The 72,089-nt window shown below is 41.4% G+C and overlaps 1 protein-coding gene across 1 annotated transcript; it reads right to left on the reverse strand.

Moving 5' to 3' along the window:
- Window positions 1–328: 328 nt before the first annotated feature.
- On the reverse strand, window positions 329–46,628 carry RAB11FIP1 (RAB11 family interacting protein 1). Its single transcript, XM_063448685.1, has 6 exons — window positions 46,161–46,628; window positions 15,572–16,011; window positions 14,140–14,881; window positions 9,146–10,720; window positions 4,369–4,468; window positions 329–3,407 (listed from the first exon to the last, which is right to left on the reverse strand). Exons 1-6 carry the CDS (start codon window positions 46,508–46,510, stop codon window positions 3,189–3,191), a joined length of 3,426 nt encoding a protein of 1,141 aa, XP_063304755.1. The 5' UTR covers window positions 46,511–46,628; the 3' UTR covers window positions 329–3,188.
- Window positions 46,629–72,089: the final 25,461 nt, after the last annotated feature.

Genomic DNA, 72,089 nt, shown 5'->3' on the forward strand with positions numbered 1-72,089 from the left:
CCCCTTTTTTTTTTTTAAATAACTAATTTCTTCACTAACCGTTTAATTGATATGCTTTACTGATTTGTTTTTTTTTGGGGGGGGGGGGGGGAAAAGAGAGAGAGAGAGAGAGGGAGAGCTAAGCCCTACGTGAATGCTATTCTAGCAACCTACACTTTGTGTCACTATACCAAACTCCATTTTGAATGTAAGCTTATCTGAGCAGAGCCCTCAAACCCACTGTTCCTACTAATCTGGTATGCATCCCATATGCAATTTGTCTCCTGCATTAGCTACAAAAACATAGCCTAGATTATGTGATTAATGGAATCAGACAGTTAAACTAGGATATTTTAATTTAATATATTTATATTTGCTCTGTGTATAGGTCTGAGTGATTGACATGCAAGGGTTACACTTATTTCAAGTAAGTAAAAAAAAAAAAAAAAAAAGTTTAAAGAACCTCATGTATATTGCATAGAAAATAGACCATTTAGCACACACTAAGAAACAGACACGAGACAATTATGGTAAATAGTTTCATTTTCAGATCCAAAAAAAATACATATTCAATATCTTTATAAATAGATCATCACTACAAAAATTCCAGTGTATACATTCTATATCTGCAGTCTTGTTAAAGTGCTGGAGGCCAGCAGGTCATCTGTCCTTAGAAGGCACACTGCCACTCATGTTTAGGAATGTATTGGGAGGGGGGTGTGAAGTAAATATTACATTAAAACCTTCTTATCTTTGGAAAACAAACTTCAACACTTAAATAGGCACTGTGATTGGTGGGAAGATCAAATCAGAGAAAGTGCTTTAATGTCAAGGTCTTTCTAAAGGTTTCCATGACATTTGTCAAAACATTTCTCAGATGTTTATTCAAGTGATTATTATATTAAATATATCCAAATGATTTAGTCCTCTAATGTAATTGCTGTAGAGAAATATACATCATCTAATGATACATTTATCTCTTTGACTTCCTCATGTCTCAGCACTCGTCCACCCCTATAAAAACCACAGTTTGTTCTCTGGATAATGTGGTCATCCGAGGTCGAAACCTCTGGTCCAAACCTCTGGTCCATAAAAGCGCCAAACCACCAACAATTCTACGTTTTATTTTTTTATAAACCATTTACTTACAATTGTGTTGAGCAAGGAAGCACTGTAGCCACAGTGCTCTTACCATTATTGACTGGGTTACCAGATAGGCCACAAGAGTCACTGACTGCATAGCAAGCATTCTAAATTTACTAAAGATTACATTAGGCAAAATAGGGGACAATATTTAGTGATATGAATAAACCATTGTTCTGTGTTGGAGAATGCATATGAACCTTATATTTCAGTCAAATCTCAGCATCACTTCCTACACAGTCTCTCTCAAGATTTGTCTTGGAGTTGTCCAATTAAAAAAAGAAAAAAAATTAAAAAAAAAAATACAGTTTCAAAGCACTACATGTGAGATAAAACAGTTTTAAGATATGTTTTAAGATATAATGTAAAATGAATTGGTTAAACAGTAAGTCAGTGGATTATAATATTCAAAACGCCTTGCAAGATATTTCTTGGAAGCAGGTTATATTTGTCAAACATATGCATATGCCACCAGAATTTCCCATGTCAATAGGCACTGCATCCTTGATAATTGCACATTAGGGAAATTATAATAGACCACATCCTGCACCGGACATACAGACTAATGCAAGGCGGAATCTGGCAAACACATACATAAAGACAAATCAACAAAGAACCAAATATAACTTCAAAGATTCAAAAACACTTTCCTTAATGTCAAAAAACAAATTAGCACAGAAATAAATGCTCTCTACAATGTTGATAAGATTGTCCTTCAAACCATATCACTTTCTGTTACACAAATTCTGCAACCCTGGCAGTTCAGTGGTACTCTGTGGTCAAGTTGTGTAAGCCTCTCAAGTCAGCCTTGATTAGTCAAAGCAGTTTGTTTCCCAAGTGCATAGGTATCTTTCTACTCCACTGCTTAAGGCTTTATAAGCCCAGTACATGTATAATCACAATGAGGTCTCATTTTCACCAGAAAGCTGGTGGCACATTTGTAGAAAAGTTAAAGGCCTGGTATGGCAAAAAATATATTAACTATCAATTATGTGTAATAGAATTCTGTAATCTGACCTGGTATGTATCCAAAGATAATTTATTATTATTATTAGGTATGTGAAATCTATGGTAAGATTGTCTTTGCAACACAAGTACTGTCTTCATTGACAGAAAGGAATTTGTTCATTTAAAAATACAGAAGAAAAAAAAAAAAGCTAGAAATATACAATTCTTAATTTAAAGAATGTGGCAAGTGAAAAAGTAGGAAGATATCCTGATCTATTTACAGTGTTTGCAGACCAACGTATATACAAGTAGCAAATGTAGACTATTAGTTTTAAATACTTATGCGATTGATCTAAAGGAAAGTAGTACTTCGTGTGAGGTCTCTGAGAAGGTGGAAGCTTAACGTACCGAGTTAAATATGTCAGCAAGGCATTCCAGGATTAATGGTAGTTTACTCAGGAGGCTCTACAGCCACCAATGTGCATGTAAGATAGTTTGGCATCCCAAACTAAAGAATTTAGCAGATAATTGTATCTTTTGTGAAAGGCCCTGAACTTGAATACATCCTGTAAAGACTTATTGCACACTGACCATCACCAAGTAATTACCACCCTAATTAAAGTGAAACAAATATTGCTGTGACAGCATCTTCAGTCAGCAGCTTGGATTTAATTAATTCTAAAAGAGTTGATGGACCATTATTGGATGTCCATACAAAGCACACAGTCTAAAGGCACTAGAAGAGGAAGTCCATAGTGGTGGGAAATTCCACCACATGCAGGTTTAAGTAAATAGTTTACTTACCAACAGTACCCACAAAAAGGCACAAGGCTCTTACTGACTAACAAAATAATGCCTGCGTGGCTATTTTGTAAGGTTAGTAAAGTTAACCTGAATAGCAATGGAAAAGTTGAATATTCCTTTAGATAAATTAACACGTAAATCGTTCTATTAAAGCAATAAGGAGATAAGATTCACTCATTCTAGTTAACATAATCTGGGTAGATTATACTTCAGCTCTTCCCCAAAAACCAAGTGGTAAGCTGTGCGACCCCATTATGTTATCACACTGAAAATGAGCAGTGCAGTCAGTTCTTGCCAGTTGGTGAGCCTGGATTTTAAACTTTGCCAGCCTTCTTGTTTAGAGGTACTCCATTCCGCAAGATGTTGGGCGTCTCCTCCATGACCCGAACCAGCAGATTGTCAATGTAATCCTCCAACTCCCGCACTTGTGCTTCTTTCTTTGTAAGGGTTTCTTTTTGTTTTAAAACTAGCTGTATAAGCTCATCATGTGTGAGCTGTGCATAGGCAGAGGCTGGGTCAGAGGTGTCGTATTTCTGCAGAGAGGACAAACATTCATTTAAGAATTAGGAGAAACATCTTATTTTGACAAGTCAACTTTATTTGTTGAGTGATCAACTAGAAACCAAATGTAAAATTGAATCTTAAGGCTTAGTATCAAATCAATTAAAATGACTGACTGTTTTACATTACATGAAAAAAGTAGTGTTTACACTATGCTTTCAGTAAGAATATTGCCTGCATCAGTTTTGGCTAGAAAGCCTGTTAGAAAAGAGAACAACTTGAGTTTTGTGTGTTCTATGAAAACATTAGTAGCCACTTTTACAACTAGCATAGCTTCCAGTTCCAAGAGGAAAAATACACAATATCTGTTCTCATGGGAGTGTCTGTAGCTTCATTGATTTGGCCATGGGTTTTTTTTTTTTTTGGTAAAAGGGAATTTTATGGACAGCTTTGATTTCCCCAAATGTGGGTTATAGTGGCTCTGTCTCTTCTCAATATCTTACAAAGTTATAGTACTGACTGTACTGGAATTTCATTGGAGTTCCAACAAATACAAATAAGATAAGGTTGGGACTTCCGGACAAACCTGAGGAGCTTCACTGTCAAGGTTTGTCAATTTCCAGTAGCAGTCAGTCAAATAGCTGTATTGTCTAGCTCTAGCTCATTGTAAGACATGATCTATGGAAGATCCCACGATCTTGCAGGATCCTCCATAGGCCGCACAGTTTTCCAGTAGCTGAATAATGTCCCCAAGAAGATGGCAGCAGCAGCGAGGGACAGCTTCAGGTAACTAAAGTAACTACCTCCTATTGCACAATGTGGCCACTTCATCCCCGAGGAGAGAGGTCACCTGTGGGGTTTTTGCAAAACACACAAAGATCCCTGAAAGTGGCAGACTTGCTGTAATAAGTTAATGCAACACAATGTTGCTTCATGAAAGTGTGTACTGCCATAATAATGGCAATAGAGTTTTATTTATAAAGATTACATTACCTTGACAGTGTTCAATGCATTCTCGTAACCTTTGATGGGCTGTGAGAAGGTGGAAGAGGGCTTGTTTTGAGAAGCGTTCATTGGCTTCACTGGATTAGTTCTGCAAAGTAAAAAACATTTTGGGTTTTGATAAATCCTCCACTTCGAAGACAACCTTTAGATGCCATGGATACCAATACATTATCCCTGGTATTTCTAACTGTGATGTATTTTTTGAGGACTCCCATCTATAATGTACCCATTAGACAACCATTTTGTTAAAGGCCAGCAAATTCAGTAACATTCTACTACAGGAAAAGAACAATATGGTATATTGTCTATACAGTGATTTTATTATGTGGCACTCCAGCTGTTGGGGGTTATTGTTGATGCCAGTCAACATGAACTGTTGCATTCAAGGGAGATTAAAAGTGCCGCTGGTTTTTGTTTTTGTAATTAAAAAAATATTAATTTTTGTCCCTCCAGTTCCCCTTTATCTTTAGTGTAGAACAATAAAGCCAAACTAGGGACTAACCAGTGGTGGAACTACGGCGGTCGCAGCTGCTACCGGGCCCACCACCCCAGGGGTGTGTTGCGGTAGAACACGTGCGGTGGCCCATGCTCTTAGGGGTGTGTGTGTGTGTGTGTGTGTGTGTCTGCATGTGTATTTGTCTGTCTATATGTGTATCTGGTCAACGTATGGGGTGTGGGGGGAATGGCAGTTTTCACACAAGGGCCCTGTGATTTCTAGTTACTCCTTGGGGACTAACATTATGTAAATCAAGTTTACATAAACTTTGGCATTGGAGGTAACTTTTCAGAGGCCAACCTAATTTACCCACCAATCATTCTAAATAATTCTACAGAAATCATGGACAGAGGAGAACAAAGTGACATTGACCAGATATTGGGATGTGGTGCAAGGAAGAAAACATAATATATATTAATAAAGGCAAGAGATGACCCACCAGAATAATCTTTAATCTGTAAATTAGAAAATTATCCAAACTTCAAAAGTTACAAAGCAGATAAGCGGGGAAAAAAAAAATTAATGAAGAATTAAAATCAGTGAAACCGTAAATTACTCAAAATAATTATCATCGTCTAATAATGAATTATTGAATGAGGATTTTAAATTCAATTAAACCATACTAAATTAGAACTCTCTAAAGGACATCGACGGATCCGTCCAGTGTGAGAGCAAACTGGTAAAACTTGTTTAGAGCTGCATTTGAGGTCATTACACTCTGGTGACTGCATTAAATTACTTACCTACGAAGCAGCTATTATTTAGTGCTAGTATATGAAGGTGGCACTGGAGTCTGAAAGACTTTACATACATAGACATAGTTCAGAACAAAACATCGACCTATCAATGGTAAAAGGTAACAATTGTGTTGGTATGCAACAACATAAAAAACCTGAACAAACAGCAAGAATTCATACAGGTATTACACGCCTTAGAATTGCTGAACCGTTTAGCACAAAATGTTCCTCTTAACTAGGACTGGACCAGACAGGACGTTTTATAAATGCTTCCTGTACCCAGGATACGGAGGTGCCAACTCAAACTGTGCAATTAACCATTTGTCTGCTGCTACTAGCACATACTTATACCGGTCAGCAATACAACTACATACAAATCAAACGTCATTTCTTTCTACACATCATAACTTCTGTGTTAAAGGGACACTATTGTCACCAGAACAACTACAGCTTATTGAATTTGTTCTGGTGAGTAGAATCATTCCCTTCAGGCTTTTTGCTTTAAACAAGGTCTTTTCAGAGAAAATGCAGTGTTTACATTACAGCCCAGTGATAACTTCACTGGCCACTCCTTAGATAGCTGTTAGAGATCCTAAAATGCATCCAAACATTCAGTATCTCCTCCCTCTGCATGCAGACACTGAACTTTCCTCATATAGATTCATTTCATCTCTATGAGGAGATGCTGATTGGCCAGGGCTGTGTTTGAATTGTGCTGGCTCTGCCCCTGATTTGCCTCTTTGTCAGTCTCAGCCAATCCTATAAGGAAGCATTGGGATTGGATCAGGCTACCACTTCTGCTGATGTCAGCAGGCAGTGGGCAGGTCAAAAGGAAACCGGGACAAAGCAAGTAGCTCCAGACTTGAATACAAGTAAGATTTTACTATATTTACGGAGGCATGAGGGGACCAGGGTGGCTTTAAACCTATAGGGTCAGGAATACATGTTTGTGTTCCTGACCCTATAGTGGTCCTTTAAATTGATACAGTGGAAGTCAACAGTGGCACTGCAGGTATTTGTTGACTAAATTTCACATGATGCTCTGTCAGTTTCCTACAGCTGTCCACTCTGCCGTAAATCAAAAGAAGAAATATATCTATTGTCATTATACAAAAACACTTGGCTCAGGCAATTTTAAACTCTTTGTCTGTTTTATGATCAATCAAATAAAGCTGCACAGTTGTTTCCCACCTCCCAGATTTTACACACATTCAGCCTTTGCTATATGCCAAGTACGTTGATCTCCACATTTTCCAGGTATAACTGAAGGAATATGAGAAATACTGTAATGTATAGGCGTGGCAGAATACAGAGTGAATATTGCCATTATTAAGTAGGAGGAAAACAAATGTAAAAAGGTTATAAGCCAAGCGGAGCCGCTAGAAATCGGGCTACTGTGTTCATAATATACTATGTGACAGCAAGAGTTGAATATGATGTGAATAAACAGAAGAACTTTAAAATGGTAGTTCTGATTGAGAGCAGTATTATTGTTCCTTTTAACCATCTAGCAATTGTGATGCATTGGTTTGCTGAAAGGAATTCAAAATAAAAACTCTCAAAACTGTTTAAAAATTTTTTAAAAATAATAATTCATCATTTCTCATCCAATAAATGATTTGATGGTGATTAGTGGGGCATTATTGTAAAGCAGTTGCAGACTGATGCAGATTAGCTGCTGCCATCACACTCTTTACATCTTTTTCCGGAAACTGACATGGAGGGTGAAATCATGACCAGCACAAAAGGTGTGAAACTATTTTACTTCCTGTAATAAAAATGGGTGGCATTCTCACGCAGTTCTCAGAATGTACTTAAATATACAGAGCAGAGGCTTTACATACCAACACAGCAATGCTGCAGACACTTAACATTCATAAGACACTGCTGGCATATTGGAGTAAAACAAGACATGCCACATTATATACTACTGGCAATGTAGTGACAGATTGATAAATGCCTTATGAACTGTATAAGCTTTAAGATTAAGTGGCCTGGGTAATTTTAGTAATCTTTTAAAGATGCGGCCTGGGTGCAGTGGTCCGGTCCTTTTAACCTTGCAGTTTTTTTGTTTTCTTTGTTTAGAAACTGCGATGGAGGAGCTTCCATGACACTGACCAAGTAATACTCTGCTGTGTGACGCAGAAGCCCATTGCAAATCATTGCTTCAATGTATTCCTATAGGGCAGCTAGGATCCACATGCACATCATAACCCCTATTCTCCTCTATGAGGAGCATTGGATTGGGACATAGTGGAGGAGGCCATGCCTCCCTCATGATGTAACAGGAGTAGAATTAGTGCATCTCTATGGGGAAGTTCAGCGTCTCCATGCAGAGCTTGGAAGAACCTCTAGTAGTCGCCAATGGAGGTGTTCCTATCTAGCAATGTAAACACAGTGTTTACAGCAAATAGCCTGCAGGCACTAACAATATTTACCAGAACAACTACATTAAGCTGTAGTTAGTCTGGTGACTATAGTGTTCCTTTAAGGGTCAGAATGGCTGTGTGTAAAAAAAAAATAAAAAAAATAAAAATAAATAAATAAATAAAAAGAAAAAAAAAAGGCTTCATTTGTAGTCTTGCAGAAGTTTATGTATACGCTACATGAAGAGTCTTCCACATTATTAGTGGAGGACAAACTCAGGCTAAAAATCAAGTTTATAATTGTCAAGTTTATAAATTCTATGTGAAACATTAAAATGTATATCAATTTCCATAAGTCGCTCCTCTTTTCCATCACCAAAACAATGTTTTTGACGAAAAAAACAAAGCAGCTTTCACTGCAAGCCCATCAATTACTTCAGAGGAAAGGAAAATAAAAGCAAATAGGCCAAATCACCTGAAGGAACCAACAACACACCTCGTGACTAATGTGCTTTGAGCTAAAATATATTTAAAAAAAAAAATAAATAAACATTAGCACAGCTTGCATATATCAGACCATCTGAACTTAAGGTGGCCTATAATAAAAAGACCATCCCAAAAACGTTAAAATTAAATAGTATAAAACCCATTCTACATTCTTCTTCTAAACAAAGTCCACCAGTTTATCATTACCTAATTAAAAATAGATTGCAATACAATAAAATTGTTTTAGAGACATGCAATAGCAGCTCACAAACTGCTGAGATTTTTTTTTTAATATATATATATATAATAGACATCTGGGTTAAGTATGATTCTGGGACAAAGTCCTGAAAGTGGAGCACTCAGGAGGATAATTTCATTAGTTACTTTACCACTCCTAATGGACATACATTATCAGTATTTGATTTGCTTACAACTGCCTGATATTTTATGTTTAGAAGGATCAGTGACCCTTGAGCAGTTATTTTTAATTGAATATTTTAAAATTTAAGGGCTATGGAGATTACATTTTCTCCTATGATATTTGTCCAGAAGGACATGACATACAAAACCCAGACCGTTTTATTATATGGATTAGTTGGGATGTAATCTTTAAATGCATTTATTATGGAATATAAAAAGCAAAAATAGAACCAATGAACAAAGAATGCAGATGTTCTCACCTTTGCCTCGAAGACACTGCTCCACTGCTCTGAACGGTAGGGATTGGATGTGTCTCAGAGGGTGAAACCCATGCCCGGAGCAGCTTCTTCTTGCCAGAGTTATCCTCTTTTTGTGAACCATCAGTGTTTGCCGGGGACTGTGCTTGGTGTGTGTTAGAGTTAGTGGTTGGAAGAGATACGGAGGTGACGGGGGAAGAGCTCAGAAGAGAGTTAGTATGAGGAAAACAATCAGAAGGGTGGGTGGAATCACTGCTCTCATTCCCTTTACGGTCTATATCATCTTTACTAGAAGATCTCTCCATTGCACCATCTGGAACATCATGGAAGGACTTTTCTGTCAAAACTTTGGTAACCTCATTTTGCTTGTCCTTTTTCTCAACATCAATATCCTTTCTTTCAGATTTTGAAGAACTAGTATTTGTAGGTTTTGTAATATATGGAGTTGCTTCAACAAGAGGCAGAACTGATGTTTTAGACCTTGAAGCGTTGTCCACTATGGCAACATTTTTACTGTCAAGCTGTTCATCATCTGAAGTACCTTCTGGATTCTCAGGAATGACTGGAAGTTCATCTAACCTATAACTTAAGTCTTCATTAAATGGCATTGCCATCTTCATGTTAGCCACTGTCTGGGCTGACTGTACTGTGCTAGTAATCATTGAAGAACCAACACGAGATGCCTGCTCTGTGTTTACATGTTCATCATTCTGGAATTTATCCATTAACTGGGAAGACTGCACACCCTCAGACACAGATTCCGCAGGTATTTTATTTGCTTTAGAGGCACTCCTAGGTGCAGGTTTTGGGGGTATGGGTTTCAACTCCTCTACGATTTCCTCTTTTTTTGGAAGGGTTTGGGTTCTCGGTGATGGCTTTGGAGGTTCTTTCATATACTGGGATACAGAATCAAGTAATTTTCCATCAAATGTCTCCAACTCTGCCTTACGTCCATCTGAATGTATAGTAAAAAAATCACTCTCTTCATCTACAAGCTTGTTGACTACTGGAGCTGGTTTGTGGTCCATAAAGGAATCTTCATCCTGGTCGAGAGGGGTATCCTGAAGACTAGGCAAGATCCCCTTGACTAAATCTACATCTACTGCATCAGTAGGAGATGTGCTTGTAGATTTACCTTTGATCTGGTCAAGGAGGGATTTTACATATGTCTTTTTTACCTTGTTTTTTTCACTGAATGGAGCAACAACCTGAACCTCTTTGGGCTCAGATGGTTTGTTTTGGGATACACCTGATCTCCAAAACAAAGGCAAAGAAGGTTTTTCATATGAATCGGAGGGTTCAGATGATCCCTCACTATTGCCCTCGGTCTCTGGAATAGCTGAGCTTTCTGAAGGGGACAGAAGACCTTTATTTAGAGAGGGACCAGAAATGGAGTTGGATATGTCAGGAGACTCTGATAAGGCAGACTTATTTTGAGAAAACTTTTCTTTGTCTAACTTTGATGCAGTGAATGGAGCATTAAGACCACCATAAAAAGAAGCTTCAAGAAAAGAGGGGTTAGACGGAGATGAAGAAGAGAGCTTGGCTTTGGTTTCAGCCTCTGAAGACACGTCCAGTCTGTAAAGAGGACAGAATAAAATCTGCAGGTCAGTTGCCTCGCAGATAGGGATACATTTCCTTATACATTCTAAAACACAGCATTAAAACCTGCACTTTAAAAGGTTTCGTCTGAGATCAGTGGAAAATTCCAGTCATAACATGACCACATCTGTAGTTGCCTGTTTCATTGTACAGGGTATCGAAAATTAACAGTACTTTATGTAGAAATTTAGACCATTGGAAATTATTTTAACCATGTTTTATTGAACAAACTAACTAACATTCTTAGTTTAGGCCCTTTTCACTATTATGTTTATCTTTTAGCCAAGCTACCAAACTTCACCATTGCAAAAAAAAATTTTTTAAATAGTTTAAATTAACTGTATGGATATTTTCATCGGTCTCTAAAAAGTGGTGTAAAAAGACTGAGAAAGTAATATTTTTTTATTTTTTAAAGCAATACTAGGTGTGGCAAATAAGGAATCACCAATTTGTAACCAATGCTTCTAAATTGTCTTTAGGGAAAAAAGTATCGTGATTCATAGTTTGGTTAATATGAAAGTACCTTAAACTTGCAAATCAGTCCTTACAGTGTATTTAGCGTTGCAGCGCTATACAAGTGATCAACTAAATTCTATTTGTGTACACTTTAGCTTCTTAATAGTCCTTCTAGTTTATAAATGGATACTTAATCTGAATTTACAGCAAACTTCATCCATGCTAAACCTCTGAATCACACTTACATTTTATTTAAATCATGCAACTGCAAACAGATGTTATCACTAGGCTTCTTTGTGGATTTACTTACTTTTCTCCACACCCAATATGGCTAATTAATCACCTCCAGCGGGATATGTTTTTTACATTAAAGGTGAATCTATAGCGGTCAACTGCTGCACACTCTTGCGACGTTTGCTTATATTTTCATAATGACTTTACAAGACAGTCAGGCACCGCCTGTTTTGCACATATACGTAATCACATATTATTCAAAGGTCAGTAAAACGTCACTTACCCAACATTTATGAAGGGCAAAAGTCACTGTAGACTGATCAGTCCAAATATACATTGTATAATGCTGCATAACAAATGCGTTCTAGTATAGCAACAAGTGCCTTAAAAGGTTATGGAATTTAGAGTATCTTGAGTTAAATATATTCCTTGGAAAAAAGGGATTTACCAATGCTTAAAATCTATCAGGAGAAGGGGGGAGGAATGTTCAGAGAAGAAACTCAAAATAAAAAAAATAAATAAAAACAAGGTGCAGACATACTTCCTCATTCAAGGACGAAACATTAGTTAGGTGTGTTATTTGGCCTGGGGCCCAGTGACTTCATACCCATGTCAATGATTAATTTAAAAAAAAAAAAAAAAAGGATATGTGCAACTACACCCATGACTGGATACCTATCACTGGCCCTCCAGCTAGGACTGAACTGCAGATTTAGTCTTGTTTCTATTAAAGCCTATTCCCTAGGTTTTAAAAAAAGCAATATACACTAAAACTAACAATCTATAACACTCATTCACAGTGTCGTTGGTTGCTTTTTCCCCCTACACATTTCAGTTTTCTGTGAAAAATTCAAATCATCATGTAGAACCACTGGTATATTTTTCCTTCTTAACAGTTACATGGAAATATCTGAACCGCTGTTTTGAGGTCCCTATTGTTACAATTCAGACCAATTGCTGTTTGGGATTAAAGTACCATTAGTTTCACAATCATGGTGCATAGTGCAATATAAATTATTTAAACCAGAAGTGGTTATGGTGACTGACATATCTATATCCCTACGCCATATACATGCACCTTGCGACAGAAAGTGTAAACTGTGGTCTTTCCTGCTTCACGTTCTGCACAGAAGCAGTGAAGACCATGTAAAATAACCGTTTTCACTATCTAACCAAAGTTGCGCATATATATGTATATATATATATATATATATATATATATATATATATATATATATATACACACACACACATATATATATACATATACACTCAAGATGTAGACTTGCAGGTAACACAAAATGATTACAGTAGCAGGCTGGTTGCAAGCGTTACTATAGGGAAGCCTTGCAACTGTGCCTCCCTCAGCAACCTCAGCGGCACAGTCACGCCCATCTGAAGTAAGCTCCTTTTCCTGTGTCACCCATTCGCCTGGACACAGAAAATGGAACGGACTTAAGCTCCTCCTTGTGTCAGAGACAGTCAAGCGTAGGGAAAAATACACAAGATAAAGTAGTGCTTACTTGGTGTTATGTTTTAAACAAAAATAGATCATAAATAAAGAAAAGAACAGATTCTGTCAGAAGAAAAAAAAATAGGAGAAAGGCAAGTTCGGCGTGACAGTGCTGCATTATAATTTTACAGAATGATTTCCTCATGGTAACTAGAGATCATACTTTATGATATGAAGGTTTGAATGGCTACCAATTTTGTCAGTGCTGGATCTGGAATAAATAGATCAGAATAACTTTATAGAGACATTTAAAGCACTGTGAACACTACAGCTGACTGCAGTGGTTAGATCAAGGCAATGTGGCTATGGATGCAATTCCTCCGGCTTTCCTGGAATTTTGTATTTGTGAAATAACTTGGGAGAACTCAATGCTTTACTTGTTCATTAGTTTTCAAAAATATCTGTATGGGTAAGTGGGATTCGGTTGTGTTAAAACACTTAACCCATTTGTAACAGCCAAATTGGTACAAGCTCTCTAAAGGATTAACTGCAATTCAAATCCTGTTGTTGTTATACTGTGATCTGTCTCAGATAAACATATTTAGAAGAGAAAAAATAAAAATACAGTGGAGGATATTCATCCAGTGTTTTCATTATTTTCACACAACACACCTCTTTATCAGAACGTGTTTCAAGACAGCAATGATGCATACATTGCAAATGTCAGAAATACATTTTCTTTACAATCCTTTATTTCCCCCTCACTTATTTCCTTTATCCAACAGTACACTCCTTTTACCGCTTCAGAAGCAATTGTCAGTAGCTTTGGTAAAGCTGAACATTCAAGACAAATGTTACGTTGCATAAAAGTGGGACAAAATTATTATTATTTAATATTTCTGAAGCATGTTATTATGTCCAGCAGAACAACCAGTTAGACATCTTTAGCTTACCCTAAAAATCCTATCACATGGCTACTACATAAGTTTAGAAGACTACCAATTATCTTGCAGTGTAACAGACATAAAAGTATAGCAGGTGCAGTAAATTGACTGTAAAGTGAAGAGACAAGTAGTCATTAAGCTAAAACAAAACCGGAGCATGAGAAAGAATGAACGTGCATGTGAGTAATATATGTGAGTTGGTATCTCGCAATTACTTGGATGTTCTATGGAAGGTTTTAATGTAACAAAATATATAAAAAGTAACCTTAAATATCTTTCAGCTAACATTGCACAGACAAATTACCAACCTGGGTTTAACTGCTGATGTTTTAGAAGTTCTCTCTAAAGGCTGAGGTGGCTGCTCAGACTGTTCTTCTATCAGGTCATCCTGGAATGGATTCAGTGAGGCCTTTTTGCTTTGATCGTGTGGTACTTCCATGTTTACATTACTGTTAACCTTTTGTCTATCATTCTTTACGGGCATTTCAGGCACATTTTCTACTTCTGTTTTAGGTGCGTCTTTTCTCCCAGTCATCATTGACAACAAGGTTGACATCTTGTTCTCCTGCTTTTTGTTTTCCTTAGGTTCTTTTGGCACATCTGCTACCAGAGGAGGACTTTTGGATCTGGGTTCTTCAGCTCTGGAGTTTTGTTGGGCTGGTAATGTCAAAGACTTGACGGAATCACTAGAGGAAGAGGAGGATAGCACATTTTCTGGAATGTTATTTGATGTGGTTACAGTTTCTTTGGAGGGTTTAGAAGACAGGTTTTCAGCAGAGGCATAAAGTGGAGTTTTTCTAGAGATTTGTGGGGAGTTGCTGTGAGAGCCGTCTTTAGGACTTTCGCTTCTTGGTTCAGTCTGTTCCATATATACATGATTCCCATTGATGCATAGGTTGGAGCGAGTGATGGGATCATTCTTGGACCTCATGCCACTGAAGAGAGAGAGCCCTTCTTTCTTGTTGTTTGAGGTTATTTGGTTCAGTTGCTTGGTATCAGCACTTGCTGTTCTTTTGTGGGTCATTATCACAGGAAGATGTGGGAATTTCCCTAAAATAAAAGGGAGGGAAAAAAGCAAAAACAGGTTGAGGCTCTCATATCCCAACTTAAAAGAAAGATACTTTATCTCTATTTTGAACAGAACCAAAACGTTAAATGGTATGGTAACCTCACCACATGTGCTCTATTAAAGAGGTTAAGCAGTCCTATGAATGCACCAACTTTTACTATTTTTTTTATATAAACAGAACTTTTTAAAAGAAGATGAGCGTACTATAGGAGGACTATAAATACTTTTAAGTCTATTTCTAATTGTAGCTCTCTAAGAGCCCAGCCAGGGACCAATACCACAACATTACGGCTGATAGATCCATGCCATGTTATGATCCAACAGGCACATTAATGAAAATTCAAGCATGAGGAATAAGAGGCCTAATAGAGGCCAGAAAAAAATCTGTTTTACACGTGTGAGAAGGTATCGTTTCTGATCTGAATACCCTTTTTCACCAAGTAGTAATGTCCCTATTCTCTGGTTTGAGAAATCACTAGAGACCAATTTTTTAAAAAACAATCAGATAAAAGTTTTTGCTTTTGCAGCCTACCCTTTGTTATACTACTGATTTACCACTTCCATATCATGCTTTTATGCAAATTCAGTATTTTTTTAGTATTGCAGTAAGGTAGTATTGCAGTATTCATCCAAAATATGCATGTATGATTGGTATGTGAGCAAATATTTACTTTCAGATACTGGAGATCCTGATGCTTGCTGGTTAAAATCTGACGAAAAGTCACTAGGCTTTAAGACTGTTTTTTGAGAAGAAGGCTGGAACGTTGGTAAGACAGACATGGACTGAGAAATGGAGTTCTTCTTCAGTCCAGGTTTGTTAAACATGGTTTTCAGTTTAAATTTCTTTTTTTCGGCCTCAGGCATCTCTTCATCGCTGTCATCAGGGTATTGGCTTGAGCTAGGAACTATAGCAGAAGCAGTATCTGGGAAACCATCCCGATGTTTTCCCTTAAGCTTGTCCTTTATCTTTCCAAAAGGTGAGCGAGATTTCTCTTTCATAGACAGGTCAAACATGCTGGCAGTCATGTTGTTTCTCTTGAACTGGATTTCAACTTCTATCTGCCCACGTTCCTTCTCTTTTTTCCCCGGTTTTGACTTCAGTGGGTACCATCTAAGAGAGATCAAATCGAGGCTCATTAAACATAACAAATTGGTTCCAGTATAAAGAAACATAAGCAGATATTTTTTCCTACCAAAGTAGTTTTGAACCCTTACAAAAATGATAAAATGTTCTGCTGCTATGACAACAAAGCCTTAATTGATTCATTATTAATGCTTAGGTATTAAGTTTATAGAATTATATGAATAACCTTCAAGGATCTCCAATAAAAAAAAAAAAATAATAATTAAGGCATTTTTTGTAATTATAAAATGTGTTTTGCTTTAAAAAGTTTGCGATGCTGGTAAACTTTAAAGGACCACTATATTGCCAGGAAAACACTCGTTTTCCTGGCACTATAGTGCCCTGAGGGTGTCCCCACCCTCAGGGTTCCCCTCCCGCCAGGCTGGATGGAGAGGAAGGGGTTAAACTTACCTCTTCCTCCAGCGCCGGGCGCTCTCCGTCTCCTCTCCTTCGGCTGAATGCATGGCAAGAGCCACGCACGCATTCAGCCAGTCCATAGGAAAGCATTATCAATGCTTTCCTATGGACGCTGGCGTCTTCTCACTGTGATACGCGCGGGAGCCCTCTAGAGGCTGTCAATGAGAGAGCCACTAGAGGCTGGATTAACCCATTTATAAACATAGTTTCTCTGAAACTGCTATGTTTATAGAAAAAAGTGTTAAACCTAGATGGACCTGGCACCCAGACCACTTCATTAAGCTGAAGCGGTCTGGGTGCCTATAGTGGTCCTTTAAGGATGAGATGCACACATTACACGTACAAACTACAAGCCAGTGTGTAGGTGACAGAGACTATACATACTACACCACGCATTAAGTATAGGTGGTTATCAGTGCTTTAAGTGACCCTTTCAAATAACTCGCTAGTGAACTTCATGTTCACAGTTTGTAATAGTGCTGAAGAGGATAGTGACACTCTGGCAGACAAACATTTCTTCAACAATGGATAGTTCAAACAATGCAGTACTAGCAAATTATCACCTATATAAACACCTCTACAAAGAATTTAAAATCCACATTACGCATAAGCTGAAAGAAAACAAAAAGACACCTGCAGGGTTTTAAAAACAACTGAGGACTACACACGCACTCATTTAACCCGTTGCAGATTGTGTGATGAGCAATTGCTAGTGCTAATCTATGGACGTAAAGGTCTTGGGCAGCTCTGATATTTTAGCTGTAGTCTTGCTAGGAATCCTAGCCTACTTTACAGAACTGTGGCAATTCAATTAAATATCGTTTTAAAAGCTAAACATAAGCAGACAAAAATAAAAAAATCTATATCTATATATATATATATATAAAAACCATTCACCAATACAAAACAGGCATGTTTATACCAAATATGAACTTAGCAACTTAAACCACTTTAGCCTAAGTTAAGTAGGTTTTGATGTATAGATAATATTCCTGCAATATAATTGCTCAATTCTCTGCCATTTAGAAGTTCTAGGAACACTTGACATTTTTTGATTGTTTATAAAAGTGAGGATTTCTATTGAAATCAGCACTTTTAGAACTTGGGGCAAAAATCCCCAATTGGCTATGAGATTTTCAGATGTTTTCTTCCGCTTTCATTAGCCCCACAGAGCGAGTACGAGTAGCAGGTAAGCTCGGATACAGTGCCCAAACCTTCCCCTTTCTCAATGAGCTGTACTATAGCTCAATGTGAACCACTGGGAATCTGCCATCACGTGTGTGTGTGTGCTCAGAGTTCCAAATGTGTATTCCTGACCCTAGTATTAAACCCACTATTTAGCCTCCCAGACCCTTGTTGTCCTTCTTAAAAATTGGTAAAACTCACCTTTATTCCAGCGCCCCATGGGTCTGCCCCGCCCACAATCTGCTCCTTGGCAGACATCAGAATTTACTATCTCAGCCAATCCAATGCTTCCCTATAGGAAAGCATTGGATTGGCTAAAATAGTAAATTCTGATTAAAGAGGTGAAGCTGGGGAAAAGCCACAGCCAAAAAGCCAATCAGCATCTCCTCAGAGAGATCTATTGAAAGAATGCATCCCTATGGGAAACGTTCAGCGTTTCCATGCAGAGCATATCGATGCTGAATATCAGTCCTGCACGCTCTTCAGCACTGACCCATGAAGCACCTCTTGTGGCAGTCTGAGTAATTGCCACTGGACGTGTTCCTAGGTAGCAATGTAAACACAGTTTCTTGGAAAAGGCCTACAGGGACAGATTATACTCACCAGAACTACATTAAGCTGTAGTTGTCCTGGTGTCTATAGTGTCCCTTTACGTATTGATAAACAAATAATTCACTGTCTACTTGAATTTGTCTCACCGTAGTGAGAAGTAAGGGATCCAAAGAATGAAATAAAATAACAGTGGGCTCACCATACCAAGCTCCATAGGACTCAGGGGAACAGATTGTCACTGTGAGCACCAGAGGAGACAGCTAATCATACCTGTGTGAGTGTACGGCCTACGGTGAGAGGTTGAGTGAGAGTCTAGTTTGAAATAATGGAGTGTGAGAGTGGACAAAATTGGAAAGTGTAGAAAATTTTGTTTGGCTCAATGATCATGGGAAAAACTTGTCAAGCCTTAATTTAGAATAAGGAAATTGAGAATTGCCAATAAAAAGAGCAGACACTATTCTGAAGGGATTTATTGTGAGGATTACAATGTACAGTGCAAGTTACCGGTAGCATGGTTCATTACCAACTTCCTGTTTTACCTGTCGCGTTTTAAAGCGCTCTATAGTGGTTAGATGTACATACACATCCACTATGCCGAAAATAAACTTCCCTTTGTGTTCTAGGTATAAAAGGGACACATTGTATTGCAAAACACTGCAAAGATTTAGATTCAGTCATGACACAAAAAACAAAAACTGATACTATTTTTGATGAACAACAAGCAGTTGGCCATTTCCTGGTTTCAACCACAAGCATCAGCTGAGTAAATTTAGACAATCCAAACCTTTTAAACAATTTTCAAATCAGTTAAAGAGTATTCAAACCACCATCACCATCTCTGCTTTTTGAATGTACATGGTAGTTGGAGTCTGGATTTGCAGTGTTCCAGCTTGAAACACTGCATATCCAGAGATATTTTTAATTGTGTGCTGGGGTCGAGTTGCACCACAAACACATGTATCATAGGCAGCCCAGAACTCTGTTCCAGGCTGCCTAATATCAATTCTGTGAATAAATAAAGTCTGTTGTCCGTGTGCACTGCATACCAGCAAAAGACGTAACTGCTTCTATCTCGCAGGAAGAGCCTTTAAAATCCGCGCACTCCCTCCCCATTTCCTCCTCCCCCTCCCTTCGCCATCTCAGAGTGCATGCATGTGCTCTGAGACAGTCAAATCCTCCAAAGGCTTCTCTACGAATATCCTTTGATTGGACCTTGGCGCACCTTCCATGATGTCAGATAGGGTGCACCGAGGATCCTGGTAGTTTCCCCTGGCACTGGATTAAAGAGACACTATAGGCACCCAAATCCTTTCAGTTCATTGGAGTGGGCTGGGTGCACTGTCCCTATTGCACTTAGTGCTGCAATGTTAAACACTGCAGATTCAGAGAAACTGCAGCACTAAATCTGCCTTCAGTGGCTGTCTCCAAGTCATACAGAACCAGAGGATAAAACCTGCCGAAAACATTGACATGTCTGTAGAGCAGAGTTTCCCAATTGGGGTTCCGCCAAAAGTTTGAAAAATAAAATGGCCACGGACGGCGAGGGAGCAGTGATCTCCCTCGCGCGCACAGCAGTGATGCTGGAGCCGGAATAAGATGTCGCTCCAGCATCACCAAGAGGTGTGCGAGGGAGCTGAGCAGGGAGATCACTGCTTCCTCACGTCAGCTGCTCAGCAGCTCCAGTGGACCCCAGGGACTCCATGCCAGCACTCCTAAAAGGGGGGCTGGGTGGAGTAAAATGTAAAAAAATAAAAATAAAATTGTGTGTGTGTGTGTGTGTGTGTGTGTCAAAGAGTATGTGTGTGAGTGTCAAGGTTTGTGCATGTGTCACTGTGTGTATCTCTGTGGGTGCAAGTGTGTGTATGTGTCAAGGTGTGTGTCAGTGTGCCACTATGTGCCAGTGTGTATATCTGTGTGTCAGATACACACTGGTGCATACACAGATATAAACACCTTGACACACAGATACACACTGTGTCAAGGTGTGTATATCTGTGTGCCACTATGTGCCAGTGTGTGTATTTGTGAGGCAGATTGTATGTGCCAGTGTGTATGAATCTGACACACACACACACAACGGCACATACAAGCACAGATATACACACCTTGACACACAACGGCACATGCAAAAAATAGGTTTAGGTGGGGGGATTTACACGTAATTGGGAACCCCTGCTATAGAGACATTAAGCGCCGCAGTCACAATTTGCATACATTTTTGTACAAAACAAGTGTGTCCCATGTCTCCCAACTTTATGCTGCTTTAAAGACTAACGTGTCTGTCTGGTAGTTTTACTCATATACTCTGTATTCGATTTGTAGTCTGACAAAAAAATAAAAATAACCACACAAATACCAGAAAGCATGTAGGAGGTTGTAACTAACATTAATAACGAGTTTATGGAGTGAGCAGAAATAAACTTTCAAGGGGACTTTCCATGCCATTATTAGCATAGTGATACTGTGTGGGCACCCACCTCCTACACAAGTGGTGTTAAAGAAAATTGCAGAATTAGGAGGAGGTTGTCAGGACAAGAGATTAAATTGCTTCAAATGCTGACACAAACAACTCCTAAGGAGTGCTTGCCAGTAATCCACTCCCTCCTGAAAAAAAATAAAATGCATGCCTGTCATAGCCATAAATTGTGCAACATACTACTTGGACTCTTATACGTAAACACACAAAGATTGCACCCATTATATATAAAATCAAAACAGAAATTTTTACTTACCGTAAATTTTTTTTTTCTTAATATGGGGCCAGTAACGTCTGGATTTTGCTCCTCCCTGTGGACAAGACATCTTAACAAGTAATTTTAGATCAAAAGACCCGCCCCCTTTCCCTATAAAATGCCGTACCGCAAAACCTACCCCAGTACGTGACAAAGAAACAGACAAAATATATACTGCAAAAATTCTTTAATAAAGAGGGAGGGAAGCATTACTGCCACCATATAAAGAAAAAAAGAATTTACGGTAAGTAAAAATGTCAGTTTTTTCTGTCATATAGTGGCAGTAACTTCTGGGATATAGCAAGATCCCCATCTGGGCGGGACTTAGGCCACCACAGCTTGTAACACCTTACACCCAAAGGCTGCTTCAGAAGCAGAGAATATGTCTAGCCGATCGTGCATGATAAAAGTGTTAAAAGACTACCAGCATGCCGCTTTGCAGATGACCTCTGGAGATGCAAGAGCTTTTTCTGCCCATGAGGTAGCCATTGCTCGGGTAGAATGGGCCTTAAGTGTAGCTGGAGACTGAAGACCTGCCGTAGAAAACGCCAATTCTATAGCTTGAATGAGCCAACAAGACAAGGTACCGTGGGAAGCTACATTCCCTTTGAGGTGCCCCTGAAAATGAATAAATAGAGGATCCGAAATTCTGAATTCTTTCGTTCTGGCTAGATATACAAATAAAGCTCTTCTGACGTCCAATTTCTGCCATTTGAGCTCATGAGGAGATGAAGCATCGCTATAAAACGATGGTAAAATAATTGGCTGATTAATATTCTTTGAAGATAATACTTTAGGTAGAAAAGATGGTCTTGGATAAAGAACAACCTTGTCTTTGTGAAAAATGGTGAATTTCTCCAAGGAGGATAGAGCGTGAAGTTCTCCCACTCTTTTAGCAGACGTGATGGCTACCAGAAATAAAACTTTGAGACAAAATCTTTCACGGCACTTCCTCCAAAGGGATGAACACCAAGAGCTTGCAGGACCAGGGCCAAATCCCAAGTTGGAAACACCGATCGCCTAGGCGGTCGTTTGAGGCTGACGGACCTGAAAAATCTTCTGATGAAAACATTGGGGCCAAATCTTTAATTAGAAAAAAAACAACTTAAGGCTGATATATGAACTTTGAGCGTGGAGACTCCCAGACCAGCTGCAAAACCGTCCTGTAAAAAATGGATAATGTTATCTATGGATGGATGTAAAACCGGGCACTGGTGTTCTTTACACCAGTGAAGAAACTTAGACCAAATCCTAAAGTATATCTTAGACGTAGATTTTCTAGTAGCGTGGAGTAAGACCACTATTCTGTCTTCTTGTAAACCTTGGTTTCGATGGATTAGCGTTGCAGTAGCGAAGCCATCAACCTGAATATTTCTAGTATACAAAGTGATCTGTGTTAACAGGCGCTTAAAATAATTTCCAAAATAAGGTGCTCTTAGTGCAGCAGCTCACACACAAAAAATAGGAACTCTCCAATCCTATTATAATCCAGTACAATAAATCCACTATATACACAGCCAATATGTGATAGTGAGAGTGTGTAGCGCTTATTAATCACTTACTCCCCGGCAATTTCTCAAGGGTATGTAAGGTATCTGAGTAATATCCAATCCTTTTGTTGTATGTTCCTCAAGAAAGAACAAAAAGAGAGAACAGGGAAAATTCGCCCTGGTGTTGAAATCCTTATAACTTTAGGTATCAGAAATAAAGGTGGAGGTATTCTTCTCACCTGAATAAGAGCCTGTAACCTGGCTCTGAGTATAATGGCCCGTGAGTCCTTTTTAGGTTTGACTCTTTCCCCCTTTCCAGCAGGATAGAAGATATACCAGATGCATGTAACTTGATAAAGGTTTATTCATACGAACATTTAAAACCATTTAAAATACATACAATATCCTGGTAGTTGTCCAAAACGCGTTTCGCCGATCTCACCCGGCTTTCTCAATTGGTGACTTCCATCCTGGTTTGTTATACTTAAATATCCCTCCTTCCGTCCTGATTGGAGGAAACGGACCGCATTCCAACCAATCACGGGCGTTCTTATGGGGGAGTATGAGGAAATTCAGCTGAAGGTACTCTATCCCTTATTGGTGACGTCATCGCGCACGCACGTAAAAACGAGCGCGTGATGTCACTTCCGGGAATCTGAATAGTCTCTATCCATCCCACTACTTGATAATGCCTCCTTCCCGGTCACGTGGGATCCAGCTTCCTCTTCTGTGATGTGGATTCGTGTTCAGGTTTCCATACTTGTAGAGGGTAATTTCGCCATTTTATTCGAGGGCAAAGTGTTGGCAAAAGAATGTCCTTAATAATGTCCACATAAAAGTCCATATTCTTCCCTTTATTTGGGTGGTATGCCCATATTGGAGCATTGTAAACACATAGATAAAAAGATACAAAGTATTAGTCAATCCCAAAAGCATTAAAAATAATTTTATCATCTCCACCAAAAAGCAACCCAAAACACTGTGCAAAAAAAAGCGAGGGAGGAGGGGGGTCTTTCCATAATGGTTACCATGATGATTTCTCCACCTCAATTTATAACATTAAAATGCACAAAGTTATTATATAGATTAAAAAATAATAAATAGATAAAAAATATTATAAAAATCTGTAACCAATAATTTTGTTAAATATATATAAAAAATATATATATAAAAAATATAGTAAAAAGGAGTTATAAGAAGTGGCATATTTCAAAATCATCATTAAGACCGTAGGGTTGCATAGTGTTTAAATTAAAAATCCATTTCATCTCTGCTTGTCCAATTAGTTTTATGGGATCCCCGCCTCTCCAATTTCCAATTACTTTTTGTATTCCCATAAACTCCATTAGATGTGGATTACTATTATGATAATTTTTAAAATGTAAGGATACACTATGTTTTAAAAACCCATTTTTAATATTTCTGATGTGTTCCTGAATTCTAGTTTTAAGGGTCCTAGTGGTCCTCCCTATGTAGGCTAACCCACAGGGGCATGTAATCATATAAATTATCTTAGTAGAGTGACAGGTAATGACTTGTTTTATTTTAAACTTAGTGTTCTTATCTTGTGGGTGGCAAAACTCTCTTATTGCTCTTTTACTAAAAGCAGTAAAAGAGCAATAAGAGAGTTTTGCCACCCACAAGATAAGAACACGAAGTTTAAAATAAAACAAGTCATTACCTGTCACTCTACTAAGATAATTTATATGATTACATGCCCCTGTGGGTTAGCCTACATAGGGAGGACCACTAGGACCCTTAAAACTAGAATTCAGGAACACATCAGAAATATTAAAAATGGGTTTTTAAAACATAGTGTATCCTTACATTTTAAAAATTATCATAATAGTAATCCACATCTAATGGAGTTTATGGGAATACAAAAAGTAATTGGAAATTGGAGAGGCGGGGATCCCATAAAACTAATTGGACAAGCAGAGATGAAATGGATTTTTAATTTAAACACTATGCAACCCTACGGTCTTAATGATGATTTTGAAATATGCCACTTCTTATAACTCCTTTTTACTATATTTTTTTATATATATATTTTTTATATATATTTAACAAAATTATTGGTTACAGATTTTTATAATATTTTTTATCTATTTATTATTTTTTAATCTATATAATAACTTTGTGCATTTTAATGTTATAAATTGAGGTGGAGAAATCATCATGGTAACCATTATGGAAAGACCCCCCTCCTCCCTCGCTTTTTTTTGCACAGTGTTTTGGGTTGCTTTTTGGTGGAGATGATAAAATTATTTTTAATGCTTTTGGGATTGACTAATACTTTGTATCTTTTTATCTATGTGTTTACAATGCTCCAATATGGGCATACCACCCAAATAAAGGGAAGAATATGGACTTTTATGTGGACATTATTAAGGACATTCTTTTGCCAACACTTTGCCCTCGAATAAAATGGCGAAATTACCCTCTACAAGTATGGAAACCTGAACACGAATCCACATCACAGAAGAGGAAGCTGGATCCCACGTGACCGGGAAGGAGGCATTATCAAGTAGTGGGATGGATAGAGACTATTCAGATTCCCGGAAGTGACATCACGCGCTCGTTTTTACGTGCGTGCGCGATGACGTCACCAATAAGGGATAGAGTACCTTCAGCTGAATTTCCTCATACTCCCCCATAAGAACGCCCGTGATTGGTTGGAATGCGGTCCGTTTCCTCCAATCAGGACGGAAGGAGGGATATTTAAGTATAACAAACCAGGATGGAAGTCACCAATTGAGAAAGCCGGGTGAGATCGGCGAAACGCGTTTTGGACAACTACCAGGATATTGTATGTATTTTAAATGGTTTTAAATGTTCGTATGAATAAACCTTTATCAAGTTACATGCATCTGGTATATCTTCTATCCTGCTGGAAAGGGGGAAAGAGTCATCCCTAAAAAGGACTCACGGGCCATTATACTCAGAGCCAGGTTACAGGCTCTTATTCAGGTGAGAAGAATACCTCCACCTTTATTTCTGATACCTAAAGTTATAAGGATTTCAACACCAGGGCGAATTTTCCCTGTTCTCTCTTTTTGTTCTTTCTTGAGGAACATACAACAAAAGGATTGGATATTACTCAGATACCTTACATACCCTTGAGAAATTGCCGGGGAGTAAGTGATTAATTATTAAGCGCTACACACTCTCACTATCACATATTGGCTGTGTATATAGTGGATTTATTGTACTGAATATTTCTAGAACTTTCAAGGGCAGGTCCCTATTCACAATGCGGAAGTTTGATCTGGGAAGTTCCCAATGATTGATGGCCATCTTTTTACAGCCGAAAACCAGACTCTGTTTGGCCAATATGGGATTATTGCCAAAACTCTCGCTCTGTCTGTTCGTATCTTGAGAAGGACCTTTGGGATTAATGGCAGAGGTGGAAAGACGTAAGCCAGGCAGAAGTTCCACTCTATTGATAAAGCGTCTATCCAATTGGGTTGATCTGTTCTGAATAGGGAGGCGAAATTGTAAGCCTTTTTGTTTGAAGCTCTTGCCATCAAGTCTACTTCTGGAACTCCGAATCTTTCTGTCAGGATTCTGAAAATTTCCGGGTTCAAAGACCATTCTTTTTGATCCCACTTCCCTCTGCTTAGATCGTCGGCTATTATATTGTCGCTGCCGCTTATGTGAACTGCCGAGATTTCTTCCAGATTTCTTTGTGACCACTCCATAATTTCTGCACAAAGACTGTAAAGCTTGTTTACTTTGATTCCTCCTTGGCGATTGATATATGAGACTACTGTACGATTGTCTGATTGGATCTTCACCGCTCTTTGTAGTAACCAAGGCCTGAGGTGATGTAGAACGTAAAGAACTGCTAATAATTCTCTGAAGATTGCGGATTCCTTCGCCTCCCTGAATGACCATCTTCCTTGGAACATGGTGGAGCCCAAGTGAGCTCCCCAACCTGTCCTTGAAGCGTCTGTAGTGACTATTATCCAGTCTTTTGGACGAAAAGACAATCCTCCTGAAAGGCACTCTGAGGTTTTTCCACCAAGTAAGCCGATTCTTTACTTGAGGGGATAACAAGAAATTTTTGTCTAAATCTTCCTCCTTTTTTGACCAGGTAGTCAGGATGTTCCATTGTAAGGATCTGACCTTGCCCATTTGACTGCTGGAAAGGTGGCAATTAGAAGGCCCAAAGCACCCATGGCCTGTCTGAAGGAACAACTTTCCATCCTTTGGAGAATGAAAATCGCTTCTCGGATTTTCCTCCTTTTTCGTTTGGGAAGAAAAATTGACATGGAGACTGAATTGATCTTGAATCTGAGAAACTCTTTCTCTTGTTGGAATGAGAACTGACTTCTTTAGGTTTAAGATCCAGCCATGGTTTTGAAGAACTCTTATAGTGACCTGCAGGTCCTTGCGCAGCTGTTCTTCTGTATGTGCCATGAGAAGCCAGTCGTCCAAATAAGGGATAATCGATATTCCCAATTCCCTCAAATGAGCTGTCAGAGGAGTTAGGATCTTCATAAATATCCTTGGGGCGGATGACAGACCTAACGGCAGAGTCCTGAACTGGAAATGAACGGTGAATCTTCCTTTTTTTTTTTTTTTTTTAAATCGCAAATCTTAGAAATTTTCTTGAAGCAGTAGCAATTGGAACATGCAGATAAGCATCCTTCAAGTCTATTTTTACCATAAAGTCGACTCTTTGTAAGAGAGGACAAATAGAAGCGATTGACTCCATACAAAATCTTTGATAAGGGATAAACCGGTTTCTGTTCTTTAAATCCAGAATGGGACGAAAAGAGTGGTCTGGTTTTGGAACCAGAAATAATCTTGAATAGACTCCTTGAAATGTTTGTTTTACTGGTACTCTTTCTATCACCCTCTTTTGTAACAGGAGCAAGGTTTGAAAATATAGGGCTTGTTATCTCTTTGAAGACTGGTAGGTTGATACCAGAAACTTTGCTCTTGGTTTCTCCGTAAATATAATCTTGTGTCCCTGTTGGAGAAGACTTAGAACCCAAGGATTTCTTGTGGTCTTTTCCCATATTGGAAAAAGCCGTTGGAGCCTTCCTCCCACACTTCTGGCGTCAGAAACGTCTCTCTTTATCTCTGAAGGTTCTTTTAACATCACCTCTTTGTTCGAATCTCCGATTTTTATCCCTTCTTTGAAAGAAATGTGGTCTCTCATGATAAGATCTCCTATATTTATACTGGTAATTCCGGTAACCTGATCTCCAGGAGAACTTCTTATCCTGAGGAAATGCCTTTTTGGTTTCTGACATTTGCCTAATTCTTCTAAAGGAGCCCCAAATAATTTAGTTTTTTCTAGTGGAAGCTCACAAAGAACCGATTGGGAAGCTGAATCCGTCGTCCAAGACCTTAACCATAAAGCTCGTCTTGCTACCGAAGACAATCCCATAATTCTGGACACCAATTTAAGAACTTCTACCGACATATCCAAAAGGTATTTGTTTGCCAAGTGCATGTTCTGAAACATGTGGCTAAGTTCTTTAACCTGGTCAGAAGATAAAATATCTTGTACCGTATTTAGCCAAATGCCATTTGCTCTGGCAACTGCTGCACCTGCCAGTAAAGCCCTGCATTGAAAACCGGCCGTCTGGTAAGCTCACCTACAAGTTTCGGCTCTTATCCATTGGATTCTTTAAAGCTGAAGTTTCCCCCTATAGGGATAGTGGTCTTTTTTAGCAATCTGCGCCACCTGAACATCTACTTTTGGGAGATCTTCCCAGATAACTTCGCCAGCCAGTCTGAAGATATCTTTAAAGTGTCTGGAAATAAAGGCATGTTTTTCAGGATTTCTCCATTCCCTGAATATTAGATCAACCAGGCGTTGAACAGAAAAACCTTTTTTAGGATTCTCAGATCCTTGTGGTAGGATTGTTAGGTTAACTTTCTTTAGGAATTTTCGGATTTCATCCGAAGGAAACCCCACCGGTTCACTTGATGAGGATCCTGACTCATCTGAATCTATTGAGGAAATATATTTCCCGGATGACATTTCAGATGTAGACGATGATCTTCTTTTCTTGATCCTTTGATGTCCTTGCTGTATAGGGGATTCCACCTTTTTAGACTATTTAATAGTTTCCAAGGTCTGGGCCAGATTTTCTTGGAACCAGGTTAGGAAAGATTGCATATCTTTTTGTTATCTCTTTCCAAAGAATTTGCAGTACACCGACTGCACACCTTCTTCCTTGATCCGTCTGGAAGTGAAGTTGCACATTCACTGCAAACTAGATGTTTAGATTTTACCGTAGCCTTTCTAGGCAGGTAGCCAGTTTTTCCTTGTCCATCTCAGGATAAGCTGGGCTAGACATATCTGTGGAGAAATATATAAACTGAGGATTAGATTGATTGAAAGTTCCTATAAATTTTCCAGAGAATATTTTAAAGTAAAGATTTCTTTTAATCTTACTTCAAAATACCTCTGAGCCGTGTGGGGGGCAGGTGACACAGCGTACCTCTTCTGACCTGCATCCATGCAGTCAGTGGGTACCTGCACAGCTCTTTAATTCGCCAGAAATTCAAATTTTCGCGTTTTTTCTTCTTCTTTTCGTTAATATGTACCTTTAAGCTTTCGGTTTGCGCATGCGTTTTAGCGCACCCGGAAGCTTAGGTGGAACGCATCACCACCCGGGCGTGCTTTCCACCGCTGTGTGCCTGATCAGAAACGAGCTCCGCCTCCAGGAAGCTTTTTGCGGGAACCATTCTCGGCATAGGAAGAGTAACCTCCACTTGCTCCGTAACAATTGGGGAGCATGGGTCTCTCAGCATACCGCCCGGGCAGCTCTCGGACCGGGTCCCCCAGACAAACAGCCCATGTGTCTCACACTGTGGATGTCCTGTCCTTCCCTATCGGGACAAGAAAGGAAACTGGGGTAGGTTTTGCGGTAGGGCATTATATAGGGGAAGGGTCTTTTGATCTAAAATTACTTGTTAAGATGTCTTGTCCACAGGGAGGAGCAAAACCCAGAAGTTACTGCCACCATATGACAGAAAAAAAAAAAACACTTTTTAAATCTGAGAATACTCCCAGTTTAAAGTTTGACTGCAGCATTTTCATAGGACGGGAAAAGAAATACATTATGTTTCTTTATTGGTAATGTAGGATGTACTTTATTTTCATAATGATACAAAAGTACTAGAGAGAAAACAAAAAACATAAAAATCTGAAACACTTGCAGTCTTACTACAAACCATTAAAGGAATACTATAGGGTCAGGAACACAAACATGTTTTCCTGACCCCCTAGTGTTAAAACCACCTTATTACTTATTTCCAGTGCTGTGCGGGTCCGATGGTGCTGGCCTTGGTGACATTAGAATTTAAGATTTTCAGCCAAAATCAGCAAGGAGGTGGGATGGGGCGGGGCCAAACACCATTTTGGCCAATCAGCACCTCCTCAAAAAAAAAATACATTAAATGAATGCATCACTGAGGAAAATTCAACGTCTCCATGCAGAGCGTGAGGAGGCGGCAACTAAGGAGTGGCCAGTGGAGGTATCCCTAGGGGGCAATTTAAACACTTCCTTGCCTCTGGCAGTGTTTGCATAACAATGCCTGAAGGGAATGATTATGCTCACCAGAACAACTGCATGAAGCGGTTAAAAGTGTCCCTGACATGATAGCCAAGATGGGCATATCACTAACAAACCTAGCTAATCAATAGAATTGCAATGTGAACAGCAGGTAAATAAGTGCACTTAGAGTACCAGAGAATAGATTGACAATCAAATGAGAAGTCATGCTAATCTTGGTACCCTGGATGTTTCTGAACTACATCTTCCATGATGCTCAGCCAGCACAAGATCAGAGGAGTCTCAAAAGGCTTTTAGCGGTACAAAAAAAAAAAAAAATAATTAAAATCAAACCTCGTGCAGAACAGATCACCCAATGATAATCACCTCTACCATTTGACACACCAAGTTTTCCCATGATGCAGTGGCTGGTAAAAAAAAAATCATGGGAAACACTGAACAGCAGTTAGCATGCCAAAGGCCATCCATTGATGCCCTATTCTGCACAATATATCGCGTCCTGTGACAATGGTCTATGGCAGGCATAAGCAACCTTCGGCACCCCAGATGTTTTGGGCTACACCTCCCATGATGCTTTGCCAGCATTATGGGTGTAGGAGCATTTAGGGGGATATAGTCCACAACATCTGGAGTGCTGAAGGTTGCCTATCCCTGGTCTATGGGAAAAAAACCTTTAAAGTCACAAAAGTATTTCTAACTCTTGCAAAATGCAACAACGTAAATAGATTTGATATTTACATGGCTCAGCCATAAATAGCAATACTCACAATCAGGAGTTACATCATGCGTCAGGAGAATAGTATTAAATAATTTCACAGAGGCTTGTACTGTGTCATGAGGATTGGCACACGGGATGACTGCCGCTTTAAAGACACCACACCCTTCATTACAAAGCGTAAAAACTTGCTTCTAAAAATACTCTGCAATCTCCGTCATGTCCATCCTACACAGATAATTGAGCTAAAATGGTGTGCCACAATTAAATACTAAAATTAGAAGCATTTGAAAGATTGCATCAACATGAAGACAGGAAGCTGTTGGGAGTCCTATTAAGCAGTGTTGGATGTCTGAAATTCCAAGACAAAAGTCTATGTTAAATAGGTAACGACAGGCGTTTAATCCTAAACCACTTGTGATTTTTCCCCCCTCTGTTTGGGACACAGTAATTTGAAGTGGTCATGGTGCCCGAAATAGATATGGGCAGGTTTCGCTATAAAAAGCGTACTGAATGGCTAGCAGGAACGACTTCGGCAGAAACCAGATGTCAATGGCCACAGGTAGATAGCTGACAATTTACATGGACATTGGTAAGAGGGCAAAACAGTTTTCCCCATTACCAGGAAACAGAGCCAAAGAAATCCTGGCATCATACCAACTACAGTGGGCTGTCATGGTTACCTTGCTTGGAGTAAACTTTATTGGAAAATATTCTTATCTGAAGAGAGTGCACAATAGAGCCACACACATAAAAATGAGTACCTTCATTTCCAACTAGGTGCCTCTTTGCAGTACTGATTTTAGTAGTGATTATGTTGCAGTGTGTCTTTGGGTGCAGTTCTATCAGTTTTGGTCAAACCATTTAAAGCCATCTGACAAAAAGGCATGTTCTCTTTGCTATGCAAACGTTTGGCATCTTCATTGTTTGTACAAACCCATGCAAATCTGAATGGCAATGATAGTTTAGCAGTGCTGAGCTAAAGCCACTTCAGTGCTCATTGTATTATTACTGTCTAAATTTGACCAAGTAATGGAGATATGAAAAGTCCACATTATCTGGATATGAGTACCAGGGGAACACTTTTTTCCTAGATTATCTGTAAATACTCCTTCCTCCATAAATGCAACTATAAGTGGTAATGATTACGGTCCTTACAGTTTTCCTTTAACTACACTTTGGTTGTACGTTTGGATTCAATGTATATTCTATAGACTAGGATGTTCCCACATCACCAGGTTTTTGAATTCTGCATTTTATTGGTTATGGCTTGGAAACGTGCATCAGTATGTGATACTCAAGTACTGTATGTCCATGTGAAATCATGTATAAAATTCAACTGAAAATTAAATCTGATCAAGTGAATCCACTCTGAGCATTGCCAAATGCCATGGGTTTGTGCCAAGTTTTAAGTCAGTTTAGTGTCAACCAACACCTAAGGTGTATTCTCTCTAGACGTAGGTCTGCGTTTAGATTTATCTGTGTCGCCTCGGTGTGAGGACTTGTCTGGGTCGGGAGGGGGAAGGGGGGAGTCTATTTGGATCAGGTGTCCAGCTGGGGTGAGAACGTATCGTCTCGTCCTAGTTGCTGTTTAGTCACGATCTGTCATTTTGCTCTGGGTGGTTTTGTTCAGAGTCGTGTCTGGGTACGTTGGTGGTGTGTGTTATGGGTATCGGGGGTGGGTTGCGGAGGTCATCCAGTTGTGGATCTTGTTTTCTGATCCGTCCGACTCCTGGTGCGTGGGGGGGCGGGGATGGTTTCTTTGTGTTCTATCTAGTGAGCTCTGGTATAGGGCCCTTTATGTCAGGTTCGTCTTTGTATGTGTTAGTGAAGTGGTTATCCATGTGATTCCCTGTACCATGGGTATGCGTGGCTTCTGCTTGTGTTGTGGATGGCTGGGGTGGAGAGGCGAGTCCGGTTGGCTGGTGTTCACATAGGTAACCTGGCCTTGGGGGGGTTAGGGTTGAGGTTGAGGGTACAGCCTGAGGACCGCCCGGGGCACGGCTCCCCCACCCCTCGACCGGGGGATCATGGGACTTTTGTTCCACCACAGCTTGATTGGCTTCTTGCTCATTACCGTGAATACAGAGAGTGATTTAATTAATCTGAACCGACTGCACCAGTGTTAGAAGTTTAGTCTTTAAATATGAGACTGATCATGCCAAGTAAAAAAAAAATAAAAAAAATTATGAATTCACAAGTTTCAGAAATGCGCAGATAAAGTGCACCAGTCATGAAAACTCACTTTCCGTCCCCTCATTCTCGCCTACTACAAATACTGCTCTGTAGCCTCCCAAAGAGGTCAGATCTTCCCCATTACATGGATCTATACCCATTTCCAACCTGGGTTTATTTTCCCGCAGCCCACTACTAGACACCCTGCATGGATAGAATCTATGGGCAGGTAGTAAAGCCATAGAGTGATGTCACAAATTACATATTCGTGAACAGTGGATTTACAGCCACTGGTTGGGTTTAAAGTGGGTCCCCAGTGGTTGGAGCAGACCCATTTTATTAATCGAGCTCTATGAAACTGCCCTGTCTAAAGTTTAAAGATGGTCTAGGACAGTGATGGCGAACCTTTTTGAGCCCGAATGCCTAAACCACAATACATGCCAACTTTTTTTTCCTCAAAGTGCCATCACGGCAATTAAAACTGAATACTGAGGTTTAAAGGGACACTCCAGGCACCCAGACTACTTCTGCCCATTGGAGTGGTCTGGGTGCCAACTCCCACTACCCTTAACCCTGCAAGTGTAATTATTGCAGTTTTTTTATAAACTGCAATCATTACCTTGCAGGGTTAACTCCACCTCTAGTGGCTGTCTGACTCATAGCACAGATTATCGCCATCCTCCAGCGTCGCTCATTTCCCCATAGGAAAGCAGTGTATGCTAAATCAGTATCCCCCCTCCCTCCTTCTTACCTTTAATGAAGGAGGGGGACACACAGCCAGCCCTGGTGGTCCGGTGGTGGCAAGTACAGTAGGGAGCAGCTCTCCTGTCCTCCCGCGCGATGCTGTGTGGAGCGTTGCCATGGTAACGCACGGCAACGTTCCACACACCTTGCTCGCAGGAGGACAGGGGAGCTGCTTCACAGATCCCTCCCCCTGTCTCCCGACACGGAAGCAGAGTAGGCGCCTACTCTGCATTGATGGCGAACCTATGGCCACGTACCCACAGAGAGGACCCGGCGTGCCACAGGTTCGCCATCACAGGTCTAGGATTAACTTGTTGAAGAGCCACTGGAGGAGATGTTAAAGATACACAGTTGGGACCACAACAATTTTAGTTCAAGTAAGCAGTTTTGGTGTAAACATCATGCCCCATGCCTCTGCCATTTAGGAGTTAAATCACTTTGTTTATACAGCCCTAGACACCTCCATGCATAGGACTTGCACAGCCTTCCTAAACACTTCCTGTAAAGGGAGATCTTATTTTTAAAAACTTTTATTACACAGTCTGTGTAAATTTAAAATGTATTATCTCCTGCTCTGTTAATAGCTTCATAGAGCCTGCAGGAGCCTCCTGTGTTTAATGTTCAATTTACAGAGCAGGAGATCTAAAAAAAATAAATAAAATAAAAATAATTAAAAAAAAAAAAAAAAAAAAAAAAAAAAGGATAAAAGCAAGATAAAGGGATACTGTAGTGCCAGTAATACAAAGCTGTATTCCTGGCACTACCGATTCCTCAGCCTCCCCCCCCCCCCCCCCAAGTAAATAAAGGGTTAAACATTTTACTTACCTTATCCCAGCGCGGATGTCCCTCAGCACTGGGTTGAGGCTCCACCCCTCCTCCAACCCGTGACGAGCGCAGTCTAATGCACATTAGACACCCCCATAGGAAATCATTGAATCAATGCTTTCCTATGGGGAAAAATCCAATGCTGGAGGTCCTCATGCAGAGCGTGAGAACGGCCAGCGTCAGATAACGGACCAAAAGTCCGTTACGACTCCGGAAGCGCCTCCAGTGGATGTCTGATAGACAGCCACTGAGGGCAGACTTAGTGCTGCAATGTGAACATTGCAGTTCTCTGGAACTGCAATGTTTAACATTGCAGCACCAGGTGCAAAAGGGACACAGCACCCAGACAACTTCAATGAGCTAAAGTGGTCTGGGTGCCCACAGTGTCCCTTTAATCCCTTAAGGACCAAACTTCTGGAATAAAAGGGAATCATGACATGTCACGTGTCCTTAAGGGGTTAATAACGGAGTGAAAAATAAAACCATTTTTTTCATACTGGCTGTGTCATTCACAGGCAGGGGAGGTGTGGCTATGGCTGCATAAACAGAAACACAAGTTATAGAACGCCTAAATGGCAGTAAATTGAGCAGTGAGATGAAGTGCTCTGGGTGCCTATAGTGTCCATTTTAGCCTATCCATACAGAAACATGGTCATGATTTTCAATGAGAAAATCCTATAGGGGCAGTGCAGCTATTGCCACGCTTGATTAGCGGGACACTATGCTTCAATGCTTCCCTATGGATAATCCCTTTTTCTCACAAGGCCACAGGAAGACCAGGACACCACTGGATGAACGCAGAGCTTTATTTTTTAATATCTTACAGGGGTGTCAACAAGAACATCAACGTAAATTTATATTTATATACACACACACACTATTTTTATTATGTTAGATTGTTTTGAACTCATACTTTTAATCTCTTCTAGAGGGCTTGTCAAACACTAAGTCTCTGCAAGAAGCAGAATGTTATGCACTGAAATTACTAAAGATTGGGGGGGGGGGGGAGGGGGAGGGGGAGGAGGGTGTAAAAGAATTTTGTTCTGTTTACCAGAGGAATGTTAAATACTATAATATAATCCTTAAAACGTATATTAAAGGGGAAGTACACTGAGAATGAGGAAGCAAAAACAGAAAGGTTTCTAGTAGCAGAAATAATAAAGCATAGGTTAAACAGTTTGCTGCTCAGAGCTCGCAAGAAATCAGTGCTGAGCAGTGGTTAGATGCAAGCATCATCAGGAGTAACGCCGTCATCACTGTGTCATTATGCGGTGTGTGATGATGTCCAATGTGAAGTAGACCTTTGTAATTGAACGTCTTAAGTAGATAGTATCTTTAATGTTGTTTTTATGGACAAATGGAAATATTGCCATTTCTCAAAAAAAAAAAAAAAAAAGGCAGCGGTTCACTTTGTCTGAGAAAAGGAACATTATCTCTGAACAAAAAATACTACATTGAGATGTAGCCATTTTGGTATTTAAAGAGTCCCGCTGGTTTTATTCAAATACACCGTGTAGGTCACAGAGGAGTAGAAATATTCCACTGGCAAACTAGGTAAACTCTGGAAGCACACATTTGTTTTGTCCACCATATTGATACAGTAGCTGCCTGGTGTACACTACTATAGCTGAAACAGAACTCAGTGCAAAAAAATTTCTCTCTTTTTTTAAACGTTACAAGAAAACAATTCACACATTCATTCTCTTACAAGGGGCAAGATTCACACTGATACCACCCTAAATAAACTTTACTTTTTGATACATGAAAAACCATGTAATCACAGATAAAGGTAATTAAATTCTTAACTATTTTGTTAAAGGGACAATGCAGGAAAGTGATCCTGGTTCGTTCCCAGATTGACGCCCTCTGCGACAGCCTTAGGCTCGGTGTGTGTGTGTGGAGGGGAGGGCGGAGAGACGGAAGGACGGAAACAGTGTTTTAAGTGTGTGTGTTGACGAAAAGCTGTAAAAGATAAGGCTAAGTGTACCTGTGTGCGGTGGCTAAATGTTGTATGTGGACCTTACCTTTCCCTGGTGGTCCGGTGGACGTAGAGCAGGATCCCTATTGATCTGGTGGAGGAACATTGTTGTCTGCACCAATATAAGGTGCAGACTACTATAAGAGTTCCTACATGGTCCAGTACTCAGAGTACTGGTTGTGGAGTTATTGAGAAGCTCCAGGGGCCAATGAGGGAGCTTTTAAAGTGGTCTGAACCCAATATTTCTGCAGACCAAAATGCTCACTCAAGCAGGTGAGTGGGCACAGGGCAGAAAAGAAAGATCTGAGCTTCGATCAGTGTCAGAATTAAAATCCCAGACAGGGAGCCTGGGCCCTAGGTGGCAGCTTATGCCGCCTTACAGGTAGTCTGGACCTGGGAATAACTTCCTAGGAAAATGACCCATATCAATAAGCTGGATTGGTAATGGAGTTCAAAATGTCTGTTTCAGCTTAAAATTAAATAAAATGTTATGTGCTAAAATACTGGATTTGGAAGAATTATAGCCAATGTTTTGAAATTCTATTTCCAATTCAGTACAGTTCTGTGTTTAGCAAATTAACCCAAATATACAAAAAATATATATTTTTTTCTAGTAATTAATGACCTCTCCAAAAAAAAAAAAAAAGAAAAAAAAAAAAAAAAAAAGTCAGGAGAGGTGCATAGAGATAAATGTTCTCAAAAGACATGTCAGTCAAGAGGAAACCATTAAAAAATAAAGTGAAAGCAGGTATGCCATTTCTAAAACTGAACACAGCAACCAATAAAGCAATGAGCAACAATATAAGCATACAGATCCACATTAAGCGGCATTGTAAAGATTTTTTGCATTACCATTCAATGCTGCAGCTAACAAACTTCAGTATAAATACGTAATCCACAAAATTACCATTTCATGAGCAAACAAATGATGCATTGTATAATGTCAAGAAGAGGAATGCAGTCAAACCTGCTGTTGCACGCGTAATAACACTGGGCTGTTACATTGTTTAACCAGTATCTATACAAAGTACAGAAACAGATACCATGAGCTGGCTCAAACACTGGTTTCAGACAGCAGCTTATTATAGCTCACTAAATAAAGGGAAGCAAACACTGAGGGGTTACTGTGCAGTCATGTGTCACAAAAACGCAACAAACCAATGGAAACCATGCAGTTAGAAAATTATTCTGTTAAAAGCCATTAGAAATGCATTAAAGATATTTACCAAATGAGTTTTGCTTCATTGCAGTTTTTTTAAGAGGTATAGATCAGGTTCCAAACTCTGCATAGTATATCCACATGGTGTCAATACACACACATACACACACACACACACACGTAAAACCACTTTCCTAATATTGTGTAGGTCACCCTCATGAGATCAAAACAGCTCTGATGTGTCCACAAGACCTCTGAACATGTGGTATCTGGCACAAAGATCTTAGCCGCAGATCCTTTAAATCCTACAATTTATGAGGTTGGGTCTTCATGGATTGCATTATTTGTTCCAGCATGTTCCACAGATACTCAATCGGCTTAAGATCTGGGGAATTTGGAGGCCAAGACAAAACCTTGTCATGTTCCTCAAACCATTCAACAATCTTTGTAATGTTACAGGGTGCATTATCCTGCTAAAGGAGGCCACTGCCATCATGGAATACCATTACCATGTAGGGATGTATGTGGTCTGCAGCAATCTCTACGGTAAGTGGTATGTGTCAAAGCAACATCCACATGGGTGCCAGGACCCAAGGTTTCCCAGCAGAACATTGCCCAGAGCACAACACTGCCTCCACTGGCCTGCTTGTCTTCCCCAAGTAAATGGCACACATGCACCCAGCCAACTACCCAATCATGAAGAAAACAGGATCAGATGAGACAACCTTCTTCTATTGCTTCATCGTCCAGTTGTGACGCTCACATCCCCATTGAACAGTCTGTAGCTATGCAGGTCCATGCACAGCAAACTGATGCACAGTGTTCTCACACTGTTCTATCTTTAAGATTTTAAGTAATCTGAGCTACAGCAGCTCTTCTGTGTGATCAGATGGGGTAGCCGTTGCACCCCACGTTAATCAGTTATCTTTGGGAACCCACGACCCTGACACTGGTTGTCCTTCCTTGCACCACTTTTGTTAGGTACTAACAATTGAATACTGGGAACTCCACAAGACTAGCAGTTTTAGAGATGCTCTGACCCAATCATCTCGCCATCAATATTTGGCCCTTATCAAATTCATTGAGATCTTTTCGCTTGCCTGTTCTTCCCCTTTTCCTACACATTAAATTTAAGAGCTGACTGTTCCCTTACTGTGCAATATATCCCACTCCTCCAGGTATCATTTTATTGATATAATCAACATTACTCACTTCACCTGTCAGTGGTTTTAAATGTTGTGGCTAAAAATATTGACTTGTGTGCCATTTCCACTTTGTACATTTTGTCTATCATTAGCTGTAATGCTGGTTACCGAGGGGTAAGCTGTAAATTCCATAACAGCATTTCATAGAAACATAGAATGTGATGGCAGATAAGAACCAGTCAGCCCATCTAGTCTGCCCAATTTTCTAAATACTTTTATTAGTCCCTGGCCTTATCTTATCGCAAGGATAGCCTTATGCCTATCCCACACATGCTTAAACTCCCTCACTGTGTTAACCCCTACCACTTCAGCTGGAAGGCTATTCCATGAATCTACTACCCTCTCAGTAAAGTAATACTTCCTGATATTTTTAAACCTTTGCCCCTCTAATTTAAGACCATGTCCTCTTGTTGTGGTTTTCTTCTTTTAAATATAGTCTCCTTTACTGTGTTGATTCCCTTTATGCATTTAATTTCCATCACATTCCCAGTCTAATCTTTCCTCCATGCTATATTTCCTCTCTGTGAGGTTGCTACACAGGACGGCCACTAGGTTAATAAAACAGTTAAAATAAGAAACACAAGCAGGCAGATATATAAAAAATAAAAATATCTATGAAAAAATAAGTTAAAATGTAACTTCGGAACAAGCGAATACTTTGAGACCAGTTGTGACTACGAACAACTCTACGCATTATAAAGTAGATGTAAACCTAGCCAGGCCAAACAAATATTTAATCACCAGGACCATACATTTTAATTAGTGTGATTCACAATCTTGGGATTGTAACAAACACCGTAATCTTTAAAAATAGCCACAAAGATGCATTACATTTATCAAAGGGTACAGGAAATATATGTTAGACAACACACACTAGCCTTTGAAGGGAGATTATTTTGAAAACAAAAACAGTCTTATTTATCAATGCACTGTGGACACATTTTGTTTTCATGTACTTCAATAGCTATTCGTATATTTTGGGGAATACAGAGAATGTGACATTTTAGCTATTTTAATAAGTAAAATGAGCAGCATCATAAACATTTAATCTTACTTAAGATTTTTTTTTTCTTTTTTTTTTTTGAAAGGCAAAAGGGTTTAGCAAGGGTCAGTGGACATTACAAAGGCATAGCATATAATTTTCTTACTTGGTCATATGAAGGAGATCTTACGCATTTTCCTTGGTTTCAAAATACAGTTAATCATGTTTTGAGACATTTTAAAAACATCATGGGGAAGATTTATAAAGGCAAAACTAGAGCTAAAAGTTGAGAGGTGGTCTACTCAACTGGTTTCCATAGTGATTACGGTTTATTTAGCTCTTCGACATATCTATAACCTTTTTTAATAATTTAAAAGTTAATTTACCATTGCAATCTAAATACCAGCAATATTATATGCATGAAAGTTAGTGTGGCATTCACGACAAAAAGATAAAATGTTAAAAGTTTAACTCAAAATTTAACAGCTCATGGAGCTGCAGGCTGTAGTGTGTTGTTGGCTAAACAGATTAGGATTAAGGATTTATAGAATCCATACATTGGAAACGTTTGTTTCTAAGACACAACCGACGAATACATTCATGACATTCATGTGTACTTACATAGATTAAACACATGTTATGTGCCTACTCATGCATGCATTTATACCCAGCCCTAAAGTAACTTTATACAGACAAAAGTATCATCTTCCATCAAACGCTTACATATATGATGCCTGAATGGACATCCAGTGATCCAGTAAACAAAAACTTACTACCACATCAATGATGTGTTAAGGATCTATGGGAGTGGAATAAAAACATATAAAGCAAGCTAGTAATACATTACGGTAACTTATTTTTCAAAGAAATCACACACGCAACATCCACAGTAACCTTTACAGGTGTCCCATTAGGAAACGAGCAAGAATATGGCTGAAGGATCAACCGTTGATTTTCAAGCACTGTCTGACCCAAAGTGCACATATGGCTAAAGGATCCTGGTATATACTAAAGGCAGAGATGAGTTTTTCTATTTGTCCCATAGAAAGTGGATACATATTTTTACCCAAGGTTTCATGTAGATCATAACAATTTAGATTCATCTTAGTCTGCTGTATTTATAAAAAAAAACAAAAAAAAAAACATGCAATGTGCACAATAGTGGCATCGCCAAAACATGGAAGCACAGTGGTTGCCACCCCTACGTTATCACTTGTTATTCACCTCTTAATGATTGCTGAAATAGCATTTAATAAAGTGTAGGATCAAGGAAATGATACCTCATGTTTTGAACATTGTTTGAAATACTTGAAACAAACAACTCTTTGTCCTTTAAAATAGAATGGTCAGAGTTGAGCAAAAGGTAGACCACTACCACTGATCTAGGATTCCTAGGACACTTAGCTGTACTGAGTTATTGACACAAGTCTACATCGACAATCACAAGTATACAATTACTAAAAAGTTAACAGAAATCAAAACTAAAGAAAAAGAGAGTTACCTGTGCTCTCTCCTTAATCCCTATGTATATTTAGACAAATGGAGGTAATTTAGTTACTCCAATGGCCATTGGAGGGAATGCCCGCCTGCCAACGTCAAGGCAGACCCCCCCCCCCCCCTAAGCGGGTCCTACACGGACCCTTCACCTTGCTTCCTTGAGCTTCTGGCAAAGATATCTCCACTGAGACAGAGAGGGGTATCTTTTATATACACCCCTATATACTTATTAACCCTTAATAGGGAACACATGGGATGGGCAGCTGCATTGTAAAAAAGCTGTGTGATACAAAAAGTGAATACAAATACGAAAAGATAAGTCCTGCGCTCACTCCTGGGTGGCAGCAATGACCACAGTACACATCAGCCCCAATATATAGTTAAAACCCAAAAGAAAAATAAATAAATAAATAAAGTTACCTGCACTCTCTCCTTAATCCCTATGTATATTTAGACAAATGGAGGTCATTTAGTTACTAGAAATCAAAACCAAGTTGCAGGGCAGAATTGACAATTTTTCCAAAGTTATTTCCCCTCTCAAGTTTGGTCTAAAGTTTCAGTTTAGTTATCGATGCACTACATTGTTAACTGTTCAATACTCCTTTAAATGCACACTTAAGGCACCCAGACCATTTCATCTCATTAAAATGCAACTGTCCCCTTAACTCTGCAATGTTTACATTACAGGGTTCAGATAACCTCTAGGAGCTGGGAAGCGCATCCTGGATTCCTACAGTTTAAATCAACTAAACAACGTTGGATGCCCTAATGATTTGCATGAGGACGCCCTTCTTTAAAATCCCCATAGGAAAGCATTGATTTAATGCTTTCCTATAGGAAGCTCTAATGCACGTGTGGCTGCTCACAATACATGAGCATTAGGGAGCGCCACTGACATGTTCTCGCTAGAGGAGGAGACTGAGCCAGCGTAGAGAGACCTCAAAGCTGGAAAGAGGCAAGTATTATAAGGGTTTTTAACAACTTCCATACCAATGGGGCAGCAGACCTACAGAAATCGGCAGAGGGGCACTATGGAGGTAGGAATACAGTTTTGTATTCCTAATGTTATATTGTTCTTTAAAAAAAACTGCTGAGTCAAAACTACTTTTTAATAAAGTAATCCTTTCATCAAGTGTTTGAAGTTAAGTATATGGAAATTTTTTGTTTTTTTAAATGACAGGATCCCTCAGTCATACAATGTTTGGAAACAGACAGTAAGTCTCTTTGTTCTTCTCTGCTTCACTACCAACACAGCAGAGAAGACCATCAAGTCTGTGTCTGTTTTCAGACAGACACTGTCTGACCCTAGGTACATGGATATGGCTGAGGGATCCTATCATATAGTAAAGGTAGGGATGAGTTTTTCCTTTTTATCTATTTTAGCATACTTCATTGTAAAAAACATCTATTTTTTTTTCCCAAAAAAACTTGATTGTTTTCAGATGGTACAAAGTAATTATATTCCTTTTAATCTTTTCTTTAATTAAATTGATCCGGCAACAATTTACCTGTGCACGCATATTCAATATTAAGACTTCAGAGGTAAACCTCCAATGAAGCCAAGCAACAGAATTCGATTTGTTCATAGCAGCTGTAAAGATTTTATGCACAAGTCTATTAATTTTAGTTAAAATTGATTAATCCTTAAAAATTTATAAAATTAACACTCAAAGCACCATTACAACCAGGGAAAGAGAGCAGCTGCGATGTGTCAAGGGGATTATAAATAAAAAAAAATAAAAAATAAATAAAGTTAGGGAACTGGAGTGAATCTTTAAAGTGATAGTGATACTCCATCTTAATGCATGTTTTGGTACATAGAAACTGCACCTTTTCTCTAGAAATATAAAACACTGCTGTTTCATTGAAATGGCAATGTTTACAGTTCGTTAAAAAAATGCCTCTAATGGCCATCAGGCCTAGTGACACCACTACAGAAACTCTTCTATTTTAGAAGACAGACATAGACATATACATATACATATACATATACATATTTATAAAAGCACCAACAAATTCCACAGCGCTGTACAATGGATGTACTAACAGACACGTAATTGTAACCAGACAAGTTGGACGCACAGGAACAGAGGGCTTGAGGGCCGTGCTCAATGAGCTTACATGCTAGAGGGAGTGGGGTATAGTTACACAAAAAGTAATGGTAGGGTAGATCAGACCGCTGTACGAGTTGCTGAATTGGACCATTGTGTGAGGCAACATGAGGAGGTTACAGAGAGCAGACAAGAGGCATCTGGGCAGATGGGGTTGTTGATTGGGATGTTAATGTCCACCAAATATAAGGGAAAGAGTGCTAGAGGAGAAGAAGTGGGGTAGCCAAAGTGTCATGGATTCATACACAGCACTCATTGAGAAGCACTGGATTCAACGATTCTATAGAAGAAGAAGCATTGGAGAGTTGTAAAGACTGCCTCAAGATCGCACACAAGGTGGAACAGGCTGCAGAGGGGAGACTGGCCAAGCACTACATTACATGTATGTTTTATAGCGTGGTTTCCTTTTTATTCTTCATTTCCTTTTAAACAAAAGTGGGGCTCTGCATCTGAGAACAATTAGAAAAACATATCTTCAAAAATAACAGTTTTATAGTTAGTGTTCCTATAAAACGGACAATACATACAGCTTATTTGTTCTAGTAGTCCGTTTCATTCCACACATGGAATGATCACCTCCCAGGAGTGTTTTTTTTATAGTTATGTTTTCCCATCCTCTATATGTTGCAATACATTTTTGGGAAACCTGAACATTTTTTATGTAAAAAGCATACTTCTGCCTTGGAACTGGTACTACCACCTTGGCTCCCTGTCATTCATGGTCATAAATGTTCCCCCCTCCCCCCACTGAACATAGTGGAAAAACTAAAATATTTCTGTTCTCCTCAGTAGTGTCCAGTGGTTGTATCTGAGCCAAAATAAAACTGAATCACGAACCAAACAAATAGTGCAGTGGCTGAGACTGATGCACCAGGTAGAGTAAACACACACACACACACACACACACACACACACACACACACACACAAAAACACAACTTTTAGGAGGGCTCCAATATTCCAGTTAATTATGGAAACACTATAGCAGTAGGAATACATGTTTGTATTCCTAATGCTATACTGTTCCTTTAATAAGGAATTATTAGATAAGTCAGGTTTCTTAAAAATTAAATCTCACTCACAGGAAGTTATATAGGAGTGAGTTTTTTTTTTTAAATAATCCATAATACAATGAAACTTAAATGACACCATCTTAAAATATGGTTATTACAACACTCATTAGTCATTTCTAATGCAATATATTTAATTGGTTTGCCATGCCTACAAAAATCAAACATTACACAACCCTTGTGAGCATGTGACTCCCTGCACATAGTATGAAAATATTTACACACTCCAAACTGCAATGAGGACTTTTCCCCCTCTAGATAATAAATACCTCCACAAAATATTTAAAGAAATTAATACAATTTGTTAGGTTTATAGTAAAGTAGTCTCTCATGTGTGAGAAGACTTCTGTTCCCTTGAAGTGTCATTCAAAAATATAAAAAACAAAAAAGGCAAAAATATCAACTTTTGCTCATCTCATTTCAGCAGATAAAAGTCTCCTGAGGTCCACTGTATTCACTAGCAGCAGAGCTGAAACTACATTAAAGGAAAATGATAGGATTTAGGAATACAATGTGCATCCCCAACGACAGTGTTCTTGTCACCGTTTAGGTGACCTCTCCCACAAAGCTTAAAAAGGTTTATCCCACGCCATGTTGCTCTCTCCATCTTGATGATCTCAACTAACCCAAATGATCTCCCATAGGAAAGCATTAGAAGACTTGTGCGTATGTGGAGCAAAATGCTGTGCCAATCAGAAGGGTTTCAAGATCATCTGAATGCAATAGAGTTTTACTTGGCTATTTGTGTGGAAGCACCTCTAGAGTCATAATTAAACCGTGTAATGTAAATTTGTAAACACGGCAATGTTTACGTAAATAGATTGCAGGGTTAAGCCGAGAGGGACGTGGTTCCCAGACCACTTAATTGAGCTGAAGTGATCTGGGTGCCCTATAGTGTCCGCTTAAGATGAATGGGTCCCTGCCATTTTTAAATGCATCTCATTGCAGCAGCGATTTGTTTGAAAAATCAATCTAGCCAAACTGCTACAGAGTTTCCCTCTATAGAGAGTAAAGGCTATAAGTGTACAGTTGGTTAAAATGTAAGGTTTCAGTATGGGATATCATTATAGTGTAAGAAAACGCTGGTGTTGGTAGTGTTACTTGGGAGTTAGAGATGCGTAGGTTCACAAACGCTGAAATGCGACACTTTCACAAAGTCCTAACAGGGTCATTCATTAAAGGGAGAACTGCTGGGAATTCAAAGTAAATTCAAGGTGAATCTAAAATATAAGGCCATTTTTTATTTTTATTTTATTCAAATTCCCATTGAATGCCTGGAAGCTCTCACTTTAGTAAAGTGTAAATGTCCTAAATAGACAATATTCACAAATAATTACATGGCGAAGCTCTAAATGTGGAACGGTAATTATAGAACTAATAGAATGATGCTGTGTAGATTATGATCCCATTGTAAAGCGCTGCAGAATTCGATGGCGCTATATAAATAACATAATAATAATGATATAAAGAAAAAGTAAAACGCATGCAGATGCTTACAAACCAATCACTTTTCTACTTTGAAAAGGTAATATTGTTGGTGTGTTATCTACATCTGGTGAAAAAATAGACAGGGAAACTAACCCTTTGGTTATTCACTAAAGATAGAATTATTGGGAACCCACAGTGACTTTCACATTTAAGTTATGTTTCCAATTCATCTACTTAAAATGTGAAATGCACATTGAATTCTTCATTTGAGTTAATAACCTGTCAGATCTGGCTGCCAAATTGAACATTGAAGATAGTGGCTCGATACTTACTGAACTTTTCTCCTGTTCTTGGTCTGATGAAGCTCCCACAGATTGAGCTCTACCTGCCCCAGGAACTTGTCCATTCCCACCAGGGCCCTGTGCATGACGATGACCCGCACCGTACACCGCTCCTGGTTGTCATTGTGGAGCAGGGGCACCTCGAAAGTGGCCTCTTCTTTCCACACGGGGGCCACTGCCTTCTCGGCCACGGTGGTGGAGTACTTCTCCTTGCCCAGCTGGATGATGGCGTACGCATCGTTGGAGCCAGCTTTACCCTTTGACCTGAGGGCTTTCGCCTGCAACACGGTCACCTGGACGTGAGTGGGGAACCAGGTCTGGGACTGCTGGCCTAACGACATGTTGGAGCTGAGTGACTGCACCTGCCAGTTCTCCCCAGTGTGTATGACGAGCTGGGCGGCACCTTATGCACTATAAACTCGTCCAACAGGTAGGCGGTGCTCAATGGGTGCGAGAACCCCCCCCCCTCCTCCGTCTGCTCTCCCTGACAACCAGGGAGAGACTGCCTGGGGCTCGGGGCTGTAGCTAAGGCCAGTCATGTGGCCCGCACGCGGCATGCCCAATGGTAGCTCACTCGGCTAGCAGCTAGTCGAGCCTGTTTAGCAGAATGTTCCCCTGCCCTTTAACTGACCCATACTCTCATCAAGCTCAGCAAAGTCAAAGGTGAAAGGAGTTTTGGGGCCAAATTCAATGGAAATAACCTAGGCATTGTAGTAGCAAACACAGAAATATTTTTGTAATGGCAATTAGTTGTAATTAGAAAAGGTAAATAAAGTGAGCCAGTCACAGGAACTTGTACAACAGCTGATAATCTAAATAACAGGTACAAACCCGGAAACCAGGACTGGAGTGCACAGGAATCTATTAGATATCGCACAAGGCTATTTATTAAAATGTGAACTGTCAGGATTTAACCTGGGGATTTCTCTAAGAACTGGATAGATTCATCATGGTGATAGATCTTAAAGCACCAGTAAAGTCACACCTACCACTTCATCTTAATTATGTGGTCTTGGTGCAATGTTCCTGTAGTTTCAAAACTGTGTTGTAAATATTTGCTCTTTTGTAGAAGTTGCAATGTTTATTTTTTAAGGTGAAAGTGAAGCTGTAAGGGGAAAAAAAATCACGTACCTGAAATCACTGCCGTATACATTGAATACACCATATATCGCAAAGATACATGGTGTATTCAATGTATGCTGAGGCATTGACTGACAGTTGGGAGAAAAGCCTATTTTTATATAGGGTTTTTCTCCTAATCTAAACATTTGGTAGCAAAACTGCTAGCACAACATAGAGAGATAGAATCGTATGCTCAATCGAATGAGCATAAGGAGTTTTGGGCATGATAGGTTCTCCTTAAACACATCTCTAGCGGATGTCTTGTAGACAGCCACTAGAGGGGCTTCCTCTTTAACAATCAATTTTTACCTGGTCACGTGATGTTCGACATACATGAGGACATCAAAAGTCACCAAATGCAGTTCACCCCATATGTCTCATTCCCCCGTATCTCATTCCCTGCCCACAGCTCCACCATGTGTCTCATTCCCTCAACCCCAAAAGCCCCCCAAGTGTGCCATAGCCTTCTGCACCCCAGCCCCTTTCATGTGTCCCATTCCCTCCCCCCTCAGCCCCTCCATCCATGTGTCTCATACCCTCATTCCTCCCAGCCCCTCCATGTGTCCCAAACCCTCCCTGCAGCCCCTCTACGTGTCCCATTCCCTGTACCCCCAGCCCCTTTATGTGTCCCATTCCTCCCTCTCCCCCTTCCATGTGTACCATTTCTCCCTCCCTCTCTCCTCCCCACCCTCCATGTTTCCCATACCCTCCCCCCACCACTCCACGTGTCCCATTCCCTCTACCTCAGCCCATCCACGTGTCCCATTTCTCCCTCTCCCCCATTCCCCTCCACGTGTCCCATTCCCTCTACCCCCTTAACCCCCTTCATGTGTCCTATTCATCCCTCTCCCCCTTCCCCACTATGTGTCTCATTCCCCCTATGACCCATTCCTCCCTCTCTACCACCTGCCATCCTTGTGTCTCATTCCTCCCTCTATCCCCCCACCCTCCATGTATCCCATTCCTCCCTCTCTCCCTCCTCCCCTCCCTGTGTCCCATTCCTCTCTCTCTACCTCCTCCTTTCCCTGTGACCCATTCCTTCATCTCTCCCCCCTCCCTGTGTCCTATCACCTCCCTCTCACCCTCCTCCCCTCCCTGTGTCCTATTCTTATCTCTCTCTGTCCTCCTCTCCCTGTGACCCATTCATCCCTCTCTCCCCCCTGCCCTCCCTGTATCCCATTCCTCCCTCTCTCCCTCCTCCCTGTGTCCTATCACCTCCCTCTCTCCCTCATCCCCTCTCTGTGTCCCATTCCTCCCTCTCACCCCCATCCCTGTGTCCCACCCATCCCTCTCTCCCTCCTCCCCTCCCTGTATCCCATTCCTCTCTCCTCCTTCTGTACACAGTGAGCGCTTCCTGTCAGACCACTTGGCCATGCTACACACAGCGTAGCTCTCCACTCCTGCTAGACACCCATGAACCGCAGACCCGGGAAGGTGCGGCCCAGAAGGTATCCAGGTGGCCTACGGTCACTCTGGAGTGAGGGGCCCGGTCGCATCAACGACCCCTGCAACTGTGGTAAGTACTCCACTGATGAGGACCATTACATTAAATATTCACCAACGAATCGATGCCTCCAGAATGACAATGCGGGAGCCAGAGGCAGCATCGAGTGAGTCTCTGAGCTGGAAAAAAGGTCAAGCCTATTTTATTTTTCTCTTTTTTTTTTTTACAGGTGAAAAAGAAGGGTGTCTGAATCTAAATATGCTCTAGGACAGGGATAGGCAACCTTCGGCACTCCAGATGTTAGGGACTACATCCCTTATACTGCTCTTACACCCATAATGCTGGCAAAGCATCATGGGGGGTGTAGTCCAAAACATCTGCAGTGCCGAAGGTTGCCTATGCCTGCTCTAGGACACTCTAGGACTGCATGTTTGTATTCCTAACACTTTAGTAATTCCTCTCAATCAAGACATGGACTGAGAGCAGTCTGGACCCCATAGAAGAATAAGACCATCCTGAAGGCCTTTATGGTCCAGGCATGAGTTTAATCATTGTAATTCATTATATAATAAATTATAACGTGTTCATTAGCCATTGGCGAGTGAAAAATCAGGCCTGGCGAGTATAAAATCCACATTGGTGAAAAACAAACAAAAACATGCAAATCAAAATATAAAATAAGGCTTACCTTTAAAGTGATTATGTTATATATAAACAGACAGGTTTATGAATGGAATACCAGGAAGTGTTTTTCACCTCTTATCTAATGTAAATTCAAAAACATACAAAACTAGTTAGAATACTAGGACTACTATGTTCTATTCTTACTGTCACTAGTAATAAGTATATAAGGGAATATAATCAGAACTACTCAGTTATGTAAAAATTATTCAGAGAAAAAAAGTAGCTAAAGTAAGATAAGGCTGCTACAAAGTTTCTTGTACTAGACACAATGTTGCAATAGGAATGAAAAGTGTAGGCAGTTAAATAACAATGCAGAAAAGTTAGTCATAAGATAACTGAGAAAGGCAACATCATCCAAAAAGATATATACAAATTTATCTGGCGTCAACATGCACCTGAACTAAACTACAGTTTTACGTAAAATCTAAACTGAACTAAAAGTCCTTGAAAAGCCCTACACAAGAAGAGCGCAGTCCAACAGTGACAATGACAGTTAAAGATAAGGTAGAATAACCAGTAAAGCTAATGTCTGACAGTGCTTAAAGTAGTTAGGTCACCATAAACTAAAGCGACAACCGAGGGGGCGGGGCCGGACCGCCATGCTGAGCGGACGCACTGAGGAGTAGCTCCTGAAAAGCTACTTCGTTTTAGCCCCTAAAAAACTGCAAAACGCTTACCCGACAACTGACAGCTGTGCTCCTGTGCAAATAAACAACCCTGGTCCCGAGGAGAGGCTTGCTGCGAGGTTCTAGTCCCTCGGTGGGGTGATCCCCGTCACGCATGATGGAGACCGCCCGGGCGGTGAGTGGGGTGGAGGCCGCTGCCCAGCTATCCTGCCCACCAGCGGTACGGCAGAACCAAGAGGCTAGGCGGGTCCAGCCCTGTTCCCCCCCCCTCTGGGCCGGCGGGGGTGATCGCAGCCCCCACCCTGTGAACCATCGGAGCGCCTCAAAACCGGCGGCAACACGCTCCCAAGATGGCGGAGACCGCATGACGTGCAACTCCTCGTCTGATACCACACAGACAGATAGCCTACCCTGCCTAAGCAGGACCCGGCGAGCCAGGGAAGAGCAACACCAATATCCCCAACACCAGAGGGTTCTGACTCAAAGATGAGGCGAGGCAGCAAGGCCTTGGACTACCCTACCATGCCGCTCTGCCTCCCACGGGGGGGGGGGGGGGGGGGGGGGGCGGAAAAAGAAGGCCTAACAGCCTAATGCAACCATATTGGGACTCTCCCCTCATCCAAGACAGACACCAGCCTGGACAACAAATGCCCCAAGAAGCAACCAACCAATGCAGAGTGTTAATGTGTAGTGAATGCAGAGAGTGTTTGAGTAGTGGATGTAGTGTGTGTACAGTGATGTAGTGTGTGTTTGTGTAGTGGATGTAGTGTTTGTATGTACTAGATGAAATGTGTTTAGTGGATGCAGTGTCTGTAGTGGATGTAGTGTGTGTATTAGACACAGTGTCTGTGTATAGTGAATGCAGAATGTTTCAATTTGTGGTGGATGTAGTGTGTGTACTGTGAATACAGGATGTTTGTGTAGTGGATGCTGTGTGTACAGTTGATGCAGAGTGTATGTTAGTGTAGTGAACGCAGAGTGTGTGTCAGTATAGTGAATCCAGAGTGTGTGCATAGTTTAGTGAATGCAGAGTGTGTGTTAGTGTGTAATAAATGCAGAGTGTGTGTTAGGGTGTAGTGAATGCAGAGTGTGTCAGTGTAATGAATGTAGTGTGTGTGTAAATTGTAGTGAATGCAGAGTGTGTGTTAATGTGTAGTGAATGCAGAGTGTGTGTTAATGTGTAGTGAATGCAGAGAGTGTCTTAGTGTAGTGAATGCAGAGAGTGTGTTAATGTGTAGTGAATGCAGAGAGTGTGTTAATGTGTAGTGAATGCAGAGAGTGTGTTAGTGTGTAGCGGATGCAGAGTCTGTGTTAGTGTAGTGAATGCAGAGTGTTAATGTGTAGTGAATGCAGAGAGTGTGTTAGTGTGTAGCGGATGCAGAGTGTGTGTTAGTGTAGTGAATGCAGAGTGTGTTAGTGTGTAGCGGATGCAGAGTGTGTGTTAGTGTAGTGAATGCAGAGTGTGGTAATGTGTAGCGAATGCAGAGTGTGTGTCAGTATAGTGGATGCAGTGAGTGTGTTAGTGTGTAGTGTATGCAGAGTGCATGTTGTATTAGTGAATGCAGTGTGTGTATTGTATTAGTGTATGCACTGTGTGTGTTAGTGTATGCAGTGTGTGTTGTATTAGTGTATGCAGTGTGTGTGTTTGTGTATGCAGTGTGTGTTGTGTCAGTGTATGCAGAGTGTGCTGTGTTAGTGTATCCAGAGTGTGCTGTGTTAGTGTATGCAGTGTGTGTTGTGTTAGTGTATGCAGTGTGTGTTGTGTTAGTGTATGCAGTGTGTTGTGTTAGTGTATGCAGTGTGTGTTGTGTTAGTGTATACAGTGTGTGTTGTGTTAGTGTATGCAGTGTGTGTGTGTTGTGTCAGTGTATGTAGTGTGTGTGTGTTGTGTCAGTGTATGTGTGTGTGTGTTGTGTCAGTGTATGCAGTGTGTGTGTTTTGTCAGTGTATGTAGTGTGTGTGTGTTGTGTTAGTGTATGTAGTTTGTGTGTGTGTGTGTTGTGTTAGTGTATGTAGTGTGTGTGTGTGTGTGTTGTGTCAGTGTATGTAGTGTGTGTGCGTGTGTGTGTTGTGTCAGTGTATGCAGTGTGTGTGTTTTGTCAGTGTATGTAGTGTGTGTGTGTGTTGTGTTAGTGTATATAGTGTGTGTGTTGTGTCAGTGTATGTAGTGTGTGTGTGTGTGTGTGTTGTGTCAGTGTATGTAGTGTGTGTGTAAATGTCCAATGAGGAGGGGGGGGGGGCATTTTAACATTATTAAAAAAAAAAATTAATTTAATTAACTCAATTGTTTCTCCCCCCTCCCTGCTTACCTGTGTCTAGGGAGGGGGGAGATTCCATCCCCGGTGGTCCGGTGGCATGGTGGGGCCCCCCGGCTTCCTGTTACCGCAGAGGGGGCCCAGGCAGCACACTGCTTCTCCTCTTCTCTCCTCCAATAACTCTCGCGAGACCTGCGGAGCGTTGCCATGGCAACCGTGTCTCGCGAGAGTTATTAGCCGGGAGGAGAAGAGGAGAACAGGAAGTGTGCTGCCTGGGCCCCCTCTGCGGTAACAGGAAGCTGGGGGGCCCGCGGCTGCACACATAGATAGCGATATTCGCTATCTATGTGTGCAGGGAGGGAAAGTGGGGCCCAGGACTGCCAGAGCAGTCCGGACCCCCAGGGCCGCCGGGCCCGTGACAACTGTCACGGTTGTCACCCCCTGATGGCGGCCCTGAAGGTAGATCTCAGTGACATCCTCTCTAGGTTGGATAGACACATTTGGCGGCAACTAGAGTATCTAAGGCTTCAGCCTGCCCTGCCACATAAGGATGCTTACTTACCTCAATGTTCCCATCCCAAAGCCATCGGCATCTCCAGTTGTACAAATACAAGTTGAGACACGCTCTAAGACTGAACTGTGAGGAAAGGCCCTTAGTTACTCACTACAGCTGACTGACTACAAGAGTGTATTGCTGTGTGCAATTCTTTGATGTCTCTGCCTGTATGATGGTAACATTGTCGCCCATCCCATGTGTTCCCTATTAAGGGTTAATAAGTATATAGGGGTGTATATAAAAAAAATACCCCTCTCTGTCTCATTAGAGATATATTTGCCAGAAGCTCAAGAAGGCAAGGTGAAAGGTCAGTGTAGGACCCGTCTAAGGGGGTCTGCCTTGACGTTGGCAGGCGGGCATTTCCTCCAATGGCCATTGGAGTAACTAAATGACCTCCATTTGTCTAAATATACATAGGAATTAAGGAGAGAGCACAGGTAACTTTTTTTCTCTGCCTGTGTGCCCAATATAGTCAGCCCTTTCTCTTTATTCTCTGTATCCATTAGATTTCAACTAGGGGCTCCTTCCAGGAGAAATACGCCTGGCATACCTCTCACTGTTTTTATATTTTGTTACTTTCTTATTTCCTTTCTAAAATGTGCAGCATATCTTGACTCAATTTAATTTATCTTTTATTTTAAGAAAAGAGTCAATGCCAATGCTTGTATTTTACACTGCACACCAAAAATAAAGACTATATATATATAAAAAGAAAAGGAAGTGACATAAAGTTGAGTTTCTAAAATAAATTCATGTTATTTATTTGGAGATTGCTGTTTATTATTGAATAGGGAAAAGTTAAACATATCTAACGTCAATTGGGTGATTTCCCTCATTTTTCATGTCAAGTTAAACATTTGGCATTTAAACAGCTACATTTAAATCTGTCTACAGGAGCACACACTGAGAGCTATTTTTCAATGTATGTTAAATATTGCTGTGAAAAAGGTGTGTTCTGAATGTTGCCGTTAAGTAGGCCAACACTGTAATGATACTGCATTCTTTAACTCATAACTAAATATGATGCAATTTAAAAGCACACTGTTAAAGAACCACACAGGGCACTAGTAAACATAAACAGAATGTTGCTGTTATGGTGTAAGAAGGTCCCTTACATTGACTTATCTGAAGGAGTTAAGCCATCAACAAACAGTTTAACCCAAAGTCTTCAAACTGATGCATTGCCCTATTACTTTCTGTGCCATGTTTGAAGCTTGAATCAAGAAGCCTCAGATAGGGCCCACGGAGAGCATCAGCTGATGTTTTCAGCCTATCTGTGAGAAACATTGTATTTTTCACTTTCTTTTCTCAGTGGGGAGCTACTGACGCTCTCAGCCAGTCACCAGTGCCGGGGAAAGATGTTCAGTGGCAGAGCGACCAGGTGCTGTTTTTAAGACTTGTGGTTGAACCATTTGTTAATGCTTTAACCAGTTCAGGTAAGCCAGTGCTGGAATGTCCTCCTACCAAAACAGCTTAATTCAGATGAGAGCCCAGAGTGTATTTCGAACAGATCTGAGTGACTTTGACTAGGGTCAAATAGTGATGGCTAGATGACTGGGTAAGATCATTACCAAACTGGCAAGTCTTGTGGGGTGTTCCCACGATGCAGTGGTTAGTACCTACTAAATGTGGCATAAGGAAGATTAATTTAGGGCAAGTTACATTCAGTGTTCCGGAGCTGAATCTTCACTCTCTTCACAAATCCACATATCTGTCTATTTAGCAATGGTAAACATGTGCTGGACCATCATAGACCTTTTAGAAGTCTAGTCCATTTTAAGATTGGGATTCAGTAAAATTGGGATGTATGGGTTGGAATACACCTAAGCTTGAAATAAATTAAAACAATATTTAAAAAGCTGCACAGTGGCTTCCATAAATAAACATAAAAATTTTACTGCCCAATTTCAAGGTTTAGTCTACAAGTCATCATGTCTCCATCAGGAAATCCAGTAATTCCTAGTACAATGAAATTCAGTAAACAGGTCTGACTAAATGGAGCGTATTAGATTGTTGAATGACACATGCACCAAAAGGATGACATTGACACCGGCATCCTGGAAGTGTTATGGGCTGTCTTGCTAACTGCCTTGGTGGGCCTCTGGAGCTTACACTGACCCTGTACTGGTCAATTGAATTCAGACTAATTTCTTTAAAGTGATTAGCAAGCACAGAACATGCTTTAGTTTCTGGAACTCTGTTGCAGAAGGCTTACATTTGTGAGTAGACTCCACTTGTATAAAGTGCCTGGATGTAAAAGACAAGGTGGCAATGGGGCTGTAGAAAATTAACTATAATGCAGGTGAGAATGCTAACATTACTTTTTATGGACTCCTGCAACTTCCAATACATGGAATGTTGGGCAATTTTACAGTTTGTCAAACAGCTCTAAGCTGTGCTCTCACTAATTTTAGTAAGCAATTCTGAAGTTTGTTCGTGAATTTCTCTGAACTGAAAAGGCAATTAGGGGAAAGTCTATTATTATTTATCTGTTTGCTGCTCTCACTAATGGTCAAATAAGGCTCCTAGTTGACCTAAAGGACAAGATGCTGCTCAGTTTTGCTATTAGCTACGTGGGAGCTATGTTTCTTTTTCATATTTCATTTAGATCTATCTCAGAATTCTATATCGTATGCTTGCAGGGTGAAAAGTTATTGAAACTAGATAAGGCAAAGTCCATGAGAAATGCACCCAAGACATATCTATATATACAGTTAGGTCTAGACATATTTGGACACTGACACAATTTTTATTATTTTGGTACTGTGCGCCACCACAATGGATTTGAAATTAAACAACCAAGATGCAATTGAAGTACAGACTTTCAGTTTTAATTTAAGGGGTTGAACAAAAATATTGTATGAAACGTTTAGGAATTGCAACCATTTTCATACACAGTCCCCTTAGTTCAGGGGCTCAAATGTAATTGGACAAGTTGACACACTTGCAGGCAATGGCTGCATGAAGTCTGGAACTCACGGACATCACCAATTGCTGGGTTTCATCCTTTGTGATGCTTTGCCAGGCCTTTACTGCAGCTGTTTTCAGTTGTTGTTTGTTTGTGGGTCTTTTTTGCCTTAAATTTTGTCTTCAGCAAGTGAAATGCTTGATTGATCGGGTTTATATCAGGTGATTGACTCAGCCATTGCAGAATATTCCACTGCTTTGCCTTAAAAAAAAATACTCCTGGGTTGCTTTTGCAGTATGTTTTGGGTCATTGTCATTTGTAAAGTGAAGCGCCATCCAATCAACGTTGTTGAATTTGGCTGAATCTGAGAAGACAATATATCCCTATAGACTTCAGAATGTATCCGGCTGCTTCTGTCTTCTGTCACATCATTAATAAACACTAGTGACCCAGTGACACTGGAAGCCTTCATGTGGACGGATAATTATAAGTTGTCATTGGGACTCTGAAATCTAAAACTAAATGCTGGTTCTGTTTGCTATAATTTATTTTGTCATGTTCCTCCCTTGTTTGTGATGGAGGCTTAGGAAAAACAAATACCAATCTGCTGCTGTTATTATGATTAACAATAGTCATTTAACGTATATTCTAAGTAGCTAACGTACATTCTAAGTAGCTGTTGCCTAACATTTTGGTTAATCACATTTCCTGGCTGGTGGTGTTTTCATTATACTGTCCAAAACATCTATATGTAGTGATTTCTTCTCAGTATTTTAAAAATAACAAAAAGAGAAAAGGAGGGAAGGGAAAAAGGAAAGATCTGTTCCTGAGATAGAGTATACACTAAATGTGATAAGAAAAAAAAAAAAAAAACTTTATTGGTAAATAAACATCAAAATAGCTATCCCAGCTATAGCTGTCTGACTAGGTACAGGACAATAGTAGCAGTCAAAAAGCTGCAAAATTATACACAAGATAAATACAATAGTACAGAAAGAGAATAAAACAGTAAGAGTAGACATGTGCTGGACTGGGTGACCGACCCTCTCTATGGAAATAAATGAGAGAGGGGGAAGGGGGGGGGGGGGTGAAAAGAGACTGGGGTAAAAAGCCTCCACAGTACTTCAATTCCACAGCCACCAATGGATTAAACCAAATAACCCAGATCACTGTACATTGTGATTTGCCGCCATACTATAACGGGGCGTCCACAAGGGGGCCAAACAGCGTTTAGCTGTAAGGGGTGTATATTGTCTGAATAGTTGATCACCACCCTGGTCACCTCAGTGCACTGTATACCAGAGGACAGATGAGGTAAGAAAAACCTCACTGTTGCGATATATCAGGCGCTAAGGTTAAGGTACCAACAATAGTGCTCCAGTTTGGTAACCAAAATAAGTTGGTCCTGAACATCCAAATGTCACTAACAGTATCATGAGATACAAAAGTATCAAATGTGTCAAAGACTAAGTCTGATACTGTGTGACATATACACATGAGAAGAGACAAAACTACAGTCATTGATATAGTAATTCAAAAAGCTAGTTCCCTTGACTCATGGTGACTGAAGGTATCCATTTAACTGAGCAGTCTAATGAAGTGTATAGTAATCAGAACAAGTCAGATACAGAGCAAAGTGTCTAGGTGCATTATTACACAGTTGCTGGACATTATCGGAGCAAGCAAAAGCAGTGATTGGAAGGTATTGCAGGTAAAGTATCTCACAAAAGTGAGCACACCCCTCACATTTTTGTAAATATTTTACTATATCTTTTCATGTGACAACACTGAAGAAATGACACTCTGCTACAATGTAAAGTAGTAAGTGTACTGCCGGTATAAAAGTATAAATTTGCTGTCCTCTCAACAGGGCCGGCGCTTCCTATAAGGCGAACTAGGCAGCCGCCTACGGCGCCATATAGGAGAGGGCACCCTGCGCCCCCATCGCCGGACCTTTAAATGTTGCAGCCACCTGAGCGCTCTATAGAGAGTGCTCAGGTGGCTGCCGCACTGCCTCTCCTCCCCTGTAGCGTGGCTGAGCTCCTCTCCGGTCCGCGACCCGGCCGGACTGACAGGAAGTGCACACTTAGTGTGCACTTCCTATCAGTCCGGCTGGGTACAGGAAACAGAAACTCGGACAGGAGCTCGGCCACGCTACAGGAAGGGGAGGTGAGGAGAGGGGGAGGCGAGAAGAACACAGGGAGAGGGGAGTGAGAAGAACACAGAGAGGGGGTGAGGTGAGAAGAACACAGGGAGGGGGGAGTGAGAAGAACACAGGGAGAGGGGGGTGAGGAGAAGTGGAGATGAGGAGAAGGGGAGGTGAGGAAAACACAGGGAGCAGGGGCGGACTGAGAACCCTCAGGGCCCCCGGGCAAAATAAATCAAGGGCCCCCTTACAGGCCCCACCCATACTCCGCAGCAAGCGCCACCCATGTCCCGCCTCCATGCACCGCCTCCAGCCACACCCTACACAATCTTTAGACACAAGGAACAAAAGTGTAATAATCCCTTCAAGGCCCCAGTAGAGACTACAATTGAGGGCTAATGGGCCATGGAGGGGGGTCTTTCTAGCAGAGGCTATCTCAGTGTCCTTTAGAGAGTGTGTTAGAAAGAATACCCTCCATGCCCTATTAGAGACTACAATGGAGTCTAATAGGCTTGGAAGGGGGTCTTTCTAACAGAGGCCATCTCAGTGTCCCTGCTGGAAACAGTCGCCTCCAGGCCCCAGTAGAGACTACAATTGAGGGCTAATGGGCCATGGAGGGGGGGGAGCATTCTAGCAGAGGCTATCTCAGTGTCCTTTAGAGAGTGTGTTAGAAAGAATTTCCTCCAGGTCCCATTAGAGACTACAATGGAGTCTAATGGGGCCTGGAGGGGGGTCTCTCCAACACTCTGGTTCCTATTCACAATATAGCAACACAACATAGCTCGCTGATACCTAGGCCAAGTTGGCTCCTCTTACCTTAATTACTGTTGCTGGCTGGCGGTCTGTGGGCTTGCTGGAAGGCTGTGGGCTTACTGGCTGCGGCTGGCAGGCTGTGGGCTTGCTGGCAGGCTGTGGGCTTGCTGGCTACTGCCGGCAGGCTGTGGGCTTGCTGGCTGCGGCTGGCAGGCTGTGGGCTTGCTGGCTGCGGCTGGCAGGCTGTTGCTTGCTGGCTGTGGCTTGCTGGCTTTAAGCCTAACTGGTGGCCTGTGGGCTGGCTGGCTGGCTACTGGCCAGCCTGTGGGCTGGCCGGCTGGCCTGTGGGCTGGCTGGCTTGCTGGCTACTGGGGCACTCATAGATTATTTAAAGAAATAATCCATGCACAATAACCACTACTGCTCTGTGTAGTCGTTATGGTGCCAGGAGGGCCGGGCCCCCCTCCTAGAGTAAGTAGTCAAACCGTTTAAGAACAGTTTGACAACTTACCTGGGGTCTGCTGGGATATGAGGCTGTAGTAGGGTATAGGAGCAGTGGTGCAATGTGTAAGGGGTGCAGTGTGTGTGTGAAAGGTTCAGTGTGTGTGAGGGGGTGTAGTGTGTGAATGTGTAGGGTGTGTGGGGCAATGTGTGTACGAGGGGGCTGTGTATGTGTGTGGCAATGTTAGTATGGGGGGCTGTGTGTGTATGGGTGGGCAGTGTATGTGTGTGTGTGTGAGGCAATGTGTGTAAATGTGTATGGTCTGTGTGGGGGCAGTGTGTGTGTATGGGGGGCAGTGTGTGAATGTGTATGGTGTGTGGGGGCAGTGTGTTTATTGGGCTAGAGTTCACTCTCACCACTGCGACCACCAGGAATACCTGGTGGTCACAGTGTTGAGAGTGAACTCTAGCCCGTAGCTCCAGGGCTAGAGTTTACTCTCGTAAGAGCCGTAATGTTGCCGTGGTAACCGCGGCAACGATCTGTGCTCGCGCAAGAAGGACCCAGAGGAGCTGCAGGCTGAGCTCCCGGGTCCTCTCTTCCTCCCTCCCCTGCCGGCTGCCCGCACGGTGCCTGCGGACAGGGAAGGGGGCAATTGCCCTCCTCTTACTCCCCCCTCCCCCTCTTCTTACCCCTTCTTACTCCCACTCTCTTCTTATCCCCTTCTTACTCTCCCCCTCTTCTTACCCCCCTTCTTACTCTCCCCCTCTTCTTACTCCCCCCTCCCCCTCTCTTCTTACTCCCCCCTCCCCCTCTTCTTACCCCCTTCTTACTCCCCCCTCTCTTCTTACCCCCCTCTCTCTCTTCTTACCCCCCTCCCCCTCTTTTTACCCTCCCTCCCTCTCTTTTTACCCTCCCTCCCTCTCTTTTTACCTGTCAGGATCGGGACAGGGATCCAACACGCAGCGTACAAACAGTAGCCAGATACGTATACCGGACCTTAGAATGGCCGGACTAACGTAAGTAGTACTGAGAGAATAGTCAAAGACAAGCCGAGGTCGAGGGTAACAGAAGACAGGAGAGCGAGAGACAAGCCGAATCAAGGATACAGAGGTAAGCAGAGTAGAAAAACAAGCCGGGTCAAAACCAAAGGGGATAAGCAGAATACAAGCACTGAGTGACTAGAACAAGCTAGAACCACGACAGGGCAATGAGCTGACGAAAGAAGCTCCATTAAATACCCTGTTCAGAAAAGTAAACCACGCCTCTGAGGCGTCCTGATTGGTCCTGCAGCAATTGACTGACAGGTCGTTCCGGTAGTGCCCTGACGACTTCCGGACGTGATGCTGTAAAAGGCAGTCACTCCCTCGCGGCCGGCTTTGCATGACCGGATAGACCGCGAGGAAGGGAGCCATCAGACCGTCCGGATGGAGGAACTGCTAAGTCTCTACCTCTTTCGGAGGTAGAGACCACAGGTACCCTGACATTACCCTCCCTCCCTCTCTTCTTACCCCCCTCCCTCTCTTCTTACCCCCCTCCCTCCTCTTACCCCCTCCCTCTCTCTTCTTACCCCCCTCCCTCTCTTCTTACCCCCTCCCTCTCTTCTTACCCCCCCTCCCTCTCTCTTTTTACCCCCTCCCTCTCTCTTTTTACCCCCCCTCCCTCTCTCTTTTAACCCCTCCTCTCTTTTAACCCCCCCTCTCTTTTAACCCCCCTCTCTTTTAACCCCCCTCTCTTTTAACCCCCCTCTCTTTTAACCCCCTCTCTCTTTTAACCCCCCTCTCTTTTAACCCCCCCTCTCTTTTAACCCCCCTCTCTTTTAACCCCCCTCTCTCTTTTAACCCCCTCTGTCTTTTAACCCTCCCTCTCTCTTTTAACCCCCACCCTCCCTCTCTCTTTTAACCCCCACCCTCCCTCTCTCTCTTTTAACCCCCCCCTCTCTCTTTTAACCCCCTCCCTCTCTCTTTTTACCCCCTCCCCTGTAGCGTGGCCGAGCGGCTTTCCGGTCCGCGGTGCCCGGCCGGAGTGATAGGAAGGTGCACACTGTGCACCTTTTCCTGTCAGTCCGGCCGGGTACAGGAAACAGAAACTTCTGTTCCGCGCGGAACAGGAGTTTCTGTTTCCTGTACCCGGACGGACTGACAGGAAGGTGCACACTCAGTGTGCACCTTCCTATCACTCCGGCCGGGCACCACGGACCGGAAAGCCGCTCGGCCACGCTACTGGGGAGGGGAGGTGAGAAGCTGCAGCCGCCTGAGCGCTCTTAGGAGAGCGCTCAGGCGGATGCAGCATTTAAAGGGGCGGCCGGGCCCCCTGATGGCGGGCCCCCCTCCCGGCCGGGCCCTCGGACCATGTCCGAAGTGCCCAACCGGTCAGTCCGCCCCTGACAGGGAGGGTGGGTGGGTGTGAGAAGATACCCCCAGGGGAGGGTGGGGGGGAGAGGAGAGACCACTAAGGGGCAGGGGAGAGCTCTAAGGGACAGAAGGGAGAGCTCTTTCACACTACACGCACACACACACAATGCATGGATTTTTGCCGTCCTAGGCAAAAAACAAATTTGACGACCCCCCCCCCCATGTGACATCACAATGCCCCACCCATATGATCTGCCATATGAACTAATGCCAGTGCTGCACACAGTGTGTTTTTACATTAAAAAGACTGCAGGGACAGGCTGTAGACACCAGCACCACTACATTACGCTGCAGTGGGTCTGGGGACCATAGTGTCCCTTTAATGTGAGGTAAATTAGAAATTAGTGTCACTAATAATATACTAGATTACCTACTTACAACCAGATGAGGATGATGATGGGCTCTGACTGCAGTCTGGCTCCACTGATCTGGTGTAGAACAGGATCTCTGGAGGCTGTTTGTAACTGTGGTCACAAAATTCAATGTTCTGGGAGAACAGGAAGCAGCTCCATTTTTTGGGGCCCCTTACACAGCTCAAGGCCTGGGCCCCAGGGCCTGACGGTGAGTATGCCCATAAGGCCCACCCATAAGTCCACCTACATGTTCCACCCATGAGTTCCCTCACAGGGAGTGGAGTGTGTAGGGGATGTGTTATTGTAGATAATCTAATGTGTGTGCTTATGGAATGTAGTGTATAGGGATACCAGTTTGTGTAGGTGACGCAGTGTGTTTTTGTATAAGGGATAGAAAGCAGTGTATGTTTGTGTATAAGGGATATATTGTGTGTTTCTGGTTGTGTGTAAGGGATGCATTGTGTGAATCTGTGATTGTATGCATAAGGGATGCAAGGTGTGTTTCTGTGTATGTAAGGGATGCAGTATGTGTGTGTGTAAGAGATGCATTGTGTTTGTGTGTGTATGTAAGAGAAGCAGTGTGTGTTTGCATGTGTGTGTAAGGATGCATTGTGTGTTTCTGTGTATATATAGGGATACACAGGGGCTTACCTAGAGCTTTTGGCACCCGGGGTGAGACCTATTTTTGGCACCTCCCCCCTCAACTTTAAATGTAAAAAACAACCAAAAAAATGTTTATGCACTGAGCCCTGTTTGTGTGTTTGAATGTATGCATTTTTGTATGGAGTATGTGTGAGTGAATGTAGGGGTGTGTTTGTATGTAGTGTTGGCCTTTGAATGCAAGCATGCATTTGTGTGTTGTGTGGTATTTGAATGCAGTGGTATGTTTATATATAATGGTGGGGTTTGTATGAAGTGTTGACGTTGAAATGCATGAGTATATTTGTGTAATGTTGGCGAGATTTTGAGATGTCTGCACATATACACATACACTGACACAGGCAGATACATATACACACATGCAGATACACAGACACACACAGATACACATTGACACACATGCAGACATCGTGGCGAACAATATATATGGGGGGGGGGCGGGCACATAAGATACCACAGTCAAAACAGGGGGGGAGGGAGGGTGAGCAGTAAAACTTTTCACTAGGGGATGGGGTAATATGCTTCCATTGGCTGTCTGATGCCAGCATGCTGTGTTCTGCATGCTGGCATCTGACTACACATTTGCATATAATTAACATTAGCCACCCAGATTTCTTGTTGTGGGCTGGCTGACACCTCTTAATTTCAATCTTTGTTTAGCAGATAACTCCTCTATTTGCTATCTTTATGTGGGATTGCCATATTTAAGGACACCAAATAAGGTGCTATCTGCTAAACAGCACCCTCATTTGGTATCTTTAAATATGGAAAATCACGTACGGGCAACAAATCAGGGAATTATCTACTAAACAGCTAAAGGATAAAAAATAAAAATAAAATAAAGCCCTTTTCTTATTTTCAGTTGTTTAGTAGATAAATCCCTTATTTGTTATCCTTATGTGTGATTGCAATATTTAAAGGGACTCTCCAGTGCCACGAAAACAAACCGTTTTCCTGGCACTGCAGGTCTCCTCTAAAACTTACCTGTATCCAGCGCCGATGTCCCTCTGCGCTGGTTCAGGGTCCGCACACGCTCCTACCCTGCCAACGTCATCCGGCGGGGGAAACCTATTGAGCATACGCGGCCGCTGGCGGGGGAGACCTAATGCGCATGCACTTTTCGTGTGCTATAAACATGGAAGTGCCCTCTAGTGGCTGTCTAGTAGACAGCCACTAGAGGAGGAGTTAACCCTGCAAGGTAAATATGGCAGTTTTTGAAAACTGCAATAATTACACTTGCAGGGTTAAGGGTAGTGGGAGTTGGCACCCAGACCACTCCAATGGGCAGAAGTGGTCTGCGTGCCTGGAGTGTCCCTTTAAGGACACCAAATAAGGGAGCTATCTACTAAACACATACACAGAGATACACACAATCACACACATAATCACAGATATACACAAACACAATCACCAACCCACACGCATACAATCACAAACATACAATCACATACACACACAAACATTACATACAAACACACATTTAATAATTAAGAGGTCCACCCAGCCTCCCTACCTGGCTCTAGAAGGGCTGGAGTGGATCCTCAGTCCCTGGTGGTCAGTGGCTGCTGCTGGGATCTCTGTGCTCTTCCTGCACAGGTCCATCGCACGCCCTGTAATAACGCAGAGGCCGCGATGATATCATATCCCAGCTGCCAGCTCACTGCAGGGCGAAGACCGTCAGACACAGTCAGATGCACACAGTCCCACACACAGTCACTCACACACAGTTACAGGCAGACAGTCACACATACACACACACACACAGTCACAGACAGTCACACACACAATCACAAGCAGACAGTCACACAGGCAGACAGTCACAGATACACACAACACAGTCACAGACAGTCACACACACACACACACACAGTCACAGTCACTCACACACACCCACAATCACAGGCAGACAGTCTCTCTCACACACACACAGTCAAAGACAGTCACAATCACAGTTACACACAGCACACACTCTCTCACTTACAGTAAGCTTGGGCTGGAGGAGGAGTGGATTCAGTCCCTGCTGTGTTGGAGTTGGGGAAGCAGGGACTCCTTCCTGCTTCCCCTCTGTGTGAGCAGTAAGAGGCTGCATTTAGCTCCACCCCCACATCCGGCTTGGCTCTGACCCCAGGGCAGATCTGGCTCTGCCCCCAAATCTCCGGGCAGGTTTCCTGCCACTGCTCCCAGCCCCTGCGTGTGTGAGCTGTGTCGGCTGCAGGGTGCCCGTTGCAGCCACACAGCTCACAGAATAGCGAGCCTGGCCAGCCCTGGTGGCACCCCCCTACCTCATGGCACCCGGGGAAGACCGCCCCCCCCCACCCCTCTTTAGTACGCCACTGGGGATGCATTGTGTGTGTGTGTGCACGTAGTGTGAAAGAGCTCTCTCTTCCGTCCCTTAGAGCTCTCCCCTGCCCCTTAGTGGTCTCTCCTCTCCCCACCCTCCCCGTGTTCTCCTCACCCCCCATCCCTGTGTTCTTACTTCCCCCCCATTCTCCTTACTCACCCCCCTCTCCCTGTGTTCTCCTAACCCCCCTCTTCCTGTGTTCTCCTTTCTCACCCCCCTCTCCCTGTGTTCTCCTTACTCCCCCCTCTCCCTGTGTTCTCCTTTCTCACCCCCTCTCCCTGTGTTCTCCTTACTCCCCCTCTCCCTGTGTTCTCTTTACTCACACCCCTCTCCCTGTGTTCTCCTTACTTCCCCCTCTCCCTGTGTTCTCCTTACTCACCCCTCCTCCCTGTGTTCTCCTTACTCCCCCCTCTCCCTGTTTTCTCCTTAATCCACCCCTCTCCCTGTGTTCTCCTTACGCACCCCTCTCCCTGTGTTCTCCTTACTCACCCCTCTCTCACGGTGTTCTCCTTACTCACCCCCCTCCTCCCTGTATTCTCCTTACTCACCCCCCTCCTCCCTGTATTCTCCTTATTCCCCCTCCTCCCTGTATTCTCCTTATTCCCCCTCTCTGTATTCTCCATATTCGCCCTCTCTGTATTCTCCTTATCCCCCCTCTCTGTATTCTCCATATTCGCCCTCTCTGTATTCACCTTATCCCCCCTGTATTCTCCTTATTCCCCCCTCTCTGTATTCTCCTTATTCCCCCTCTCTATATTCCCCTTATTCCCCCCTCTCTGTATTCTCCTTATTCCCCCTCTCTGTATTCTCCTTATCCCCCCTCTGTATTCTCCTTATTCCCCCTCTCTGTATTCTCCTTATTCCCCCTCTCTGTATTCTCCTTATTCCCCCTCTCTGTATTCTCCTTATTCCCCCCCTCTGTATTCTCTTTATTCCCCCTTCTGTATTCTCTTTATTCCCCCCTTCTGTATTCTCCTTATTCCCCCTCTCTGTAGTCTCCTTATTCCCCCCTCTGTATTCTCCTTATTCCCCCCTCTGTATTCTCCTTATTGCCCCTCTCTATATTCTCCTTATCCCCCCTTCTCTGTATTCACCTTATTCCCCTCCTCTGTATTCTCCTTATTCCCCCCTCTCTGTATTCTCCTTATTCCCCCACTCTCTGTATTCTCCTTATTCCCCCCATTCTGTATTCTCCTTATCCCCCTCTGTATTCTCCTTATCCCCCCCTCTGTATTCTCCTTATTCCCCCCATTCTGTATTCTCCTTATCCCCCCTCTGTATTCTCCTTATCCCCCCTCTCTGTATTCTCCTTATTCCCCCCATTCTGTATTCTCCTTATCCCCCCTCTGTATTCTCCTTATCCCCCCCTCTGCATTCTCCTTATTCCCCCCTCTCTGTAGTCTCCTTATTCCCCCCTCTCTGTAGTCTCCTTATTCCCCCCTCTCTGTATTCTCCTTATTCCCCCCGTTTTATCTCCTCACCTCCCTTGTAGCGTGGCCTCTTCGGTCCGCGGAACAGGAGTTTCTAAAGAGTGCTCAGGCGGCTGCAGCATTTAAAGGGCCGGCGATGGGGGCGCAGGGTGGCTGCCTAGTTCACCTTATAGGAAGCACTGGCCCTGATTTTATTAGCTCGCAGGTATCCATATACCTATTGATTGTTTTAACTATTTAAGTCTCGTAGAACTTGTTAATTCTTTGAGACAAAATTGGAAAACTCACAGAATTAAGTATATTTGAAATATGTTGAGCATACCTAACTCCTTTTTTAAATTCATAAAACACATGCAACAATGTTTTAGAAAGCCTACCATGGTAGTTTTCTTTTTTTTTTTTTATTCTAATTCTTCTAAATGATACTTGATTTATAATGACACAAAAACTCCACAAGTTGAGATCTTACATGGAGCACCAGACCGAGGGAGACTGACATTTATTTTGTGTTTCTTCCATTTGCGAATACTCACACCCACTGAGCCAATTATTGTTATTCTGCTCAGTAAATACATTTTTCAGATATTCTTAATCTCACAACGAAAGCTGCATATATGTATCTCCAGATGCTGATTAGTGTTTTCTGAGACGTTGTTAACCTGAAGAGAAAGTCAATAACGAGAATCAAATGTCTTGTTTCCTGCAATGTACTCAAAATAAAAAATGCACAAATTGAGAGCCATTGTCTGAGTCATTTAACCCCTTAACGACGAGTGACGGACGAGGTCCGTCACTCAGGGGAATGCGTTAATGACGAGTGACGGACCTCGTCCGTCACCCGTTAAAATTAACCCCAGATCGCCGCAATCGCGGCGATCGCGGGGTTAATGGTGCTCTGGTCTGCCTCTGCATTAGAGGCAGACCGGGAGCACCGGATCGGGCTGTCAGAGTACATGTGCCCGCTCTGACAGCATGCCAGAGCGGGCACATGTGCTCTCTATACTCACCTCCGCCTCCCTGCACTTCCTGGTTCTGTGTGAAGTGCAGGGGGACGGATCTTCAGTGATCCTGCCCCCTGGTGGAAAGAAAATATAGTCAAATTAAAATCCCCCCCCCCTTTACCCCCCCTTTACCCATTTTAATAAAAAATTAACCCCTTCCCTGCCAATTGATCACTGACTACAGTGATCAATTGGCAGGGATTACATTTTACTAAGATCTGATTTTTTTTTTAACCCCTGAGGGTTAATTCTTTTTTTTTTTAACCCTCAGGGGTTCAATTTATTTAATTAATTAATTTAAATATTTTAAAATTCTACATTTAGCTAGCTGGGGAGGGTGGAAGTTAGTGGGGAATTGGGGGATTTAGTATTACGCTAACTAGGGGTTAACGTTAAAAAAAGTTTAAAAATACGCTTTAAAAAGTTAAAAAATTAAGTTAAAAAAAAAGTTTTAATAACATTTAAGTAAAAAATGTAAAAAAATAAACCCTTTACCCAGTCCAAATAAAAATTAACCCCTTCCCTGCCAGTCGATCACTGCCTACAGTGATCAAAATACAGATCACAGTATTATACTGTTCTAATTTTTTTTTTTTAACCCCTGACGATTAACTTTTATTTATTTTTTAACCCTCAGGGGTTAAATTTATTTAATTAACTAATTTAAATATTGTATAATTAAATATTTTGCTAGCTGGGGTGGGTGGGAGTTATGGGAAAATGGGGAATTTACTGTTAGTGCTGCTTACTGCTAGTTAGGGGTTAACGTAAAAAAAAAGCTTAGAAAAATTTTAAATCTGTAAAAAAAAGTTTTACGAAAGTTTAGGAAACTTTAAAAAAATGAATAATCAAAACAAAAGTTTAAAAAATAGTTTTAAAAAGTAAAAAAAGTTTTAAAAAGTAAAAAAATACATTTAATAACGCTCATTACCACTACACCTGGTACAAGCTAGCGGAAAAATGATCCCACGCTAAGGTTCAAAATATGCCTTTTGAAATACCCTGGGATGTCTTCTTTAAGAAATGGTATGGCTTTATGGGATATTTGGTTTATATAGCCTGGTAAAATACTCTAAAATGGGACATGGGCACAGCGTAAAAATTTAAAGTTTGAAAAAAAATGGAATGGCTGTGTCCCAAATGTGCCCCTCCGATGTCCACATATACCTGGCAAAGGTACATACGGGGGTATTTTTGTACTCAGCAGACATAGCTGAGCAACATATGAAGTATTATACAGTGGTAGTACACATAAGGTTTGCAAAATATACTGTGCAAACTCACTTTGTGTGTCAAAAAGGCAGAAAAAACGCTTATTACCACTACACCTGGTACAAGCTAGCGGAAAAATGATCCCACGCTAAGGTTCAAAATATGCCTTTTGAAATACCCTGGGATGTCTTCTTTAAGAAATGGTATGGCTTTATGGGGTATTTGGATTATATAGCCTGGTAAAATACTCTAAAATGGGACATGGGCACAGCGTAAAAATTCAAAATTTGAAAAAAAATGGAATGGCTCTGTCCCAAATGTGCCCCTCCGATGTCCACATATACCTGGCAAAGGTACATACGGGGGTATTTTTGTACTCAGCAGACATAGCTGAGCAACATATGAAGTATTATACAGTGGTAGTACACATAAGGTTTGCAAAATATACTGTGCAAACTCACTTTGTGTGTCAAAAAGGCAGAAAAAACGCGTATTACCACTACACCTGGTACAAGCTAGCGGAAAAATGATCCCACGCTAAGGTTCAAAATATGCCTTTTGAAATACCCTGGGGTGTCTACTTTAAGAAATGGTAGGCCTTTGTGGGGTAGTTTGAATTTAAAACCTGCAAAGATGCTTGGAAATTGCACATAGGCCCGGCGTCAAAATTCAAAGTTCGGTCAAAACTGATATGGCTTGGTCTCCTATATGGCACTGTAGCTTCACAAAATAGTGCCATAGACATACAATGGGGGTGTCCTTTTACTCAGAAGACTTAGCTGAGCATAATTTGGGGGGTTTGAACTTAGTGGCACACATGAAATATACAAAATGCCCAGCAAAAATGCAATCCGTATGTAAAAAATGCACAAAATTATTTTTTACCACATACTTTGGCATGTAATGGTAAAAAAATGGGGGCATGTTAAGGCACAATATGCACCTTATGAGATACCCTGGAGTGTCTACTTTTACAAATGGTAGGCCTTTGTGGGGTGTTTTGAACAGTAAAACTGTTATAATACCCCAAATGGAAGCATAGGCTCATTAAATCCGTCTCTCAAAATTCTACTGTGAATACTGAAAAGGACAGGTCTCCTGTATGGCACTGTAGCTTCACGAAATAGTGCCATAGACATACAATGGGGGTGTCCTTTTACTCAGAAGACTTAGCTGAGCATAATTTGGGGGGTTTGAACTTAGTGGCACACATGAAATATACAAAATGCCCAGCAAAAATGCAATCCGTATGTAAAATATGCACAAAATTATTTTTTACCACATACTTTGGCATGTAATGGTAAAAAAATGGGGGCATGTTAAGGCACAATATGCACCTTACGAGATACCCTGGAGTGTCTACTTTTACAAATGGTAGGCCTTTGTGGGTTTTTTTTGAACAGTCAAACTACTATAATACCCCAAATGGAAGCATAGGCTCATTAAATCCGTCTCTCAAAATTCTACTGTGAATACTGAAAAGGACAGGTCTCCTATATGGCACTGTAGCTTCACGAAATAGTGCCAAAGACATACAATGGGGGTACCGTTGTACTCAGCAGAAGTAACTGAACACATAATAAAACTTTGTACAGGAATAGCACACACCAAATTTACAAAATACACATGAGAAGTTCTTTGTTATAAGTTTGTGTGCGAAAACCCCCAAAAAACACAATTTTACTCCAATATTTAGCAGAGGTTGGCGGTAAAATGGCTACGTAGAAAGTGTCAAAACAACCTTAGGTAAATAGCCTGTGGTGTCTACTTTATATAAATATATACTTTTGTGTGGCAATTTTGTTTTCTTTTATGGCTATTAGGCTTACAAGACAAACATACCAAATTCTAAAATCGCTCCACATAAAAAGTTTATTTTACTCCTTGTGCTTTGTGACCTGTAACTACCAAAAAAAAACTGAAAATCCCAGACACATTATATATTCTGTAATTCAGAACAACTAAATGAATTTATTTTTAATTACTTTCCTTAACCTGCACTAATAATGTACACATTATTATTGCAAAAACTGTAAAAAAAACACACAAAAATTCATTTTTTTGCATATTTCGTTATTTTTTTTATAATAAATAAGCATTTATATATACATGTGTTACATCAAATTAAAGCCCTTTCTGTCCTTTAAAAAACGGTATATAATATGTGTCGGTGCAATAAATTAGTAAAATGCAAATTGCAGTTGAACGCAAATAGCAAAAAATGCAAAAAATGCCGTTGTCATTAAGTGAAAGACAAGCTTCTGAAGCTCTGTCCGTAAGGGGTTAAGAAGTAATTCTGTGACAGGAAAACATTTTGTGTTAGTTTAATCTTGCCTGTATTATGGTGTTAAAGACATTATTAGATGTGTTTTTACATCACTATTAGTTGGTGTAGAATTTTGCTGTACGGACAGAACGGACATTTCGAAAGGATTCCCCTGGACAGTTAGCGAAGGTGGAGCATAACTTGATCCAAAAGGGAAACATTGTTGCAGTCCATGGGAAGGTCATATAATAAGGGGACAAGGGCAGGGGCAGCAAATGAGCTGTTAAGGGAGTCTAACTCTCTTTCCCTCCCGCCCACCCAGGCCTGTTTTTTTTTTGTGTATTTGTCTATTTTTTGTCACAACAGGCAGTACTCCTTGACAGTGCAGTCAACATAATATCTGATGTGCCAAGTTGGCTTGGCGAGCCTGCAGTCTGTTAAGCTCTAATGGCACTAAACAGACTGCTTTGGATTCATGGAAACAATATTTAAGAACTGTCTGTTGGGTAACCCTGCCCCCCCAACAACTGGAAGGTTATATTAAAAGTTAATGCTGGCATGTTATTACCTTTTAATAAAGCAGTGGCCACTGCCCGTATCCACTTGAAGACATGACTCATTGTTTTATTTGGGCAATGGGTATAAATGGGTCAGACTCAGCGGTCATGTTTTGTAGACAATTACTCATCATCTAAAAGAACAGCTGTAAAATTTTGGAAGGCATGTCAACTATAGAAAATACTTACCATTATCGCATGCAGAACACCACATGATGGGGCTAATCAACTTAATTATCTGCAAGGAAATTGCGTATCTGCAGATTAAGTTACTGGAAACAGTGTTGCTAATATACTATACGTGTTACTTTCTAAAATTGGACATTCCATTGTTTTGCTATTTAAGCAGTTAGGCTTAGAAGACACTAGGTGGGGGAGGCAAAGGTGTGTATTAGGCAGAAAGCTGAAGGGCAGCAATTTACGGAATCTTCTGATGCAAACTAAATTTTTTAGATATTCCTATATGAAAATTAGGCAAAGTACGGCATACTTTACATACCACACAACAACAGGCTATATGTATAAACACATGCAGCAAGAGGTGGATTAACATTATTATAGAACCTCTTAAGTTTCTTAACAAAGAGATACTGTTTTGGACATGCGGTTATCTCCTGTGACAGCTGATGGAGGGAAACACAAGTAATCACAAGTAATTGTCATTACAAGATTAAAGTAATGAAGAAAAGTTTGAGGAAAGTGCTCAATCACCAAGTCACACAGTCCTACGACACATACAGTGAGGGATATAAG

The sequence above is a fragment of the Pelobates fuscus genome, chromosome 3 (genome assembly GCF_036172605.1).
Source record: "Pelobates fuscus isolate aPelFus1 chromosome 3, aPelFus1.pri, whole genome shotgun sequence".
Classification (NCBI taxonomy): domain Eukaryota; kingdom Metazoa; phylum Chordata; class Amphibia; order Anura; family Pelobatidae; genus Pelobates; species Pelobates fuscus.

Bases quoted from the DNA above. Each gene is read 5' to 3' on its own strand.
- RAB11FIP1 (XM_063448685.1), bottom strand. From the start codon at position 46,510: ATGTCGTTAGGCCAGCAGTCCCAGACCTGGTTCCCCACTCACGTCCAG. The intron at 16,012-46,160 runs GTAAGTATCGAG...GATCTCTCTTAG, and splicing joins AAGAACAGGAGAAAAGTTCA to ATGGTACCCACTGAAGTCAA. The intron at 14,882-15,571 runs GTAAATATTTGC...CTTTTATTTTAG, and splicing joins AGGATCTCCAGTATCTGAAA to GGAAATTCCCACATCTTCCT.